The following is a 72,089-nucleotide window of genomic DNA, read 5'->3' on the forward strand; positions in this document are numbered from 1 at the left end:
AAAATTTTATGAATTTCCATGGTGAATTGATTTTTGATTTGCGTCTGACACTGTGACAGTTACGTGCTTGTGGGTAAAAATAGCATATTTTAGGGGTTTTATGTAATTTTCATATTGAAATAATATCAAAAATAGATTTTTATGATTACAATTTAATTTTAGGGTTATCAAAAGTGCACGTGTCAATTTTTATTGATTTTGGAACTCATTTGATGCTTGAATTGATTATATTGCAAAAAGGATGCCCGTAGAATCCCATAACACTGACAAAATCATGATTTTTATGATATTTCTGATTTTTTGTATATAAGTTCATGTTTTTAGGGTTTGCACATATTTAGAATCATTCTAGGACATTGAATATTCGATTTGGCTTTGTTTTGAGTCTTTTTAAACCCTAAACCCAAAGTTTACCAAAATATTTTCTGAAAACCCTGATTTCAAGGCCATAGTCTTGTTTTCAAGGGTATTTTTGTTATTCCTCAAATTATGAATTTCAAAGTTATTTATCTTTATTATTCCTTCAATTTTATTTCATATTTCATTATGTTTATATCAGGAAAAACATGGAAAAAGCTTATATCTAGATAAATCCTATAATTTCCAGATATTGCTGGATAAATCTAGAAAAGCCAACATATCTTCACTAACAAGTTTTCTAGTTTTGCAGGGACATTCAATGATGTATTTATTTTTGTTTTCTTTATTTAAATTCAATTAGTGATGTAAATTGTAAATAAATTTGGAATAAGGATTTCAATTTCTGCTTAAAATTAGGGTTTACATTGCATATAGTTTAAACTTTGATATATAACTGTTATGCTTGTCATTTATGCACATATTTCAATTTCACTATGGTCTACACAAATGGCACGTGCACTAGCTTTTAGAGAGTCGGTAAACTCGATGGAGTTTATATTTATGACCATAGTGAGAATACGAACATAATCCCGATTTACCATCTTCTTTTAAGCCACAATCAACTTACACTCTTAGGCTATTTCAAAAAACCATTGTATATTTCAAAGTCTTAAAAATATTTTATCTTTCTAGAATCAAATGAAATACATTTAATCCATATCTGTGACCATAGTCAGGGATATGAGAAAAATTTATTTCATTGAAGTTCTATAAGGCACATAAAATCTCTTTTTTAAACAATTTTCTCAAAAATTTTTAATTTTTTTTTGATAAATTGCATTCATGCATCATCTAGGCTTAGATTGCATCATTAAAGTATTTCACAGGGCCACACACCCCTCCTTTTGAGGTATTTTCCAAATTCCATCTCATAAAATCAATTTTCTCAAATTTGCCCTGATTTTCCTCAAAATCTATTTTCTTAAAACCCCTTTGGTTTTTCAAAGATCTTTTAAGTATTTCTCAATCCCAATTCACAATTTTCCAAGTTATATTCTCAATTTCAAAGTTTAAATTCAGAGAAATCAACTTTCTCTAAGTCATTTTGAGTTTTCTCAGAAATCAATTTTCTCAAAATTTCAAGATTTCTTTAGAAATCAATCTTCTTTTTCTTCAAAAATATTCTCTCAACAAGGCTCACGATTTTCAAAGTGTTATCTTTTCCAATGACTTTTTAAGTATTTCAAATCTCTGAAGCATACATCATATTTTCAAACCTGCATTTTCAGGAATTCATAAAACATGCCTAATTCTTTATGCATTTAGGAAATAGAACATCGATTTAGACAGTTGAGCAAAGCAAAGCACCAGATTGATCCTTGGTTCAATTACCTCTGGTAAAGGTGTCAGGAACGGTTGAACCTCGTACCGACAGGCGAGTCCTATTCTTCGGAATTATCCCACATTTTAAAATAGAGGTGAGTTATTTTCAAAATCTTTTTTTCAAAGGTCTGTTTGACTTGCAAAAGTAAAATTTTGCAATGATAACAGGTTTGACGACCGTGATGGGACCTGTCTTCGCCTGATCAATCTAATGCTCTGCTTTGTTCAAGTTATCAAAATTGTGTTCTATGGAATGTCAACTGTTACTTTCTGATATCATGTGAACCTAGGAGCCTAGATTCAAACTCAGCTGACATGGATCTCATATAGACTTAGGCATAGTTTGGTAGGACTGATTGAGGAGGCGTTATCCATGCTTACTTAGACTTAGTTCAAATACAATCTTCCTTAATCTATGATCTGATTGAAAACAATGTTTGCTTCGCTTGAAGTTTTTCAAAATACTACTTCTTTAGGTCTTAGAGCCCTCTGTTTTCTTGCATGTGATCATATTTCAAAAACCACCCCACTTATCTTTACCCAATCTTCACGTGCTGGGCTTTCTTCCAGAACCATAGTTTGGGACAAAGCCCCACAACTGGGACACTTATTTGGGTTGACGCCCCCTGCCACGTACCAAGGGCCATAGTCCAAAGTATATCGGCAGGTGCTCAAGGATGTTGGAACACAAGCCTAGAACCAGAGAATTGATCTTATGCCACGTACATCGAATTTCGACTCGAGTATATAGGCATAACATGATTGAACACAGATGATTTGAACCTTAGAGTTAGGATTAAGGTCCTACAACCATTTCAAAATTTGTGCATCTAGAGTCAGATTTTAGGGAATACTGTATGTGCATACTTGTCTATGCAGGATGAGATTGAATGTTAGCTTCTTTTATTCCATTTTCTTATGTTTTTCATAAGTTTTCTAAAATACTGGGCGATTTTAAAAAATCCCTAAATTTTCTCTCTATTTTTATATATTGCCTAAAATCATTGTTTTATTCAAACCCTAGACGATTTTTCAGAAAATTCCTCCCTTCCTTCAAAACTCCAAGTGATTTCAATCCTTCTCTCCCTTTGGATCTCTAATTTCCAACTTGATTTTTATCCTGCCTGCAATTTTCTTCAAAAATCGTGTGGTTTTTCCCTCAAAGCCTTATCCTTACTTCTTCTGAATTTTCCAGCCTATTCTGATGGCATCCAGTCAGCTTGATTCAGTCTTTTCTGAAGGCCATATCTCCTATGAGGTGCGACAATGTCTCCCTGATTATCGAACTCTGAACACCGAACCTTTCATTCCCCGGTGATACTATTCTTGGCTCAAGAACTTCTCTTGTATGTTCCTGAACCATCTGAGTGATTGCGGATTGGAACTGGCATCAACAGTAGGCAAGCAAATCATCAACGACAGTGTGATTCAAGCCCTAGCAGAGCGGTGGAATCCGCATACCTGTACTTTTTGGTTCCTGTGGGGAGAGATGACTCTATTAATGGACAAATTCTCAGATATCATGGGTCTACCCAAGCCAGCTGGTCAGCCCAACGATCCTATAGAGCAGCAAGTTCTGATCAATGTCAATGCATTAGATCCACGAGATGCTTTAGCTCGCATGACTGGACGCAGATCTTGGCCATTGGTCGAGGCATATGGAAATCAGTAAGTAGACCTATTCGAGCTTTATCAACAACACGGGACACTTTCAGAAATCGACTCATTATCCCAAGCAACGAGAGAAAGGATTCAACATGCAATGATCTTATGTACAGTAGGACTAGTTTTCTTTCAAGACAGACAAAACTACGTTGAAATCAGAATAGTATAACTTCTGCGAAGATGGGGAAGTCAGCAGACCAATCGTCTCTCAATTGCTATGGCCGCACTCACCTTCTTATACCGCAGATTGACCCGCTTTGTGCTTAAAGATTCTATCTTAGCAGAAGGATGCATCTACGCACTACAGTCTTAGTTTATTCGACATGTACCAACGAGCCAGCTCATTCAGGTATAACAGCAAGAAGTCATTACCCATTGCGCGATACAGGTTCGTGATCAAGAATCTCCATGAAGATGAAATCGTGTGGGACTACTTTGACCGTCATGAGTCACTCTCTCGGTACACCTATGCATATGGCAAGCGATTCAAGTTACTCAGACCTTTCTTCTCAGTTTATTATCAGCCAGAGCGATGTGTCTGATAAATCTCGCAGAGACAAAAGCGCATTGAAGCTCGATTATTGTCAAGCATTGTGACAGAGTTCGATCTAAAGTCTGCCCAGTGGTCCGGAATATACCATTCTGCCAAATATAGTTGGGATTCTTTTGTAACTCTTACTATTTTTCCTGGTCATCGAGTGTCTTTTGATTATAAGGAGTGGTGGCAAATTATTTATCCGCCCCCTCTTTCTCAAGCTTATTATTAATAAAATTATTCTCTTTCAGCAATTCTCATTCTTTGTGGTTTGACGACCTCGCCTAGGTAACAAGGCATATTTTAGTTGTTAATCTCTTTTTATAGAGAATATCAACGCAATTATCGTAATTCCACCGATGACCCAATCCCTGGTAACGAGGTATCCTTCAAGATTGTCAACCTAACCCTCATCAAATGCTTTCCCTTCTATTGGTTTTATTCCAAAGCTATTTTTCAAAGCTAACAGTCCCTTTTGTTCTGTAGAGAGCACTTGCAATCTTACATGGTTCAGACAAGGTCTGGCAAGAAAACCGCACCAATTCAGTATATCAGTTACTCTTCAGCCTCCGAACAGGAAATATCGTCTCCACGATCTGTCTAAAATGGAAACCAACATGTCAATGATGACATTGACCCTTAGATGTACTTACTATTTTAAAGGATGAAGAAAATGCTAACTGAAGAAACAGAGACCAACTCAGGAAAGACTTAGAATAAGAAAAAGACCAAGGGCCAAACAATGAAAAAGAATATGAAGATCTCCAAAAGGCAGAGTCATCACGAGGAAACTTTTGATGAAGCCGAATCAGTAGGTGACACTGATGAGGAATATGAAATTCAACAGGCATTTAAAAAGTCGACTCAAGGGCAGGGGTCAGCTTATAAATACAAGAATCAATCCATCAATAATTCTGACCAACCATAGCTCAGGGATGTAGTTAAGATGGTTAAAGATCTGCAGGACTGCGGCAAGGGAAAGAAAGTTTTCACAAGCAAAGTTTTTTATGACGAGCTAGATGGGGATGATAATCTTGACAATCTCCTCAGAAAATTTATCAAGTTTGATGGTTTTAGTGACCCGAAAGCATACCTCGTCATGTTTTTTGCTGAATGTGCAAAATTCAAGTGAGACAATTGAGTTCTTTTCCTTTGTTTTCCTCGTAGTCTGGAGGGAACAACTGCAAAATGGTATTCAGAGCACGTGAATTCGATTGAATTAAAGGAATTTGACAAGGTGGTGAATCTGTTCATCGAACGATTCCTATTCAATGTTGAGGCACTTCCAACCCTCAGTCATCTCTGCGGCCTCAAACAAAAAGAGAATGAGAAGGCCAAAGACTTTATGCACCGATAGAGGTCAGCCTGCAACAAGTTGAGAGACCCCATATCAGAAGGGCATGCATTATCACTGATTCTGAGTAATTTTTCGCAGCCCCCTAAAAGGCCTTATTTCTACTACACCATCGAGAACATTCATTGAGCTGACAGAGCAAGCCGAATGGCTCGAGCTGAGCATGGAGAACGGAGTTTATGAGGGCTTCACTTTTACTAAGAACAACAATAAGAATGAACAAAAAAAGAAAGCTCATTTCACCCATTCTGTCAGAAACAACAATTGGAATCATCGCAAGGGGTAGAACAAAGACTTCTGTTATGGTGCAGGGGGTTCGAATCCCCACAAGAATGACCAGAAAAGCAAGACGGCTCCTCCATACAATAAACCACTTCAGCTAGAGCAGGGACCAAAACCCCGTGAAAAGGTAAAACATGAAGGGTGGAGCTATGACAGAAAATTTACTTCGCTGGACCAATCGCTCGAGACGGTGCTCGAGTATATGCTGACCAAGGACATGGTCGAATTGCCCAGAATGGTCGAACCCCCTGTGCCCATGGAGAAGTTCAAAGATCAATTTTGTAAGTTTTATAGGACAGTGGGGCACAACACTAAGAACTGCTTTGTTCTCAAGAACATTGTCTAGTACCTTATCGATAAAAATCTTCTTATAGAGGGTGTTGAAGATGAAAATATGGAAATTCTGAAACAACCATTTCTCCATCATTCCGTGACAGTTATCTCAGAACAATCATTTCAGCCGCATGATCATATCAAGCCATATTCCAGCAGAGACATGCAAGTTCAACATTGTGTCCTCGTACTTCAGCAAGCTCAGTCCAACACTCAGAAGATGGACCTTATTTTTGCCTTCAGCAAGATGAACTTATCTGCCAAACCCGCTAAAACATCCTTGGAAGCAGTCAAGAGAATTTCAGGATTTCCCAAGCACTTCATCAAGCCCGCCCCAGAGAGAAGCGAGATATCTGTTCCAAAACTAGTAACTACCCTATCTAATGTCTCAATTCTGGACTTAGCACATGCTTCATCCAAGCATCAACAAGTATTGGATGATTTATTGCGGAAAATCAAAGTGAAGTTGAGTACAACTCCTAAAGATATGTCCCAGATAGTCAATTAGGCCATGACTAATGCTCTGATCACATTTTCAAATGAGGATCTCCCAAAGCCTCACGCTTTTCACAACAATGCCCTGTATATTGTCATCCGAACCAGGGGAATGGTTGTCCCCCATATGCTGGTTGATGGAGGTAGCAACCTCAATATAAGCACAGAAATGACAGCTAAAGCTCTGGGCATCAAGGAAGAAGACTATATCCCGAACCCGATTACCATCTACGGGTTCGATAATCACGGGCAGACCGTAAAAGGAAAAATCTTCCTGGAAATCTTTATTAATTATTCAGTCCATTGAGTCCTTTTCCACGTGGTCAATGTGCCACCTTCATACAATCTGTTGCTAGGCCGCACATGGATCCATAACGCGAACGCAGTGCCATCCACTCTGCATCAATGCATCAAATGGTCTAAAGGTGGCATGATCACCATAATTCTCGGAGAAGATCCTGAAGAAAGACTTGCACATCCCATGATCCTGAGACCCTCCTTTACTACAAAAATCCCTAGCATTAGAGAAATCGATGAAGTCAGCCTCAGAGCAAGTCTAGGAATATTACAAATGACAAAATCATCAGAGCATACCGTGGCCAGGGTCCAGTGGCAGGGATCACAGTTTTTCAAGATTGGAGGCCGACTGGATTATAGCACATTCAAAGATCATCCCCTGTTTTCATAGTTCATGAAGGCCAAAAAGAGATTTGATCTATTACTGAAACATATTTATCAGCCCTTTAGAGGCTTGGGAAAGAATAAAGATGGTCGACTTGAGCCAGTAACCCCTGAGCATCATCCTCACAGGGCAAGATTGGGTTTCAAGAGCAAAAGATCTCAAAAGAACACTGTCTTTGTCAAGGGGGCGCATTAGAAGCATTTGCCATCTTTTCATTTCTATTCTTTTATTTTCATATCAAGGATGATATCCCATTTCATTTCAATCATTGTTATGTGATCAATTCAGTTTTTCAATAAAGTTGCAAGTTTTTCTTTATCTATCTGGATGCCATCTGTCTTCTTGCTTCTCGTTATCAAATCTTTGCGAATTTGTCATCATTTTATTTTCTTATTTATCCAATTATTTTCTTAACAAAAGCAATTTGTTTTATGATGGACGATTTTCCTAAATAAAATTTATTCTATAATTTTCAAAATGTCTTCCCGATCAATCAAGAAGCTCGCCCTCAATCCAAACGCCTTTCCAAAACCAGCAGTGATCCACCGAGTTAAGGCAAGAGCAGAATGCAGTCAGGCTATAAAGCAGTCAGAAGAGCCCACAAAATTTGATTCAACTCTTCAAGAATTACTTGAGTTCACAACGATTCAGAAACAAGATGAACCGTCATCCTTAGTTCAAGATCCAACTAAGGACATCAATATTGGATAAGAAGATAATCCCAAATTTCTCAAGATCGGCAGCAGTTTGAGTCCGAAAGAAAAAGAAAGGCTCACCAATTTTTTCAAGCAGCATAAAAAAGTATTTGCATGAACTTATGATGATATGTCGGGTTTGGACACTAAATTAGTTGAGCATCGCCTCATCCTAAAGCCGGATGTTAAGCCAGTTAAGCAGAAATTGAGAAAGATGGATCCCCGAGTGGAGCAGCAGGTCAAAGAAGGACTTGAGGATTTGCTCAAAGTAAGGTTCATTCGAACTATTGATTATCCAGATTGGTTAGAAAATATTGTCGTTGTTCCCAAGAAGAATGGTAAAGTTTGAATTTTTATCGATTTCAGAGCTCTCAACAAAGCGACTCCAAAGGATGATTATCCATTCCCAAACATCGATCTCCTGATCGATAGCACAACCGGTCATGCCACGTTTTCCTTCATGAATGGATATTCTGGATATAATCAGATCAAGTTAGCCACTCGTGACCAATCTAAAATATCCTTCACTACTCCTTGGGGACTTTCTGTTATACCATCATGCCATTTAGGCTCAAGAATGCCGGATCAACCTATCAGTGTGCAATGACTGCCATCTTCCATGACCAGATGCATAAAATCATGGATGCGTATGTTGATGACATTCTGGTGAAATCCAAAGAAGAAGAGGATCATATTGGCATTCTCAATCAAGTCTTCAAGCGGCTTATTCTTTACAATCTAAGACTCAATCCTTAGAAGTGTGTCTTCGGAGTTGAATCAGGCAAGTTGTTAGGCTTTTTGGTCAGTAAAAAGGGGATAAAAGTGGATCCCGCTAAGGCAAATGCCATCATCGACATGCCACCCCCAACTACTCTCAAAGAATTGTGTAGCCTTCAGAGACACATGTAGTCAATTAAGCGATTCATATCCAATCTAGCCATGAGATGTGAGCCTTTCAATCATCTACTCATAAAAGGAGTAAAGTTCGAATGGGGAACAGAATGTCAGCAATCGTTCAAACGTATCACGAAGTATCTTCTCAATCCTCTTGTTTTAAAGCCGCCAAAATTGGGGAAACCCCTCTTACTATATATTTCAGTTAATCAAGCTGCTTGCGGCAGATTCTTAGCACAATACAAAGAAGGAAGCCTAATAGAGCACGCCATCTATTATGTAAGCAAGACCTTCATTGATTATGAAAAGAAATACTCTCAAATAGAGAAGACATGTCTAGCTCTGGTTTGGATGTGTTAGAAGTTGAGACACTATTTGTTGGCATCTGAAGTCAAGATTTTATCAAAGCTAAATCCTCTTAAGTATATTTTAAAATAATCATTTCTCAGTGGATGGATCGTCAAAGGGTAAGTCCTATTGATGCAGTATGACTTGGAGTATGTCTCTCAGCAATCTATTAAAGGCCAAGCAATTGCAGACCAATTAGCAGACTTTCCTTTGGTAGATGATATTAAAGTCGAGGATGGTTTCCCCGATGAGCAGATCTGCAATATTCAGCAATCTCTAGTTTAGAATTTATTCTTTGATGGTTCCAAGAACATGGCAGGTATCAGAATCAGGATCTTGCTAATCACACTTGAGAAAGAGATGATCCCCTTTTCTCTCATATTGGATTTCCAATGCACTCACAATATGGTCGAATATGAAGCTCTGATTCAAGGCTTGAAAATTCTACAAGACTTTAATGTCAAGAGAGTGCATGCCTATGGTGACTCTTTGCTCGTCGTCAATCAAGTTCTAGCCGAATGACAAATAAAGGATAAAAAATTACTTTCCTATCAGAAGTTCATCTCAGCTCTTGTCAATAATTTTGAAGAATTCCAACTTTTCCATATCAAGAGAGATTTCAATCAAGTGGCTGATAGTTTAGCTAATATGGGCTCCATTATGTCTTTCAAGAGAGAAAATTTTTGTCGCTCCTTTGAAATTGGCAGACTTGATCAACCCGCCTTTGTCCCAACAGAGCAGATAAACCAGACTGGGCAAAAGAAGAAGCTTTGGTATCATGACATCAAGAATTTCGTAGAAACTGATAAATTTCCTCCAGAACTCTCAAAGAAAGAGCAATGAGCAATTCAATGTATGTCTGCCTGATATTTTATCTTGGCTAATATTCTTTATCATCGCAAATTCAGTTATGAATATTCCAGGTGCTTAGATGAGGAAGACGCCAAAGAAGTTGTGCGAGAGGCACACGAAGGTATTTGCGGTGGTCATGTCGGCTACCAAACTCTTGTCATACAAATCATTCGAGCATGATATTATTGGAAGACTATGCAGCAAGACTGCTATCATTTTGTGAAGAAGTGCATTCAATGCTAGATGCATGCACCTTCCATTCATGCGCCAACAACATATTTGCAATCTGTCGTCTCTCCATGACCATTTTCTATGTGAGCCTTTGATGTTGTGGGCCCCATCACTCATTCTACTTCAAATGGCCACAAATATTTTCTCGCCGCAATAGAATACTTCACTAAATGGGTAAAAGTTGTCACTCTACACACGGTAGAAGGTCGACACGTGGTTTCATTCATCTACAAGAATATCCTTTACCGTTTCGGCATACCACACGATATTGTGTCAGACAATGACGGTCATTTCAAGAAGGAGAGAATGAGGACATTTTGCTCAAAATTCAGAATCCATTATCACTTCTCCGCTTCATATTATCCTCAAGGGAATGGTCAGACAGAGGCCACCAATAAAATTCTGATTCGAATCTTGGAGCGAACTATAGAAACAGGCCGTGACTGGCATGACAAGACCCATGATGCATTGTGGGCATATTGGAACACCATTCATACTCCAACCAATGCTATTCCATCAGAACTTGTCTATGAAACTGAAGTAGTACTGCCTCTACATGTTCAAAAGCCTGCTCTAAAGTTTGCATCACTCTTAGAGCTACCCCTTGATCAGTATCAACAACAGCGACTGGTACAACTTGATCTACTCGATGAGAGAAGATTCAAAGCAGTGGAACATGCTTAATCATATCGTTAGAGGATAGTGAAACAATATGCTAAATCTGTCATTGAAAGAAAATTCTAAGTCAATGATCTAGTGCTCAGATCAACGGCTTATCACAAGCACCGCCCAGGTGACAAATGGTCACCAAATTGGGAAGGCCCCTACGTAGTCAAGGAGGCCTTACCTCGCAACTCATATCGGCTCATCAATGCAGATGGTGTAGAATTACCAGATCCCATCAATGCTCGGCATTTGAAAAAAAATCTATACTTAAATCCTCTATTCTATCCTTTGTAATTCCCTAATATTGTTTCTTCAATAAAAGTCTTCTTTCCTAGTTAAACTGGGGTATTTTTTTTGAAATTCTATCTTTATCTAAAAATATTTTATATGCAAGCAGGATAAAAAAATCTCTCATTTTGCATGCCTGTGCATCCATTTGCATCATTTTGCATTCATTTGCATCAGTGTGCACTCATTCATATTCAATTACATTAATTTGCATTAATCTATATCAATTTACATCAATTCACTACCCATTCAAGATAAAGGATAACCCTGAGACCCCAGCAATCATTCTCGTCACAATTCCCAAATATTTTGAGAGCGTCAGTCTCTTTCCAAAAATTCAAGTCTCGATTGAAAAACAATGTTGATTTTCAAAATCCAGTTTTTATACTGGTTCATTTCCAAAATCCAGTGCTCGTGCTAGTATATTTTCAAAATCCAATGCTTATATTGATACATTTTCAAAACCCGGTACTCATACTGGCATTCTTTTAAAAATTTAGCACTCGTGTTAGTGTCTCGCTGATTGGTCGTATTAAGTCGACCTCTTGGGTTCAGTCTTCGTGCTGATCATTCATCAAAATTCAAGCTCTATTTTCCGATTTCGACCTTCGGGTCACCCAATTCCCAATTCCCAATTTCTAATCTCCAATTTCCAATTTTCAATTTCCAATTTTTAATCTCCAATTTCCAATTTCCAATTTCCAATTTCCAATTTCCAATTTCCAACTTCGACCTTTTGGTCACCCAATGTCAATCTCAATCATTTTCTCTTGCGAGGGATCCTTTTTACAGGGATAGTTAAAGAGAACTTGTTCTTTTCGCATGCTATCCTTTGTTCACTTAGCCCCTTTTCAGGAAGAGTTTGAAGGGACTCGTGTCTTTGTGAATTGTTTGCAAAACAATTTCCAATTTCACATAAAGAACCCTTATTTCAGAAAGAGCTTCGACGAAGGCTCACTTTCCTTGTGGCCCCCCAATTTTCATACTAAGCCATTTCATCATGAAGGACCCCCTTTTCAGGGAGAGTGTGATAGATTCGTTCCTTCATGACCAATTCACTGACCTCACCATTATTGCCCCCTTTTCATAAGAGAAGCCTAATGATTAGGGAGCTTTGACGAAAGCTTAATTTCTCTTCGAAAGTTTATTTTACAAACACCTCCTCTTCAGGAAAGAGAGGAGTATTTTCTATTTTCCCATTCTGAGTCTTCTCCTTTGGGGAAAAGAGAGGAGAATTTTTGTCATGGATGCGTTAAGTCGAACTCCAAGTGCTCACTTTCACCAAGGATTTCAAGAACATTTTATAAATTTGTCATCAAATACTTGTTGATTTCAAAATCTTTATTGCATAAATTTTTTACCTCAGAATACCTTAAACATTACTTTTGAAAAAAGCGAAGCTTTTGCGAAAAAGGATTCAAAATTCAAAATCTTTCTCTTCGCCAACCAAAAGGACGAAGAATAAATCCTCGATATGGCCAGCAAAGAAAATTCAATGTTGTCACAAAGCCATAAGTGATTGATATTGATCGCAATCAATGGCACATTTTAAAGATCATTCTTGTGAAGACAAGACAATCGAAATGTCCTAGGTAAGAAAGAAAAATCCACTCAATTTCATATTTCTTCAGGCATTTAAGATGCAATCAAATATCTGCAAAAAGGATCTCTCAATCATCGTCAAGTTGAAGACAAGTGGATGAGTTAGACCTCTGAGGCTAAAGAAGATTTGGATCATCTCCAAGATAAAAGAGTTTGTGATGAATCCTTCCAGGGAAAGTTCAGATCACCTCCAAGTTGAAGGCGGATGTGATGGACCTCCCGACAAACCCTAAAAGATATTTGATTTCTACTATCATCAAGAGACCTTCAACCGATGAGACAATACCATCAGTATAATTCCTATGACAAAGAAGGCTCGAAACATCTCCAAGTTGAAGGAGTTTGTGACGTACCCTTCCAAAAAAAAGAAGAAAAGTCGGGACATCTCCAAAATGAAGGATGATGCAATAAACTTCCCCCCAAAAAACCCAAGAGAGCTTCAATTCTGTCAAAAAAGAAAAAGAAAAAAAGAGTGCAGAAAGATCATCATAAAAAAAGCATCCCAGGATATCAAAGTGCCAAATCTGCCAAAATTCTTCTTTAATTTGGTGATTTTTTTTATTATCAATATCAAGAATACTTTCTTTTTGTTCATATCAAGAAAATTGATAGCTTCCTCAAAGAAAGCCAATGGAAAACAATTTGAATTTGAATTTGAATCTTGATTCTATGAAGTTAAGCCCAATTAGAGGAAATACTTCGGGTAGAAAAGAGAAAATATTTTTGCACCAATGTACATCATTTTTAATTACTTTGAATCAACAACAATTTTCAACATTTTGACAATATTTTCTATCTATCCTGATGTGAAGTGAAAACTTGATGTCTGCTTTGATACATCCTAACACCGTTTGCCATCCCTCTTTAGGACTTGATAACGAGAGTTTTCAAGATTTCTTTCCTTCTTTGGTACAATCTGAGCACCTGGGCTCTCAGATTTGCACACTTCCCTGTGTCCCCACAGTCCCACCATAGACAGTCTAATTTCGGCTCGAGGTTAAGCCACAAATCATTTTCTCGCAAAAGGTCATCAAATTCAAAAGTTATTTAGTCTAAGCAATGAGGCGCCCAAAATCAATCCCTTTTCAAGCTTTAGAGACCCCTAATTTCATTTTTTTGCAAAACTTCTATCGGATTCATTGTGTGAAAGTCTGTAGGTCCCATCATGGTCTCTTCTTTCAAGGATTCCATCATTTTCTTTTCCTGATTAGGTTAAGGGTTAAACCTGAGCCTCATTTTGATAAGGTATTCCATCTCTTCTTCAGAATAAGGGCTAAACCTAAACCATTCTTCATTAAAGGCCATTTTTCAAAAGCTATTCAGTCTCAGTCATGGGATGCCCAAATCACTCCTTTTTCCAAAGCTTTTAGAAAAAACCATTTTCATTGCCTTCTTTGCGACCCCTCGTTCCTACACTGAGACATTTTGCGTCTCATCTAGGTTAAGGGCTAAGTCTGAACTTCGTCTCGATGAGGTGAATTTTCTTCTTTATTCTCCATTTCATACCTATCATCGTCACCAGAGCAAATTCTTTTATACTCAGTCAGATTCTCCTAACCAGGGGCATTTTTATAACCCAAATTTAGTGTGTTTTCTTTGCCACTAAGCTCGGCTTACAACCGACTTAGTAGCAAAGCGGGGCATCTGTAAACACCCCAAATTTTCACCATCATTCATAAACACCTGCCTCTTGCCACTGGGATCCACTCTCCATAGTCTCTAGAGGACCAGCTGGTCGATGTCTGAGCTAGGGCCCTTTAGAGCCAAATTTTTGTCCCAAATTCAAATATTTTAAGATTCAATTCTCATTTTGGCTCAATTTCAATTGTCAGTTCTCATCCTCAGATGAGAGTCTCCAAATTCTTAATCTCTGCCAGAGATCTAGGATTTCAAGTCCCTCATCCGAGGTTTACATTTTATGTGTCATTGCAAATCACTGCATGCATTTGACATATCATTTCATGGCATTGCATGTCATTGCATCCCATTATCGAGATCCAGAACTCTTGTTTTCAAAATATTGGATCCAGATTCGAGTTTTAAAAACTTTTCTTTCAAAATCAATTTCAAAACCTGAGTTTTGAATCGATATTTTGTCATTTGCCAAACCCCAAGACACGTATATTTTAATTGTTTTTCTCAGAAAACAATCTAGATTCGTTTTAAACTCAATTTCAATTGATTTTAATTCTCAGATGAGACCCATTTAGGTGGTGTCACTTCTGGATTCCTTTATTTATCCAAAATCTCAAAAATTTCAAAGTCCTAGTTAGATTAGGACTCTGTATTTTCATCTTTTTGAACCCTTTCAGAACTTCATTTTTTATTCTAAACCAGATGTAGTCATATCTCTTGCCCATTCTTGTCATTTTTGGCCAAAATCTCAGAATCCCAGTCCAATCAGGACTCTTTTTCCAGAGTCCTAATTGGATCAAGACTCTTTTTCCAGAGTCCGAATCGAATCAGAACTCTACCTTTTACTACCATTTTACCTAATTTTGAGAAAGTCTTTTAGAATCCTTCATTTTGGCCAAAATTCTAGAGTCCCAGTCGAATTAGGACTCTTTCTCAGAGTCCTAATCGAATCAGAAATCTGTCCTGATTTCATTCTTTACTCCAGTGCTTCACTTGTTTTCAAAACCTTCTCATCTGATTTTCAAAATCTTTTGTTTTAGCCAAAATTCTAGAATTCTAACCAGATCAGGACACTTTTTTCAAAGTTTCAATCAGATTAGGACTCTATCTTTCATCGCTATTCTGCCTGTTTTAAACCAAATCTTTCAAAGAGAAGTAAAAAACTCAGAGTTTTAGTTGAACCAGAACTTTGTTCAAAGAGTCCCAGTTGGATCAGGATTCTGACCCTGATTTCAATTTTGAGAAAATTCTTCCAAAATCTCTTCATTTATCTTTTTAAATTTCAAAATTGTTGGATTTCTATCATAGAGTTTTAAAATTCTAGGATTTTATCCTAAAGTCCTGATCAAATCAGGACTCTGTCCCAGAGTCTTGATCGAATCAAGACTCTATCCTGAATTCATTTTCTCACTTCATTTTCAATGGTTTTCAAAAGTTTCTTTTAAAATATCATCATTTGCTTTCTAGAAAACCAAAATTTCTCAGAATCCTAGTCGAATTAGGACTCTTCCTCAGAGTCCTAGTCGGATCAGGACTCTGAACCAGACTTCAATTTTATCTTATTTTCACTTGTTTTTCAAGATTCTCTCATTTGTTTTCTCAAAAAATCCAAAATTTTGAGAGTCCTAGTCCAATTAGGACTCTGTTCCCAGAGTCTTAGTTGGATCAGAACTCTATTTTTATTTCAATACTTGTTGCTATTTTCATTGTTTTCATAAATTCTTTCATCTATTTTTCAGAAAATACCAAAAAAGGCTAGAGTTTCAGTCCGATCAGGACTCTGTCCCAAAGTAATAATTCAGTCAGGACTCTATTCTGAATCTTGTTTCCACTTCCATTTCCATTTTCTCCATTTGTTTTTTGAAAATTAGTCCATTTTACAGAGTTCCAGTTGATTCAAGACTCTATTTTAGAATTCTGATTGAGTTAGAACTCTAACCTTGACTATATTTTTGAACTTATTTTTACCAGTTCTAACAAAATCTTTCAAAAACTTCTTCATTTGGCTTTCAAAAATCTAAAATCTCAGAGTCTTAATTGGTTCAGGACTTTGGTTCAGAGTTTCAGTTTGTTTTGAACTCTGTTTTCAAAACCTTTGAATTTCATCTGTTGATTTTAACTCTATTTTCAGTCTTTATTTCAAAAATTTTGAAACCTTGATGTGGGGACCACTCAGTTGGTGCCATATCTAGAGGAGTTCTGACCCAATCAAAACTCTGTGTCATTTTAAAAATTTTAATTTCAAGTTTACTTTTGAATATCTTTTGAAAAACCTCTCATTTTTAAGTTTTAAACTTCTTTTTAAAAATTCAAGTGGGGCCTACTCGAGGTGGCGCTACATTTGAAGAAGTCAGGATTAGATTGGGGTTAGTCAGTGTCCTACTTAGGTTAGATGTCTAGGTGAGTCAAAGCTTGTTTTTAAAACTTCTATTTTTACTTTTGTTTTTAACTTTGATTTTAAAGCTTTAAAAATTAGGGCTTTCAAAAACCCAAATGGGGCCCACACTAGGTGGCACCACATTTGGATGGTTTTCTAGGTCAATTAGATGTCTAATTAGATATTGATTAGGTAGTTAGGGCTAGGGTTGGTTTAGAAAAATTCCAAAAAATCGCCCCCCCCCCCCCAATTAATGAAGAAATTGATTTTTTTTTGGACTCTTTGGCTAAACCTAAAAGTTTCTATTTAAGAAAGCCAAAGAGGAGGTCGACCCCCACTCTCTCTCCTCTTGAAATCTTGGAGCTTCTCTCTCCTCTCCGGCGCTTCCTTCTTTCTCCTTGTAGCTGCATCCATCCAAGGTAGGGTTTTATAAATTTTTTTGTGCTTTTATTAATCTTTTTTTCTTGTTTTATCATGATTTCACCATGGGCGCCCCTTGTGTTCATGAATTTAACCATGGAGTTCATCCAAGAACCAAAAAACTGACTCAAAAAGATGATCTACATCAATTTGAAGGTGCTTTCCAGGATTCTAATCTGTTAGAATCGCTTAAAGGTATGTTTTCTACGTTCTTAGCCCATGAAATATGTGATTTACCCATTAAATGGGTTAAATCCATATTTTTAAAGGGTAAATTAATTTCATCCATGGATTTCCTGTGTTTTTTTTTGTTATGTTAATGTTTATTTCATATATTTTAGCATTAAATTAAATTTCTTTTTGATGTTTAGGTATTTTTTTTATTGTTTTCCATGTTTAAATCATAGTTTTTAGAGTTTTATTAGATTTTCGTATGTTTTGATTCTAGGTCTGTAGAAAGCATGCTATTTCATATTCAAATCTCTGTTAAAAAAATCTGATTTTTTTATATTTAGTCCACAGATTTGTCAGTAAGTTCCTATAAAAAAATTATAGGTTTTGGGATTCGAGAACCATGTTAGAAAAATACAAAGTCGAATCATGATTCCTGTGGTTTAAAATCGCTACTCATATTCAAGTATAACTTGCAGTTGTGTTATTTCAGTCATCCAAGATTTGATTCAAGATCCATAAATTGCATTAGCTCTGTATTAAAGTCTATTATTTACTGTAATTTTACTATAATTTTTTATCACTGTTTGTTATTTTTCCTTTGTCAGAAAGTCAGATCAACTTTTTAGAATTCGTTATGTTTTATTAAAACCCTAAGCTAACTTGCGTTGATTGTATCTCCCTAACTGGAGGTCCGATCAATAATCTATAAAAAAAGAAATTCCTTATTTGCATGTCTTATATTCACTGCTAAAATTTTAGAATTTTTTGATGTGGTTTGTTATTTTTACCTGCATTCAAAACTAGAAGTATCTATTTTGATAGATTTTATATTCGTTAAATTCAAGTACAGATTGCCAGAATGATATCTCTCTAACCAAAGATGATTTTTCTGATTTGTAAATAGGATATTTTTTGTTTTTCTATATATTATGTTTCTGTAAAATTTTATGAATTTTCATGGTGAATTGTCCTTGATTCGGGTCTGACATTGTGACAGGTACGTGCCTGCAGGTAAAAATAGCATATTTTAGAGTTTTATGCAATTTTCCTATTGAAATAATGTCAAAAATAGATTTTTATGATTCTAATTTAATTTTAGGGTTATCAAAAGTGCAGGTGTCAATTTTTATTGATTTTGGAACTCATTTGATGCTTGAATTGATTATATTGCAAAATAGGATGCCCGTAGGATCCCGAAACAGTGACAAAATCATGATTTTTATGATATTTCTGAGTTTTTGTATATAAGTTCATGTTTTTAGGGTTTGCTCATATTTAGAATCATGCTAGGGCATTGCATATTCGATTTAACTTTGTTTTGAGTCTTTTTAAACCCTAACCCAAAGTTTTACCAAAATATTTTCTGAAAACCCTGATTTCAAGGCCATAATTTTGTTTTCAGGGGTATTTTTATTATTTTCCCCAAATTCTGAATTTCAAAGTTATTTATCTTTATTATTTCTTCAATTTTATTTCATATTTCATTATGTTTATATCAGAAAAAACACGGAAAGGCTTATATCTAGATAAATCCTGTAATTTCCAAATATTACTGGATGAATCTAGAAAAGCCAACATATCTTCACTAACAAGTTTTCTAGTTTTTTTAGGGACATTCAATGATATATTTCTTCTAGTTTTATTTATTTAAATTCAATTAGTGATGTAAATTGTAAATAAATTTGGAATAAGAATTTCAATTCTTGCTTAGAATCAGGGTTTATATTGCATATAGTTTAAACTTTGATATATAACTGTTATGCTTGTCATTCATGAACATTTTTCAATTTCACCATGGTCTACACAAATGACACATGCACTAGTTTCTAGGGAGTTGGTAAACTCGATAGAGTTTGTATTTCTGGCCATAGTCAGAATACAAACAGAATCCAGATTTACCATCTTCTTTTAAGCCACAATCAGCCTCCACTCTTTGGCTATTTAAAAAAACCATTGCATATTTCAAAGTCTTATAAATATTTTATCCTTCTAGAATAAAATTAGATACATTTAATCCATATCTGTGGCTATAGTCAGGGATATGAGGAAAATTTATTTCTTTGAAGTTCTATAAGGCACATAAAATCTCTTTTTCAAATAATTTTCTCAAAATTTCTTCAGAAAATATCTTTGATAAATTGCATTCATGCATCATCTAGGTTTAGATTGCATCATGAAAGTATTTCACAGGGTCACACGCCCCTCCTTTGAGGTATTTCCCAAATTTCATCTCATAAAATTGATTTTCTCAAATTTGCCCTGATTTTCCTCAATTTCGATTTTCTCAAAACCCCTTTGGTTTTTCAAAGTTCTTTTAAGTATTTCTCAGTCCCAATTCACGATTTTTCAATTTATATTCTCAATTTCAAAGTTCAAATTCAGAGAAATCAACTTTCTCTAAGTCATTTTGAGTTTTCTTAGAAATCGATTTTCTCAAAACTTTAAGATTTCTTCAGAAATCAATCTCCTTTTTCTTCAGAAATATTCTCTCAATAAGGCTCATGATTTTCAAAGTGTTATCTTTTTCAAAGACTCCTTGAGTATTTCAAATCTCTGAAGCATACATCATGTTTTCAAACCTGCATTTTCTGAAATTCATAGCACATGCCTGATTCTTTGTGCATTTAGGAAATAAAACATCGATTTAGACAGTTGAGCAAAGCAAAGCACCAGATTGGTCCTTGGTTCAATTACCCTTGGTAAAGGTGCCAAGAATGGTTGAACCTCGTACCAACAGACGAGTCTCATTGTTTAGAATTATCCCACATTTTAAAACAGAGGCGAGTTATTTTCAAAATCTTTTTTTTAAAGGTCAGTTTGACTTGCAAAAGTAAAATTTTGCAATGATAACATAGATGCCATCCAATAAGTCCCTACATATGCAAAGTTCCTCAAGGAGCTTTGTACGCAGAAAAGGAAGCTGAGGTCCCATGCGCAGAAGAAGATTTATTTGACTAAGCAGGTGAGTGCGGTGTTGCAACACCAAACTCCACTAAAGCTCAACGACCCAGGGACCCCGATCATCTCATATATCATAGGAAACATTACTGTTGAGCGTGCATTGCACGATCTTAGGGCAAGTGTCAACATCTTATCGGGTTTCTTCTATGATATATTTGGTTTGAAAGAGATGAAACCTACACCTATGACACTTCAGCTTGCAGATAGATCGATCAAGGTCCCGAGAGGGATACTTGAAGATGTTTTAGTCAAGGTGGAGGATTGTTATTTCTCTGTCGACTTCGTGATTTTAGATATGGAGGGAGTTGATAATGTCAGGTAGACCTCAATTATTTTTGGTCGCCCCTTCCTAGCTACTGCCAATGCATGCATCAATTGCCGCATTGGTGCGGTGGATGTTTCATTTGGAAATAGGAAGATGAGGCTGGACATTTTTCAGGCGGCTATGAGACCTGCTAATGTGGAGGCTTCTTTCGAGGTTGATTTCATTTAAAACCTCGTAGAAGCAGAGCATGCTTGGTTGTTGAGTGATCCACCTCAGGAGGATGATGATGAATCACTCAAAGAGGATTGCCTTGGATTGATAGATAGTGAGATAGGCGAATTGAGTTGGACTTGGCACTTCGAGTCACTTCTAGAGTTGGCGGAGAAGCCCGCTAGACCATCAATAGAAAGTCCCTTAGAGTTGAAGTTGAAGCCCTTACCAGATTCACTCAAGTATGTATTTCTAGGCAATGATCAGACTCTCCTAGTCATCATTTCCGTAGACCTGACCGATTCACATGAGTGTCAGTTGTTACAGGTCTTACATGAGCATAAAAAGGCTATGGGATGGTCTGTTGCAGATTTAAAGGGGATTGATCCTTCTTTTTGCATGCATAGGATCATTATGGATGATGGGGCTAAACCCTTAAGAGAAGCGCAAAGAAGGTTAAATCCTCATATAAAGGAAGTGGTGAAGAAGGAAGTAGTCAAATGGTTAGACACGTGGATCATTTATCCCATCTCCGACAGTCAGTGGGTGAGCCCTACTCAGGTTGTTCCCAAAAAGTCTGGACACACAGTGGAGAAGAATGAGAAAGGAGAAAGTGTTTCCATGAGGACTACTACGAGATGGCGAGTATGTATCGATTATAGGAAGTTGAACAGTGTAACTAGGAAGGATCACTTCCCGTTGTCGTTCATCGATCAGATTTTGGAGAGACTCACATGCCAGCAGTATTTTTGCATTTTGGATGAATATTTTGGATATAATTAGGTGGTCTTGTATCCCGAGGATCAGGAGAAGACAACATTTACCTGTCCTTACAGTACATTTTCATATAGGAGAATGCCGTTTAAGCTCTACAATACCCTGACTACATTTCAGAGATGTATGATGGGAATTTTCTCTCACATGATGGATGACGTCCTTGAGATTTTCATGGACGATTTCTCGGTCTATAGATCTTTATTTGACGATTGTCTCCTAAAATTATCTCGTGTGCTTCAGCGTTGTAGGGAGACAAATTTGGTGCTTAGTTGAAAAAATAGTCATTTCATGGTGAGACAGGGGATTGTTCTTGGACATATTGTGTCTGAGAAAAAGATTGAGGTCGATAAGGCCAAAGTGGAGACCATTGCTAAATTAGCTCCACTGACCTCTGTGCGGCAGGTACGATTATTTCTAGGGTACACAGATTTTTATAGACGGTTCATTAAGGATTTTAGCTAGATTTCTCGACCGTTGTATAACCTGCTGTCAAAAGACCAACCGTTTGTGTTTGATGATGCCTGTCTGAAGGCATTCTTGGCCCTGAAGGAGGCTCTGACCACCGCTCCTATTCTTTAATCTCCTGAGTGGTTAGTGCCATTTGAGATTATGTGTGATGCATCACATTATGCGGTTGGAGTGATTCTCGGTCAGAAGATTAAGTGACGATCTCATACGATTCATTATGCTAATAGGACCCTCTCTGATTTACAAATGCATTACACTACCACTAAAAAGGAATTACTAGTTGTCATTTTTGCGCTTGAGAAGTTTCACTCGTATTTGTTAGGCTCCAAGGTCATCACTTACTCAGATCATGCAGCGTTGCGATATTTGATGAGTAAAAAGGATGCAAAACTGTGTCTCATTCGATGAATCATTCTGCTACAAGAATTTGATCTCGAGATTCAAGATAAGAGTGGATGTGAGAACCTTGTAGCAGATCATCTGTCCAGACTGACTGTGGACTCATCCACTAATCAGAGACAGATTGCTGATTCTTTCTCAGATGAGTAGTTATTTCATGTTAAGCGTCTACCCTGGTTTGCGGATATCATAAACTTTTTGGTGACTGGAGAGTACCCTGTGCATTGGAACCAGAATGAGAGAGATAGTTTTTTTTGCAGGTAAAACATTACTTCTGGGAGAAGCCAGAATTGTTTAGATTATGCCTAGATCAGATGATTCAGGGATGTGTGCCCGAGGAGGAATATTATTCCATTTTATCTTTTTGTCATTCATTAGCCTGTGGAGGCCATTTTTCCAGTCGGAAGACCGCCACAAAGGTCCTCAAATCTAGATTTTGGTGGCCAACGCTCCATAAAGATGCTCACGAGTTCTGTAGGAGGTGTTTGCGCTATCAGCAGACAAGTCGCATCACCAAAAACAATATGATGCCTCTTCTTCATATTCTAATTGCTAAGATTTTTTATGTATGAGGCATTGATTTTATGAGTCATTTTCTGCCATCATTTGGATTTGTATATATTTTAGTGGCAGTTGATTATGTTTCCAAATGGGTCGAGGACGTAGCCACCCGGACCAATGATCATAAGGAGGTGCTTCGATTTATCAAACACAACATTTTTAGTCGGTTCAGAGTCCCTAGAGCGATCATTAGTGATGGTGGTACACACTTCAATAATATGTAAGTAGCTTCCTTACTTAGGAAATATTTTGTGCATCATCGGATTGCTATACCGTATCACCCACAGACTAGTGGCCAGATTGAGATCTCTAATAGGGAGATCAAGCGGATTCTTAAAAAGACAGTCCGACCAGACCTCAAGGACTGGTCCCAGCGCCTTGATGATGCCCTGTGGGCTTACAGGACTGTTTTCAAGACCTGTGATCATCGCAAAATTTTTCCTCTTGGTTTCTCTCTCTTCCTTCTCTGTCCCTTTCTGACCTCTATTTCCCTTTTTGAAGGGGGAAATAAAAGACAGAAAAGAAGAGAGAAAAGAAAAAGAAAGAAGAGAGATGAACTCTTTTGCGAAGGTCTCAAATGACCTTAATTTTTAAAAAAAATATTTTTGAAATTACTCGCCTCCATTTTGAAAATTTGCGGGAAAATGGAGAGACGAAATTCGCTCGTCGGTACGAGGTTCAACCGTTCCTGGTGCCTTTACCAGGGGTAATCGAACCAAAGATCGAATTTATGCCTTTTGCTTTGCCTTAATATTATCTAAGAATTCATTCTAAGTCTAAATGCACAAAGAATCATGCTTGTGCAATGCAAATGCAGAAATATATGCTTTTGAGAAAACAATTTGGAAATTTGGGATTTTCCAAGTGATTCTTAAATAAATTTGATAATGGAGTGAAGAAATGATTCAAAGGTTTGAAATTGTTTTGAAAAAATTAGATTTTGAATCTAACTCAGAATGTGAAATAGATCTGGAAGGAGAGACTTGAAATTCCAAGTTTTGGAATAATCAGAGTTTGGAAAATGGATTTTGAATTTGAAGAAATAAGGAGAAAAGGATATTTTGGAACTTGAGATAGAATCTTGAAAAAAAAATGGAGTTTCAAAGTCAAAATGGACTTTGAATTTGAATGGATCGATTTTGAAAAAGGAATTCTTAATTTCAGGACTTGAAAAAGGAATCGAATTTGGATTTAAGAAATAGATTTGAAAATAGTTTTGGAAATAGGAATTGGAAATGAAACTAGATTTGAAATCTAGAATCCCAGATGGAGTTGAATCCGAAATCTGAAATCCTAAATGAAATTGGATCCAGAGTCTGGAATCCAAGGTGGAATTGAATCCGAAATCTGGAATCCTAAATAGAATTGGATCCGAAGTCTGGAATCCTAATTGGATCTGAAGTCTGGAATCCAAAATGGAGTTGGATCTGAGGTCTGGAATCCTAAATGGAATTGGATCCGAAGTTTGGAATCCAAAATGGAGTTGGAAATCTGGATCCAAGGTGGAACAGGGTTCTAAATCTAGAATCCAAGATGGAATTGGATTTTGAAAATCTAAATTGGGACTTTTGAGGATGGATATGGATTTTGGAAATCCAGATTTGAAATCAAAAGAGAAAATCAAATTTTGAGATTCAGAATCAATCTCAATAACCTTGATTGAGAATCAAGACTCAATCTTTAGATAGAACTTTGAAAAATAAAAGATGAACTTGATTTAAAGCTTGAGTTTTGAAATCAGAAAATGAATCAGGAATTTTAAAGTTAAATTGAACTTTGAAATTTGATCCGAAATGCTAAATTGAATTTGAAATTGAATCCTGAAAATGAATAAAAAGAATTTGAATTTTCAAAATTGAATTGAACTTTGAAATTGGATTTGGATTTTGAATATGGAAATGAATTTTGAAATTTCAAAGTCAAATTGGACTTTGAAATTGAAGTTTGAATTTTTGAAATAAAATAGAAGGATGAATTGGAATAGGAATTGAAGATTGAAGAAGATACTTGAAAATATATCTCAAAATCACTTGGATTTTGAAAAAGAATGTTTGAAAATATGATGTAATTTGAGCCTAAATGATGAAATGATTTAAAGAATTTGAAATTGAATTTGAAAAGCATATTTCATTCTTTAAGTGAATTAAAATAAGATTGAAGATATAATACATTTCTGACTATGGTCATAAAATGTATTATATAATAATCATATTTAAATTCAAATGAAGAATAAAACACCTTTTGGTGCCTTCATAGAGTTTAAAATGAATTTAACTCTCATTATATCTTGACTATGACCATTGATATATATTTTGAGTTAATTTTTAAGTTAAACTCTAATAAAAGAAGAAAATATTTAAAAATATGATGATTTTTGAAAAGGATCCAGTGTGCATCCAATGTTATTCCATAAAAGATGAAAATCCTAAGTTTTGTTCACATCCTGACTATGGCCATTGATGCAAGTCATCAACTTAGGATTTAATCACCTCCCATTAAAATGGTGCACGTGCCATTCGTGTTCCCATTCATGATTTTTTTGAAAAATAAAGGCAAAATGATATGAAAACAAGTAATCTTATGCTCATACATTCTATTCTAATACTGAAAAGTAAAGAAATTCTCATTGATGTCTAGCTATTATAATCTTGATTGAAATTTATAATTCCTGGACTAAGAAAGAATTCAACAATTTCTATATATTTCCTGCAAAACAGGGTTAGTGTAAGACATGATTGCAAACATGAAGCAAAATCTAGATATCAGACTCATATTGAATAGAAAAAAATGCATTCATGAAGAAATTGATCTAAATATATATGGGGATGTATTTATTTAACTAGAAATGAGGCTGAGAGATGCTATTTAAGTGTTGTGAAGGGCCTAATGGAAAATCTCCAACAATGAGCACTAAATAAGCTTATGCTAAGTATGCTATGAGAAATGACAGCAAGATAAAATCTAATGTAAATGACCAATGCCCCTGTTAGAAATAAAGCTATATGCAAATGATAGCATTACTACTAAGTGCAAACATTATAAGCCAGAAGAAATGGCAACCTTGATGTCATAGATCTGAAGAAACAATAAACCAACTTTATATGTCCACCCCAAAGTGCCCTTATGCATATCCAAACTACCCTTATTGCTCACATGTATCCTTAAATCTATGCAAAATTTCAAGCCGTCAGAGGATAGTTCATGCTGTATTGGTGTCGCAGGCAACAGTGAAGGTGGGAAAATTACAGTGAGTGATATCACTATAGGTGGCACAACAGGTGGGATGCATTGTGTTATGTAATAAGTGAGTGGGTGGCAGTTGGAAGGATGTGGAACAGATGTGGAAATGATACCGAACATCATGACATCTAGTAGGTTAAGGAGGCTGGAGATGTGTTGTGAAAGCATAGACAATCACAACAGCCCATAGGGCTGTTGTATTGTGAATACACATGGATGAAATGGGTGATAGTGAGAATGATGCAGGAAGCAAGGAAAACACGTGATGCTGCAACAAGTGGTGTGTTGCTGCTTACTGTGGTAAGTAACAGAGAGGAGGTGTAATGAGATAAATGCAGGTAATTGAGCAATGCTGTGATTGTGATAGATGTAATGGTGAATGGAGATGGAACATGTGCAGGGTATTGAAATAATGTCGCTGTGGCTAATGACAACCGAGTATTGGTGGGTAATGGTAGTTATGGGCTGTTGCTGTGAAAGAATATGATGATGGGATGATGTGCTGAAGGTGATAGATTACAGTAGATACAATGGCAACATATACAATGAGGTTATGCTGGATGTTGGCAGGGAAATCACAGCAGTGCTTGGCACTGCTGTGAGTATGTGAGAGCTACAACAATGCCTAGCACTGTCGCAGATGCCCAAAATGAGAATGATAGTAGTATAGGTGAGTGAGAGCCACAATATTTAAGGAAAATTTGGTGCTAAGTGCAAGTGGCTGTGATGAACAATACATTTAGCTGTAAAAATAAATGAATAAATGTATAGCAGGTTTGAAGGTGGAAAGGTATGCGCTAGATGCTGTGCACATGTGGAGTGTGAAGTGGAAGATATATAGGGGACGATTGAAAGGGTGCTGCTGCAGGGTGTAATGAAGTGGGTGTTATGACAAATATATTATTGTAAATGATCATGAAAATTAGATATAACAGTGGTGATATGTGGAGGATATGAGTGTAAGATGGAAAATGGAGTGTATGGAGGTTGTTGGTTGCAAGCATATGAATGCAGAAATGATAAACTAATATTAGCAGGCAAATCTCCTGAAAGTTGTACAATACTAAAATTACCTCATTATCAACCGCCCTTGCCTGCTATAGTAACTCCCGATGTAATGGATCTATAGTCATGTTAAATACTCCAGGATAGTATAAGAGATGAGCACCTTTTATAGCATACAACATGGTTAGCTCTTGACGTCATAACATATACCAATGCCCGTTCGCCCCACATCTGTATCTACAATAGTTGGTGCTTCTCCTGCAATAAGTGCTTCAGATCCCTTGAAAGTAATCCTCCCTAGAAGGTCAATGTCAAACAGGTGTATCTTTTTATGCTTAGCTTTCAACTTTCCATTTCAGACAACATTGAGGATGATGGGGATGCATCACCACCAACATCGATGTCTGCTGCATATATTGGGAAGCTCTATTTTGAATAAGGATTGTTCCAAAATTCGGGTAGGACAACCAGTTAGGTACCCTTTTCTGCAGCTTCTTCAATTGCTTCACGTGTATGAGCAATGTTTTTCCCTTTACCTTCAGTGACCAACAACTGGCAGAGAGCAATCTCGAAGTGCTCAATGAGGACTATGAAACACATAGAGGAGTCCAACTTTCTTCTGCACAACTGTATTGGAAAGAACTTGTGCCACCAGGTTTTGTCCCATTGAATCCACGAAGGCTTTTGGCACGTGTTACTGTGTCAAGCTCTTATGCCTTTCACCAAGTATCCACTGACCATATATAAGATATTGTCTAAAATTATGGTGATCATCAGATCTTGCTTCAGAAGCAAGGTCAGAGTCTTGATTTTGCTTCAAACTCTGTCTGCCATAGATATCCAACTCCCCTAAGTAATCCCGAATCCAAGCACCTCCACTACTCCCTTGAGACCCTGATGGCTCACTTACCAGTGGTAGAACTTCTGAGTATGGTCCTTTAACTGGACCTGAGTGACTTGAGCCGACCAACATGTCTGGAGAAGATATTGTATTGAGGGGCGCTACTTAAATTCCTCCACAAAATTCAAAGGTGAGCCCCAAAGCTGGGGATCCGATGGTTATAATTTTCATTGAAATGGAGGTGTTGATTCTAATCAACAATAACTTGCAGAAATGTGAACATCATGGAATGCAGATGACATAGGGATGAATGCTAATGCCAAGTGATTGGTGATACTGTGTGTGTGTGTGTGTGTGTGTGTGTGTGGGGGGGGGGGGGGGGGGGGGGGAGGTTATCATACGGATGGTAAGCAAACCTGCCATAAACAAGGTAGATGCAGATGGGTTAAAGGAGAATTATCATGCACGACGCTATGGTTCTACATGCATCTGAATCCCAGACGATGGACACAGATTCAGAGCATGATGCTGAACAAAATAAAACCTATTGACACCTTGATGCATAAAATAAGATGTGAAAATATTATGGACTATGAATTGCTGTTATGAAATGAGGACGAGATGCTCTTAACATGAACTGATGGAAAGAAGATTGTCGATGTTCCCTGCATATGGATGACCAACAAAGAAAGAAATAGACAGAATGCTCAATAAACAACAGCTAATGAAAGAAGATCGAGATAAAACTAGCGATCATCAAGCTGATGTTGAGGCCACACGCAGGCTAAAAAAAAAGGAAAATGTTGTTCCCACAGAGCTGAAATTAGCAAAATAGATAAATCAATGGTGAAGCAAATAAAATGCCTAAATGATGGGCTAAAAGCAATATGCAGATGAGGAGAGGGGAATGAAACATAAAAAAAAAGAAAAAAAAATGTATGGGAAAGCCTCAGTGTGATGGGAAAATTCAAACAAACACACGCCCGTTGTGAGACATATATTTAAAACCCAATTGGTCTCTGCTATCAACTCACGACAAATCAACCTCTGCTCCATGCATAGCCAATTTGCTTCAACTGAGCCATGGATTTAGAGGAAAACTTTGGATCATCGCAGAGAGGGACATTGCCATTACGATGCAGAGTTCGAATGTGCAGTGCGTGCATGTTATACATGAGGGACCAATAATGAATCACAAGTGAGGAATACATTTAAATAACATAAACATATATTTAAACTTATGTAAACTGAGAAAAATCAAAATAAATTATAAAGGAATCAAAGAGAAAATATTGGAACCTAAGCATTATGACACAAACAGGTAATCAAAATGAAAATGAAAATGAAATTGATAATTAGCATGAAATTTGGATGGACCATATTGGATTCTTGAATTCGACAGCCTGAGCAAAACACAAATAAGAATCACAAATCGGCAAAACCAACAGAACGCAAGAGAAAACAAAACAGAACAACAACAAAAATAATAAAATAAAAAAAATGTTGGAAGGGTCCATTCCTTTTTACTATTGCAGCAGGTGGACCGATCCTGCTACATGCAGATCGATTCGACCTTCAATGCTTCTGGGTGAAACAAAAATAAAATAAAAGCAAAACTAAAACAATAAGGTAAAAATTTCTACCGAAAATCAGGATAAAAGAGAGAAGAACTCTTAAGAGAGATGCGGTAAAGTGGCAATAGAGATGAGCAATATGAAAGACAAGGGAAGAGGAAGACCACTTGCCTCTGGATGTTGGGATGATCGATCGATTTTCTTCAATTGATACCGATAAGAACCAAAGAAAAAAAAGAAAAGAAAAAGAAATGGAGAGGAATAAGGATTGAGAAGAAGAAGGGTGAAGAAGCGATAAAAGGGGAAGGGTGGAGACAGATCGTGATGCGCAGGAGAGAGTAATAGAGAGCGGATGCGGGGGTGGAAAACAGATGACTCATCGACCCCCCTGAGGGTCGATTTTATAGGAGATGGCCGTTAGGCATCTTTCAGATCGGGTCCCCTCCATTATTAAAACTTTTCAAAACAATGGCTCTTTTGTAAAGAAAAAATTCTAAAAGGGGTTTTAACAAGAATCCATTTTCAAAAAGGGATTTTTTAAAACTATTTTTGTATTTTTCTTTTCTAAATTTTTTTATTATTTTTTTTGTTGTTTTCTTTGTATTTTCTATTTTTTTGGTGTTTTTGATGTAAAAACTTTGAACACTAAAAGGTTTTAAACTAATTTTGCGAAATATTTACAAAAGAAGTGTTTTCTGAGAATTCAGGTTTAAATTTAGAAATTTCTTCAGAAAACGGGTGTGGATCCGAGTTTTGAGGAAATATTCAAGTTTTGAACCTCAAATCGAGAAAGAGTAGTGGATCCAAATGGATGCCGGATGGACTGTCCGAGCCATTCAAAAACTATTTTTGGTATTTTTGTAATTTTAATTTAAAAATTGGACAACGAGACTCAGATTTAGATTTTGGCACTGGATCCGGATCCGAAATCAAGTCAGATATAAGAAAATAGAGTTTATTCCAGAAAATACAAAGAATAACTGAAATTTATATTGAAATTGACTCAATTTTCTCAGAAAATGGGGGTCAGGGGCAAAAAGGAAATATTTACAAAATTTTAAAAAATTTGGGGTGTTCACAAGACCCCAATTGGTATGTCACCTTATCGATTGGTTTTCGAGAAACCATGCCATCTCTCTATTGAGTTGGAGTATAGAGCATATTGGGCTATCAAAAAGTTCAATTTTAATATGACTCAAGTTGGCGCAGAGAGGAGATTACAGTTGAGTGAGCTAGAGGAGATGCGTAATGAGGCCTATGAGAGTGTCAATATTTACAAGGCTCAAACCAAGCAGTTTCATGATCGACATATTGTTAGGAAGTAGTTCGAGCCTGGTAAAAAAGTGTGGCTTTATCATTCGCGTCTTCATCTTTTTCCAGGCAAGTTGAAGTCAAGATGGAATGGTCCATTCATTGTGCATAGGGTGTTTCCGCATGGAGTGATAGATCTTTTATACCCTCGCACGGGTAGCATTTTCAAAGTGAATGGGCAGCGACTGAAGCCCTACATTTCAGATATTGTGATAGGACATGACATCGAGGATGTCGATCTCTTAGAAGCATAGGGCTCACACATGTTGTATATTGTATCATTCATAGGATTTTGTTGTTGTATATTTATTCATAGAATAACATTTTTAGTTTCAGTTTAGTTTGTTTTCATATAGTCCATGTGCATAATGTATAGATCATGTTCAACGTAGGCATGTTCACATTTCATATCATTTTGGGTTGAGTCTGCTTTCTTTCCCTCATTCTGCATCTCATGTGCATTTACTTAGTATCATTCAAGCATGGGGGAGTGCCACTGGGACATTGTCATTCAAGCATGGGGGAGAATATAGTTGCTCGCCTGGATATTTTTGTCTACGTTTTGCATATGTTTACACATTTTTCATGGAAAGTAGGTTTTTAAAGAAAGAGTTTGAACTTATATGAATGTTATTTCAAATCTAATGTTTTTAGAGGATTTTTAAGCCCCACAAATTTTTTTTTCTGACATGGATCTAGAAATTGTGGTTGTTTATGTGGATTTCGAAGAAATGATGATAGATACATGTTAGAGTTTATTTTGAATCACAAATATGAATATGCATAGTTGTATTTTCAAAAAACTAAGCAAATAAACAAAAGCAAAAATGAGCTCAAAAGTAAAAAGTGCATGCGTTAGGTTGTTTGGATAATTTTACAATCCCTAGTAGATGGGACTTAGACGCAAGTTGAAGCGTTTGAGTTTCATTTCGAAAAGAAGAGTGGAAAACTTCGTGATCCTTAGTAGCTGAGAACATACACAAGTTGAAGTATTTGAGTCTCATGCCGAAAAGGTAAATAAAGGAAGTCACTTTTGTGTCTTAGTCAATATCTTTTGGTATACATTGAAAAAAGGTATAAAAGATATTGACATTGCACAAGGCATAAAAGCAGACCATACGCAAGCCATAAAATAAAAATAAGTACGCAAAAAGAAAAGCATGAAAAAATGAAAATCAAGAAAAGAAAAGAGCAAAAAGAAAAAGTTCAGTGCTTAGAAGTGTGATTGAGAAAACCTGTGCAGAAAACATATGAATGAGGATAAGTAAGTAATAACTTGTTTTTATTTGACTTTCCAAGAATAAAACATAAATAATTATGATATTTAGAAAAGTGAAAGAAATTCTTTTGCTGTGGTGGTATATAAAAGACTATTTATGTTTTGATCTTGCAATAACAAGAAATATTTGTAAAAACAAAAGTCTTTAATTACCTACTCTTTATAAAGATGTGTAATATTATGCATTCATGGCAAAGATGTTTGTGGGTAGCATCGCTGCAAACCCTCATGAGACCTTACTCATCCACTGGGGTAACCCAGGGGTTGAAAGGGCTTGTTACATGTGCTAAATGCAACCATGATTCTTACAAAAGTAAGTTAGTGATAGTTGTAATTCTTGCATTTCTCTAGTTTGCTCGAGGACTAGCAAAAGATAAGCATGGGGGTATTTGATCATGCATACATTTTAGGGTTTAATTCACATTAAATTATGCATGATTTCATAAGAAAATGTTTTAAAAAGCCAAATTTATGCTAGTTTCAAGAAAATGTGTTAAAAAGGATAAAAAGGGAAAAATGCTTGAAAATTAGTTTTACTTGGCAATTTAGTGCATAAATTAGTATTTGTCATTAATATAGTAGGTTGAGTTTAAAAATAATATAGTTAGAATAGGTTTAGTAGAAGTTTTTACAAAATGTAAAGAAATCGAGGTGTTTAGTAAATAGTTTTTTTAATAGAGTAGTAAAGTGAAATATAAAAAAATATTGTGAGTGGTGGCAATTTTACCACTCAAATCCTTTAAATACCTCATGTTAGGGAGGAAAAGGGGTCTTCTACCATGCAATCTGACGCCTCCTTCTTTCCCTCTCTTCCTCATTTCTTCTCTTTTCTCTTCTTTCTTCTTCACCTTCTCTTTTCCTTCCTCTTTGGTGAAGAGCTTCAACCCGACGGCAGTGCAAAGAGGATTCCACCTCTTTTCTCAACCAAATCAAAGGTAACATTCTCCTCTTCTTTATCTTCTTCCTCTTCTTTCTCTTCTCCTTTTCTTCTTCTTCTTTTTTACTTTAATCTGGTTTTCTGCAAAGCATCATCATCATCAGAAGATAAGATTTCAAAATCAGATCGATTGATCAAATTGCAGTTTACTGATTTTTCCAGCAATTATTGTCTGTTTCCGGCGATCAGAATATTCTCTTGTGCTAATCGATTATTGTTTGAACTCTGGTGATCGATTGATTGTTTAAAATTCATCGATTGAATACCTGAATATTTGAGCTTTGAACGAGTTACTGTTTGATTACCGATTGACGGAATTCTACTGATTTTCGTTTGATTGTTTGATTTTTGGCGAGGTCTGTGTGAGTGTTGATCGATCGTCTGATTTCCAGCGATTATTGTTTGTTTTCGGCAATTAAATGTTAGAATCTGATCAATCGAATGACTAATTTCGATCAATCGAATGACTCATTTCGATCAATCAGAGGTCTGAATCGATTTCGGTATGTCAGAATCTTATTGATGTCCGATCTGATTGAAGATCATTGGAATTTTGATCGATTGAATTCCAACAATCGAATACATGAGTTTTGATCGGCTGAATTTAAATATCTGAATATCGACTGTCTGAATGTCGATCGAATTTCAGAAGTTTTAATCGGTTGTATTCGATCTCCAGTGGCTGTTACTGATCTCTGATTGTCGTTGCTATTACTATATTCGATCTCCATTGCTGTTACTGATCTCCAGCGAGCGTTGCTTTGACTGATTGCCGTTGAGTATTGATCGACTGATCTCAAGATTTCTGGATCGATTTGATTAAATTTCTGGATCAGTTTGATTAGATTTTTGGATCAGTTTGATCTGATTGCTGGATTCGATTTGAGTGTTGAGCTACTGATTTTTGGATCAGTTTGATTGATTGATTTACTATCGGATTTCTGAGCATTATCCGACTTCCGGGGATCGGGTGTTATCTATTGAGTTTTTCGGCTAGCTGTTAGTTAATTGATTTGTTAGCTGTTAAAGTGATTTGTTAGTTAAATGAGTTGTTAGCTGTTAATTGATTTGTTAGTTAATTGAGTTGTTAGTTGATTGATTAATGTTGTTAGCTGATTTGTAATTGTTAGCTGATTTGTAATTTCATTTACTTAGTTGAGTAATGAAAAATTTAAGATAGATAGCATTGTTACTTAGTTGAATAATGCTGTTTAGTAGTTAGCATTGTTACTTAGTAGTGATTTAAAATAGTTAGTAGTGTTACTTAGTAGTGTTTGATGTTGTTTAGTAGTGATTCAAGATAGTTAGCATTGTTACTTAGGTGTTTAGTAGTATTACTTTGCAATCATTTACATTAGGAATTAGTAGTTAGTTTGCATACATTAGCATTATATGTTTAGCAATTTTTTTTACTTGTCATTTAGCATTTAGCATTTAGCAATCATTTAATAAATTTCATTCAACTTGTCATTGCATTTCTTTCGCATTATCTTTCTTTGTTTCGATTTAGATTTTAGCATCTATTTAGTATATTTTGCATAGTATAGTTTTAGTTCTTCTCTTGTGCTGCCCGTGTGTCTTTGAATTGTGCAGAAAGGCGTGGAGTAAGAGCAAGCAAGCGAGTGATACTTGTTGCACATGCATTCGACACGCGACATGGAGGCACAAGCATAGAAGACATTCATTTTTTTAGATTAGGAGTTTTAATTTCTTGGGTTGTAATAAAACCATTTTAAACCCTATGCGTAGGGTATTCATTTGTTGTAATAGTTAATTAGCTTTACTTTCCTTATATTTTCCTCATTTTGGCAATAAAGCATAGTTTAGTTGCTTGTTTGAATACAAAGTATTTCCATGTTCCCTGAGTTCGACCCGGTCTCTACCACTAGTGAGAACCGGTTTTTATATTTGGTGTTTGGTTTTCACATTACTTTTCACTTAAAAAACATTTTCAAAAATCATTTTTCTCAAAAATAGACATCACCCCTACAGAATAATAAACCACCTCTGCAGGCTATCAAACAAGAGCCGAAGCTACAACATAAGGTGAAGCATGAAGAATGGAGCTATAATCTTAAATTCACTCCACTGGATCAATCACTCGAGACCATGCTCGAATACATGCTTACCAGTGAGATGATCAAACTCCCAAAGGTAGCCGATCCACCCGGTGTCATTGGGAAAATGAAGGACATATTTTGCAAATTCCATTGGATAGTGGGACATGACACTGAGAACTGCTTTGTTCTCAAAAACATTATTTAAGACTATATTGATAAGAATCTCCTTGTAGAGGGTGGCAATGATGAAAAAATGGCTATACTGAATCATCCATTCCTTCAGCATTCAACAATAGTGATCTTTGATCGGCCATTCCAACCTTAGGATCATATTCAACTGTGTCCTAGTGGTGATATCCATGTTCAGCATCAGGTCCTGGTGCTACAGCGGACCCAATCCAGTGCGCAAAGAATGAACCTCGTTTCATCTTTCAGTAAGCTGAATGTCTCAAGTGAGCCTGCCAAAGCATCCACCGAAGTTGCCAGGAGAATTCTAGGGTTTTCGAAGCGGTTTATCAAGGATGCTCAAGATAAGAGCAGAATAGCCGATGAAAACACCAACTCAGCCCAGAAACCGATCACTGCCCTCTTAAATGTGTCAATCCTCGAGTTGGCATATGTTTCTTCTAAGCACCGACAAGTCTTGAATGACTTACTTTGAAAGATTAAGGTAAATTCAGGCACAACTCTCGAAAACATAGCCCAGATTATTAACCAGACCATGACCAATGCCCCTATCACCTTTTCAGATGAGGACTTGTTGAAGCCTCACACATTATACAACAATGCATTATATATTGTAGTACGGACCAAGGGAATGACCGTACCCCACATACTTGTTGATGGAGGCAGTAGTCTCAATATATGTTCTGAGATGACCGCTAAGGATCTGGGATTGAAGAAGGAAGAGTACCTTCCTGATCCCATCACCATTTATGGTTTTGACAACCATGGGCAGACAACAAAAAGAAAGATTTTCCATGAGATCTTCATCAACTAATCTGTCCATACGGTTCTCTTTCATGTCGTCAATGTGCCGCTGACATACAACCTCTTATTGGGATGCACCTGGATTCATAATGCGAATGCAATACCATCCATGCTTCATCAGTGTATAAAGTGGTCCAAGGGTGGCATGATCACAATAATTTTAGGGGAAGATCCAAAAGAGAGGCTGCCGTAGCCAATGATTCTAAGGCCAACCTATACAACCAATATCCCTAGCATTAGGGAAAGTGATGAGGTCATCCTCAGCGAAAGCCTCAAAATGCTGAAGCTGGAGGAAGCACGACCAACCAAGCATACCGCAGCGATGGTCCGATGGCAAGGACCATACTTTTTCAAGATCGGAGGCCGTCTTGATTATAGCACTTTCAGAGATCATCCTTTGTTCCCACAATTTATAAAAGCTAAGAGAGGAATTGGCCTTTTACTGAAGCACAACTATCATCCTTTCAAGGGTCTAGGCAAGAACAAAGATGGTTGGCTAGAACCGGTAGTTTCTGACCATCATCCGCACAGAGAAGGATTGAGATTTATGGGCAGGAGATCTCATAAAAATACTATCTTCGTCAAGGAGACACACTGAAAATATTTGTCATCATTTTCTTTCATTTTCTTTATTTTTCGCATTTTTTAGAGATGATGTAAACACCCCAAATTTTCACCCTCATTCACAAACACCTGCCTCCTGCCACAAAGACCCACTCTCTGCAGTCTTTAGGGAACCAATTGGTCGAAATCTGAGCCAAGGCTGTTCACAGCCCAAATTTTTACAAAAAATTCAACACTTCATCCTACAATCAAGATTCAACCCTCATTTTGGCTCAATTTCAATTATCAGTTCTCATCCTCAGATGAAAATCTCCAAATTCTTTGTCTCTGCCAAGGATCCGGGATTCCAAGTCCCTCGTCCAGGGTTTACATTTTACATATCATTACATATCACTGCATGCATTTGACATATCATTTCATTGCATTGCATAACATTGCATGTCATTGTATCTCATCATCGAGATCCAATACTCCTGTTTTCAAAATATTGGATCTAGATTCGAGTTTTAAAACTTGGGTTTTGAATCAATATTTTGTCATTTGCCAACCCCTAGAACACTTATATTTTAAATGTTTTTTTCTTAGAAAACAATATGGATTCATTTTCAACTCAATTTCAATTGATTTCAATTCTTAGTTGAGACCCATTTAGGTGGCGTCACTTCTGGATTTCTTTATTTATCAAAAATCGCAAAAATTTCAGAGTCCTAGTTGGATCAGGACTCTGTATTTCTATCTTTTTGAACCTTTTTAAAACTCTATTTTTTATTTTAAACCAGTCGTGGTCATATTCCTTGCCCATTTTTGTCATCTTGGCCAAAATCCCAAAGTCTTAGTTGGATTAGGACTCTTTTTCAAGAACCTCAGTCGGATTAGGACTCTTCTTTAGAGTTTCGGTTGGATTAGGACTCTATCTTTCATGGCTATTTTCAATCAATTTTTTTAAAATCTTTCAAAATGAGTAAAAAACTCAGAGTTTTAGTTGAACCAGGACTCTATTTAAAGAGTCCCAGTTGGATCAGGACTCTGACCCTGATTTCAATTTTGAGAGAATCCTTCCAAAATCTCTTCATTTATCTTTCTAAATTTCAAAATTGTTGCATTTCTATCACAGAGTTTCAAAATTCTAAGATTTTATCCCAGAGTCCTGATCGAATTAGGACTATATCCTGAGTTCATTTTTTGCTTCATTCTCACTGGTTTTCAAAGGTTCTATTTAAATCTCATCATTCACTTTTTAGAAAAACAAAAAATTCTCAGAGTTCTAGTCGAATTAGGACTCTTCCTCAGAGTCCTAGTCAGATCAGAACTCTGAACTATACTTCAGTTTTATCTTGTTTTTATCTATTTTTTAAGATCCCCTCATCTGTTTTCTCAGAAAATCTAAAATTTTGAGTCCTAGTCCGATTAGGACTCTTTCCCCAGAGTCTCAGTTGGATCAGAACTCTGCTTTGATTTCAATACTTGTTGCTATTTTCACTATTTTCACAAGTTCTTTCATCTATTTTTCAGAAAATACCAAAAAAAAATCTAGAGTTTCAGTCTGATCAGGACTCTGTCCTAGAGTCCTAATCCAGTTAGAAGTCTATTTTGGAGTTTGTTTTTACTTTCATTTTCATTCTTTTTTATTTGTTTTTCAGAAATTAGGTCATTTTGCAGAGTTTTGGTTGATTCAAGACTCTATTTCAGAGTTTCAGCTGAGTTAGAACTCTAACCCTGGTTGTATTTTCTAACTTATTTTCATTAGTTTTGAGAAAATCTTTCAAAAACCTCTTCATCTGACTTTTAAAAACCTTAAAAATCTCAGGGTTCTAAAATTTCAGGACTCTAGTCCAGAGTCTCAGTCCGTCTAGGATTTTGTTTCCAAAACATCTGAATTCCATCCATTGATTTTAACCCTTTTTCAAAGCTATTTTCAGTCTTTATTTCAATTTTTTTTAAAACTCTGATGTGGGGCCCACCCAGTTGGTGCCACATTTAGAGAAGTTCTAACCCAGTCAGGACTCCGTGCCATTTCAAAACCTTTAATTTCAAGTTTACTTTTGAATCTATTTTAAAAAACCTTTTATTTTCAAGTTTTAAAATCATTTTTGAAAATTCAACTGGGCCCCTCTCTAGGTGGCGCCACATCTGAAGAAGTCAGGGTTAGACTAAGGTTAGTCAATGTCCTACTTAGGTTAGATGTCTAGGTGAGTCAAAGTTTGTTTTTAAAACTTTCATTTTTTACTTTTAACTTTGATTTTAAAGCTTTAAAAATTAGAGTTTTAAAAAAAACCCAAATGAGGCCCACAAGGGGTGGTGCCACATTTGAGGTATTTTAGGGTTTTGATTAGAGCTTAGATAGGTTAGTAATTAGGTTAAATCCCTTTAGAAAAATTGCCCCCCACATTGCTTCATTAAGAAGAGTTCTAGTTAAACTAGAACTCTCCTTAATGAAAACCTAAAAATTCCCTATTTAAAGAGCTCATAGGGAGGGTTGACCCCTATTCCTCTCCCTTCTCAAATCTTGGAGCTTTTCTCTCCTTTCCAGCACCTCCTCTTTCCTCCATTGCAGCTGCAGCCCCAAGGTAAGATTCTTTGATATTTTTTCATAAATTTTATTGATTATTCATATGCTTTACCATGGATTTCACCATGGGCGCCCCTTGTTCATAGATTTCAACCATGATTTTCAATCAAGAACATCAAAACCAATCCAAGAAGATGATCTAACCTTGTTTGGTGCTGTTTTTCGAGATTCTAATCTATTATAATTGTTTATATTGTTGTTTTTCATATTCTTAACCAATGAAATATGCGATTTACCCATTAAATGAGCTAAATCCATATTTTCAAAGGGTAAATCAATTGCAGCCATGGATTTCCTATATTTTTTTTATTTTTTTATTATATTAATATTTATTTCATATATTTAAGCAATAAATTAAATTTCAATTTGATGTTTAGGTATTTTTTATTGTTTTCCATGTTTAAATCATAGTTTTTAGTGTTTTATTAGATTTTCATGTGTTTTGATTCTAGGTTTGTGAAAATCATGATATTTCATGTTTAAATATCTGTTAGAAAAATCTGATTTTTTTATATTTAGTCCATAGATTTGTCAGTTTCTATAAAAAAATCAAAGGTTTTGGGATTCGTGAACCCCGTTAGAAAAATACAAAGTCGAATCGTGATTCCTGTGGTTTAAAATCACTATTCATATTCAAGTATAACTTGCAGTTGCGTTATTTTTGTCATCCAAGATTCGATTTATAATCCATAAATTACAGTAGCTTTGTATTAGAGTCTATTACTTACTGTAATTTTCGTATATTTTTTATCATCATTTGCTATTTTTCCTCTGTCAGAGAGTCAGATCAATGTTTTAGAACTCGTTATGTTTTATTAAAACCCTAATTCAACTTGTGTTGATCGTATCTCCCTAACCAAAGATCCGATCAATGATCTGTAAAATGAGAAGTTCCTTATCTATATGTATTATATTCATTGCTAAAATCCTAGATTTTTCTGATGTGTTATGCTATTTTTCTCTGTCTTTAAAACTAGAAGTATCTGTTTTGATAGTTTTTATATTCGTTAGAATTGATCAAATATTGCCAGAATGATATCTCCCTAACTGAAGATGATTTTTATGATTTGTAAAAGTGAGAATCTCTGTTTCTATGTCTATTATTCCTATGTAAAATCTTATGAATATATATGGTGGTTTGACCCCTGATCTAGGTCTAACACCAAAATAGGTACGTGCCCACGGGTAAAAATAACATATTTTAGGATTGTTTTTACAATTTTTGTATTAAATTTATATAAAAATTTAATCTTTCTGTTTCTAATCTAATTTTAGGGTTATAAGAAATGTAGATGTCGATTTTTATTAATTTTGGATATTATTTGATGCTTGAATTGAATATATTGCAAAACAAGGTGCCCGCAGGATCCCAAAACATTGACAAAATCATGCTTTTCATGTTATTTTTGATTTTTTTATAGAATTTCATGTTTTTAGGGTTTGTGTATGTTTTTAATCATATTAGAGTGTTTTCCATCTGATTTTATGTTTATTTGAACCCCAAATCTAAAGTTTTTACCAAAATATTTTTTGAAACCCCTAATTTCAAGGCTATAGTCTTGCTATCAGGGGCATTTTGGTCATTTGACCTCAATTTCAAATTTCCAAACTTTGATTTTCTCATTTTCAATCATATCATATCATCTTGTGTTTGATTTATTCTCATTTGAATTTTAAAATTTGCATTTTACAAAATATCTTTCTGAAAAACCCTGATTTCAAGGCCATAGTCTTGCTATTAGGAGCATTTTGGTCATTTTGACCCCAATTTCGAATTTTCAAATCTCATTTTCATATTTCCAATTCAATTTCATCATTTATGTTTATATCAGGGAAGTATGAATTGGGTTTACATTTGGATAATATTCGATAATTTCCTAATATTTTTGATAAATCTAGATAAACCTACATTTATGTGCTAACAAGTTTTCTTGTTTTGCAGAGATATTCAAGGTTGCATTTCTTTTATCTTCATTTATTTAAATTCAATTAGTGATGTAAATTGTAAATACATTTGGAATAAGAATTTCAATTCTTGCTTAAAATTAGGGTTTGCATTGCATATACTTTAAATTTCGATATATAACTGCTATATTTGTCATTCATGCATATATCTCAATTTCACCATGGTTGACACGAATGGCACGTGCACAAGCTCTTAGAGAGTTGATAAACTTGGTGAAATTCATATTCATGGCCATAGTCAGAATACGAATGAGACCCAGATTTGTGATCTTCGTATTAACCACATTCAGCCTACACTCTTAGGCTAACTTCAAAATACACTGCATTTCTCAAAAATGCAAAAAGATTTTCTCAATTCTTCAAAACAATGTCTTCCAAATCCGCATTCATTCATTTCATTCAATTTGCAAATTCCAATTCTAGTTCAGAGAAATCAATTTTCTCAAAATTTTCTAAGTCTTACTCAGAAATTGATTTTCTTAAAACTCTGAGCTTTCAAGTGGTATTTCAAGTATTTCTCAAGTTTAAATCACAATTTTCCAAGATATATTCTTAATTTCAAAATTTGAATTCAGAGAAATCAAGTTTTTTTTAAGTTATTTGAAATCCTTCAGAAATCGATTTTCATAAAACACTTGGATTTCTTCAAAAATCGATTTTCTTTTCTTCTTCAAAAATGTTCTTTCAACAAAACTCATGATTTTCAAAGTGTCATCTTTTCCAAGAATTCTCAAAGTATTCTCCAAACTTTGCAGCAAACATCATGTTTGTCAAATCTGCATTTTCAGAAATTCATAGCACATGCCTGATTCTTTGTGCATTTAGGAAATAGAACATGATTTAGACAAATTGAGCAAAGCAAAGCACTAGATTGATCCTTAGTTCAATTACCCCTAGTAAAGGTACAAGGAATGGTTGAACCTCGTACCGACAGGAGAGTCCCATTCTTCGAAATTATCCCGCATTTTAAAACAGAGGCGAGTTATTTAAAAAAAACTTTCTCAAAGGTCAGTTTGACTTGCAAAAGTAAAATTTTGCAATGATAATAGACGAGGTCCCATTTTATTTTGTTTTCTTCATTGTCATTATTTTATTCAAATCATCAACAAAGTTATCGATTTTTCTCATTTGTTTGGATGCCATCTTTCTTTCTTTTCTTTACAATTTGTCTTTATAAATTCTTTGTTATTATCTCCTATATTTTTGCAATTTGTCTTATGATGGACGATTTTTCCTAAATATTATTCTTTTCCTAAGATTTTCAGAATGTCTTCCAATTCAATAAAGAAACTCATCATCAATTCTTCAATCGTTTCAAAGCCCATAAAGATCCATCAGGTCAAGGTAAGAGCAGATGACAGTAAGGCAACAAAGCAGCCTGAAGAATCTGTAGAGTTCGATTCATCTCTTCAAGAATTACTAGAATTTGCAGTGATTCAGAAGCAAGATGGGCCATCATCCCTAGTTCAAGATCCGACCGAGAACATCAATATTGGTTCAGAGGACAGTCCTAAGATTCTCAAGATCAGCACGAGTCTGAGTGCAGATGAAAAGGAAAGGCTCATTGATTTTCTCAAGCAATATCAAGAAGTGTTCGCATGGACTTACAAGGATATGCCAGGTTTAGATCCCAAATTGGTTGAGCATCGCCTCATTCTGAAGCCAGATGTCAAACCGGTTATGCAGAAGTTGAGAAAAATGGATCCTCAGATTGAGCAACAAGTCAAAGAAGGACTTGAGGATTTACTCAAAGTTAGATTCATTCGAGCAATAAATTATCCAGATTAGCTAGCAAATATAGTGACAGTTCCTAAAAAGAACGGTAAAGTTTGAATTTGTATCAACTTTTGAGATCTCAATAAAGCAACTCCAAAAGATGATTATCCAGTTCCCAACATTGATCTTCTAATCGACAACACGACAGATCATGCCATGTTCTCTTTTATGGATGGGTATTCCAGATATAATCAGATCAAGTTGACCGCTTGTGACCAATCTAAGACATCTTTCACCACACCTTGGGGCACCTTTTGTTACACACTCATGCCATTTGGGCTTAAGAATGCTGGGGCAACCTATCAACGTGCAATGACTGTCATTTTCCATGACCAGATGCATAAGATTATGGATGCATATGTCGATGATATCCTGGTGAAGTCCAAGGAAGAAGAAGACCATATTGATGCTCTTGGTTAAGTCTTCAAGCAACTTATTTTATTCAAGTTGAGACTCAATCCTCAAAAATATGTTTTTGGAGTAGAGTCAGGCAAGCTGCTTGGCTTCATAGTCAGCAAAAATGGGATAGAAGTAGATCCCGCTAAAGCAAAGGCTATTATTGATATACCACCTTCGACCAATCTCAAAGAGTTGTGTAGTCTCCAAGGACGTATGCAGTTAATTCGATGATTCATATCTAATTTGGCCATGAGCTGTGAACCTTTTAATCATCTACTCAGAAAAGGAGTGAAGTTCAAGTGGGGACCAGAGTGTCAGCAGTCGTTCAAGCGTATCAAGAAATATCTCCTCAATCCACCTGTTCTGAAGCCGTTAGAATTGAGAAAGCCTCTTTTGTTGTATGTCTCAGTTAATCAAACCGCTTGTGGCAGATTCTTGGCACAATATGAAGAAGGCAATCGAGTAGAGCATGCCATCTACTATGTGAGCAAGACCTTTATTGATTACGAGAAGAAGTATTCTCAGGTAGAGAAGACATGCCTAGCACTAGTCTGGTAGTGTTAAAAACAAAGACATTACTTGTTAGCATCAGAAGTCAAGATTCTATCAAAGTTAAATCCTCTCAAGTATATTCTCAAACAACCATTTCTCAGTGGACAGATTGCCAACTGCCAAATTCTGTTGATGCAGTATGACCTAGAATATGTCTCTCAGAAGTCAATTAAAGAACATGCCATCGCCGACCAACTATCTAATTTTCCTTTGATAGAAGATGAGAAAACCGAAGATAATTTCTCCGATGAATGCATCCATAACATTCAACAGTCTTCAGTTTGGAGTTTATTCTTTGATGATTCCAAGAATATGGCTGGTATAGGGATCGAGATCTTGTTATTCACGCCTGAGAAGGAGATGATCCCTTTCTTCCTCAAGCTTGATTTTCAATGCACTCATAACATGGCCGAGTATGAAGCTTTAATACTAGGTCTGAGAATTCTGCAAGATTTCAATGTTAAGAGAGTGCATGCTTTCAATGACTCACTACTCATCATCAGCCAAGTCAAAGCTGAATGGTAGGTGAAGGATCAAAAGCTACTTCCTTATTAGAAGATTGTTCTAGCTCTCATCGACAACTTCGATGAATTCTAGCTTTTCCATATCAAAAAAGAGTTCAATCAAATAGCTGACGGTCTAGCCAGCCTAGGCTCCATTATGTCCTTTAAAGATGGTGAATCCTGTCGTTCTTTTGAAATAGGTCGACTCAATCAACAAGCCTTCATTTGAGTCATGCAAATTAACCAAATGGAGCAAAAGAAGAAGCCTTGGTACCAAGATATAAAATTTTTTATTGAATCTGGTGAGCTTCCACCAGAATTGTCAAAAAGGGAGCAGCGAGCAATCCAGCGCATGTCTGCTTGATATTTTATTCTTGCCAATGTCCTTTATCACCGCGGGTTCAGTGCCAAGTATTCCCGATGCTTGGATGAAGAAGAAGCTAAGGAAGTCATCCGAGAAGCACACGAAGGCATTTGTGGTGGCCATGTCGGTTACCAAATGCTTGTTAAGCAGATCATTCGGGCAGGGTATTATTAGAAGACCATGAAACAAGACTGCTATCATTTCGTAAAGAAGTATGTTCAATGTCAGATGCACACACCTTCCATTCATGCGCCAGCCACATATTTACAATCAGTTGTATCTCCATGGCCATTCTCCATGTGGGCTTTCGATGTTGTGGGCCCAATTACTCCTTCTGCCTCCAATGGCCACAAATATTTCCTCGCTGCAATAGAGTACTTCACCAAATGGGTTGAGGTTGTCATTTTGCATACAGTGGAGGGTCGACATGTGGTCTCATTCATCCATAAGAATATCCTTTATTATTATTATGGCATACCACATGATATCATTTCAGATAATGGCACTCATTTCAAGAATGAGAGAATGAAGGTCTTTTGTTCGAAATTCAGGATTCATCATCATTTTTTCACTTCCTATTACCCTCAAGGGAATGGTCAGACAAAGTCCACTAATAAAATCCTAATTCGCTTCTTGGAAAGGACTGTTGAGACAGGTCATGATTGGCACGAGAAAATCCATGATGCACTTTGGGTGTATCAAACCACCATTCGAACCACAACCAACACCACTCCTTCAGAGCTAGTTTATGGAACTGAGGTGGTACTACCTCTTCATGTTCAGAAGCCCGCTCTCAAGTTCGTGTCACTTCTAGAGCTACCACTCAATCAGTATCAACAATAGAGGTTTATACAGATAGATCTCCTCGATGAAAAAAGACTCAAGGCAGCAGAGCACACTCAATCTTATAGTCAGAGGATAGCCATGCAATATGCCGAGTCAGTTATTGAAAAAAATTTTCGAGTTAATGATCTGGTTCTTAGATCAATAACTCATCTCAAGCACTGCCTACGTGACAAATGGTCACCAAACTGGAAAGGTCCCTATGTGGTCAAGGAAGCATTACCACGTAACTCATATCGTCTGATTAATGCAGATGGGGTAGAACTGCCCAATCCCATCAATGCCCGACATCTGAAGAAATTCTATGCTTAGAACGCTGGCTCTATCTTTTGTATTCTTCAATGAATTTCCTTCAAAAATGATAAAGTATTCTTTCATTTGAACATCTTCCTCCCAGACTACATTGGGGGATCTTGTTACGACAATGAATCCGTACACGATACTTCAAGTACAAGGTTTTGATGATGAACAAGTAAATCAACTGCATTTCAGCTAAGGCAATGAAGAAAGATGACAAGAATTGAAGAATTCAATGAAGAATCTTTGAAGACATATATGCAAATGTAAATTTAGTTAAATGTCTTAGATTCTTGTAAGAGCCTTACTTAGAGTGCATATTTCAATTGCATTTCATCTAAAAAGTCTTTAGAAAAACTTTTCTAAAAGAACCCTTCATGAAAATCATTTTAGAAAACTCTTTACTTAATTTTTTATGTTTATTAGTCGACCAACAGACTCACCAGTTGACCAACTTTTTGTGCCAAATTTTCAAAGCAAGAACGCTAATTTTCTGAATTAGTCGACTGAAGGTTTTATCATTCGACCAAACAAAATGTTTGTTTTCAGGAAATTTAGCAGTAGTCGACTAAAGGTTTTATCAGTCGACCGGACATAATGTTTGATTTCTGGAAAATTTAGCAGCAGTTGACTGAAGGTTTTCCTAGTTGACCGGACAGAATGTGTGTTTTCAGAAAAATTTAGCAAGAGTCGACTGAAAGGTTTTTCAGTCTACTGATGATATTATCAGTCGACTAACTTTTTCTTTAGCCGACTAAGTTTCAAACTTCAGATTTTCAAACGGCTTTGTTAAACACATTAGTCGACCGACGATAACTGTCAGTATGCTAATATTTGATTTAAGTCGACTAACTACTGTTCCAGTCGACTAATTTTGCCATTTTTCTATAACTTTTAAAAGGCGTGTCTTTTCATTTTTCAAACAAATTGACCATTCAAAAGTGACTATTTTGACACCCTTTCATACCCTCAACGTATGAAATCTTTCAACTATAAATATGAGTGCATTCCACACTCAAAATCATATAATCCAATCGAATTACATTGAATTACAAAGATTGAATTCTTTGCTTTTCACTCCTACTCATTCAAGTATTCGTTCTCACTCACTTGATATTTTCACTCCAGTTTTTCACTAAAATTCTTTTGTGAGAGAGTTGAATTCGTGATTTGAGTATTTCAACAACCTCAAAAGCCAATTGCATTCCATTTGCATTCATAAGAAGGGCTCGTAGGTTGATTGTAAGTTGATTATTTCATTTTTCTATAAAAGGAAAGGACTCCTTGGTTTAAATGAGTTGTTTGCTTTCAATAGGGTTGTTACTGAAAGTGGGATCGAATTTGGTCTGTATGTTCTTGTAGTTACACAAGTTTGATAGTGGAAATCTCAAGCGGGTTTTGTTTGGGGACTGGATGTAGGTCTGGAAGACCGAACCAGGATAAATTCTTGTGTTTTTTGTGTGATTGCTTTGTGAATTTCAAAATCCTTCAAAATTCTAAAGACGTTATTTAAAAGCACTATTCACCCCCCTCTAGTACTCGTTGCCTCGTTCCTACAACACTTTTATTTGGTATCAGAGTAGGTTTGCTATATTTTGATCTTACCATCATCTAGCATGACAACAACATCATCTCAGCACAAAGAAGGATGATCCTCTGTTCATCCTCCTCTCTTCGACGGAACAAACTATGAATATTGAAAAGTAAGAATGACAATATTCTAACAATCCATGGATCTCAAAATTTGGAGAGTTGTTTCAGAAAAGTACCAAACACCATCAACTGATTTCATCCTATGGACCGATGAAGAAAAGAAGACTACTTCACTCAATGCCAAAGCTATGAATGCACTTTATTATGCCGTTGACAAGGTAGAGTTCAATCGCATCTCTCAATGCTCTACAGCATATGAAATTTGGCATACGCTTCTCGTGACTCATGAAGGTACGTCAAAGGTAAATAAATCTAAGATTGCTTCTTTAGTTCATTATGAACACCCCAAGTTTTTCAATTTTTTTGTAAATATTCCCCTTTTGCCCCTGACCCCCACTTTCTGAGCAAATTGAGTCATTCTTGCTCATAATTCTAGTTTATTCCTCATAATTACTGGAATCAAATCAATTTTCTATATCTGGCTCAGTTTTGATTCGGATCCAATGCCAAATTCCAAGACTGAGTCTCGTTATCCAATTTTCAAAATTAAATTTGCAAAAATACCAAAAGAATTTTCGAAAGGCTCAGACAGTCGATCTAGTGTCCATTTGGATTCGATGATATGTATTTCTCGGTTCGAGGTTAAAAAAAACTCAAATATTTTCTCAAAATCTGGATCTAAACCCATTTTCTGAAGAAAATTTCAGAAATCGAACCTGAATTCTCAGAAAAACCCCTTTTTTGGTAAATATTTCTTAAAAATTTCCAAAAATCATTTTTAATTTCTCATTTTCCCCCTAAGTTTTAAAACCTTTATGACAAAAATACAATTTTTTTTTTGTATTTACAAATATATATATATATATATATATATATACAAAAATACAAAGAAAAGAAAAAAATAAAGGTCAAGAGATAGTTTTGAAGACCTCCTTTTGAAAAACATCTTTTAGCTAAAACCATTTTTTTGAAAAACTTTTGAAAAGGACCGCCCTTTTGAAAATCTTTAAAAATGGAGATTCGTCCTTTGATAAAAAGCCTTTAACGATTTCTTTTTTTGGGGTTACAGAGTCTCTCTCTCTCTCTCTCTCTCTCTCTCTCTCTCGCACGCTCTCGGCCTTCCTTCACGAACCCACTGGAAGCTTCTTCCTCGCTATCCATCGGTTCCTTCGGCAGATCGCCGTCCTCCATCGCCCTCCGATCATCTCCCCTTCATCTCCACCCTCGATCCCTAACTGCCTTCACCAATTCTTCCACCCCCCTTTCTATAAGTTAGGCGCAAGAAGGAAACCCTAGACACCGCTTCTCACCCCCGCACCCCTCTTTTCCCTTCCAGCTTATTATTCCCTCTCCCATGGTCTTCTTTCCTCCTCCTGCACCATTCTCCTCCTCTCACAATCCGTCTTCTCCATCGACTGAAGGAACTTCAATCTCAAAGCGTCAGCCACGATAGGTATCCTTTCCTTTCGTTTCCATTTTTATTTGTATTCTCCTTATTCATCGCCCTTTTCCTTATTCCCTCTCTGTAACTTCCGTTTTTCTTGCTTTTCTTTTACTTTTCTGTTTAATCAACCCCCATTCAAGCACTCCCTGTGATATCAATTTGCCTATAGCAAATCAATCCACAGTAGTGCAAAACTAACGGAGTCCCTGACTCCCACATCCGATTTCCTGCTTCTTTTGCTATTTATTTATCTTTTTACATTTCGATTTTTTTTAGAAGAGTACTTCATTCATTCTGGGATCATTTTCATTTTCTCGTAATGGACTTTCTCATAAATCCCATATGGGTATATCATGTTGTTGGCATTGGGATAAGGCAGATGGGTACTGAGTACCCATCTGCCCATGAATAGTGTGATGCATAACAACAACCCAGAGATTTCAATCAAAGAGCATTATTTCGTTCCTCTTTTGGAAATACGAGTCAGTATATTTGCGCTACAAGTTTTAATCCCCTGTATTTGCATCCCATCCCCTTTTTTTATGTTGATTTTCATTAGTCTATGTTTAATTATCTGTTGCAATAGATTTCTCGTTTGATAGCATCTAATCCATCATTTCTATCCATTGCTATGTTCTTGTTTTTCTGCATCATCTCCATTCATGTTAGCTAAGTCATTGCATATTTCATTCTGCGTCATATGGCATCGACTATTAGCATATCAATTGCATTGATCTTGTGTAATCCATTCTGATCTGGTACATTGAAATCAACCCCATTTTTCTGTGATTTCAAAGTTCATTACATACCTCGCATTTGGTTTTTAATCTCTTCTGATTTCAATGATCGGTTCAACAATATTTATCTGCTCTGCGTGTGTTGTAATTGGTTTATCCTGCAAATCCCTATGTACCATCTGTGACTACTTCTGAAGGTATTTGAAGAGGCCGGTTCATTGTACAATTTGATTGTTGTTGCTGATCCATAACTACACTATATGTTTGCTGCAAGACGAGTTGTCGTCACTAATGGCCTAAACAGACTCTGTGCGTTGGTTTAATTTGAGGAGATTCATAGTAAACCGATCGGATGCTGATTAGGGTGTCGACAAGGAGTTCATTATCAAGCATTCATTTGAATCTCATGAGCGCATTGTCTTTTCAAATTTTATTCAAATGGTGGGGTTGGTCATATTATTGCATTTGAGGTCTTCAATTGAAGTATGTATTCATTTGTCCTTTTTGGGTCCAAAACTCACAATCACGTGATCATTTGGATGATTATCTTCAATAGTTTGATTTATGTCATGATCTTATGCTAAATTGAATATTTCAATAGGCCCTAATGGCATTTGAACCCAGGATTCTCTGTGAAAAGGAAATCCCGGAAGCATTAACATATATGCCCGATAGCGTGGACAATGGTTTTAGGTGAAATATCCTATATTATCAGTCTGTGAAAGATGTTCAGGTCTTACTCTTGAAGAGATTTCATAAGTTTTGCTGACAAGAACTCCCAAAACCTGCCTGTCGCATAAATCGCCCATCTGCTGACCAAATGTGTCATGAATTGGTTGATCAATCAGGGATTGTATTGGAAGTGAGTATTGTTTGTTGTAACTGGACATGAATGATCTAAGTCATTGGTGATATGGCATTGCTGTGTTTTGTTTGTTCTTCCTTCCTTAAGCAGTAAAAATCTTACCATCACGGGCACTATGTTAGGATGGAGATTTGATTCATCATGGGAAGTCAATTACATGAAATTGTGTATTAAACCAGGCCAGTTCCTTGCATTACTCCTCTATTGATTGTGGATAGAACAATAATTTCTACATTGTATCCTTTTGATGGTTGCGATCGCTTTCTGCTATGGTTGAAGATCAAGAAGTAGAATTATTTTGCTTTCCTTAGTATCCTCTTTTCTATATTGTCAAGAGAATTCAAAGTGTACACATACATCATTAGAAATATGCTTCCTGTTATTTTATTTTGCCTTATCTTTTAGACTATTTTGTGATAACTGAATTAGATGTGTCACCTGCTATCAGGAAATTACCATTTCTGGGGTATATTCTTGCTTTTTGATTCATGCTGCCCTTTGTCATATTTTAGAACCAGATGAGGCCTAATTCCTAGTCGGGCAGGAGCATATTCCTAGGAATAATACAGATTAACCAACGAACAGGTGCGCTCAATCACTCAGTTTTGTATTTTCTCTTCTTTAATAGGGCAGTTTGTCCCATAGAAGGTGATCTGCTCTTGACTTCCATCATATGTATCACTATATCTCGTATTTTATCCTTTCTTTTGTTTTATTTTTGATGCACATAAATGCAACTCAGTTCTTATTATCTTTCTGCCCAAATTCCTTTTGACAGGAGATCATCATATGATTGTGTGAATATATGTATATATATATATATATATATATATATATATATCCTTCTTTTTCTGTCTAGCCTTCCGTTTTCCTGCCACGACAACAACTAAATTGAACTTAATTCGCATGTCATTGTGATTTGCATCGTTCATTTGTTGCTGCCTTTCAATTTACTGTTGGATATCCACGATGCAAGCTTCTTGTAACTGTATTTCCAATACCCATACTTCCTTTTCCCGGTGGCAGCATACTGCAATTGTCACCTTCTCAAAAACCTTCACATTAGCACTTGCATTTCACTCCCCTGCATGCGTTGTTGCAACGCTCAGCTGTAACTTGGGCCCTCCCGGTTACAGCCTCCACGCCACTTCACACTTACTGATTATACATCACAACATATACAGTGCATCTTCCCAACCATACCCTGCTACCTTCTGCAACTAGCACCATCACTTCACCTTTTCATTACATGTGCACAACTTCCTTGCCTTTCATAAATACACTCATGCTGTAATACTTCCATTTCATATTACCTGTCACCACATGTAGATAATATATTGTTGCACTTCTGCTGTTAGCAGTACACACATTCACCTCCTGCCATCTTGCATCCCATCTTCATTGCTATTATTTCAACACTATTTCAGAGATACATATAGTGGAACCATTGTCCCATTCTAACAGGAGTTTGGTGTATTCGAAGAAATAGTGGGTTTTGCAAGATCCATTGGTTATGAAGCTCAACTATACCACCCATGTGGGTTCAGAATTCAACTATAGGGTTTTTCTATAAATTTTGTAATGGCTTTTTATATTTTCATAACAGTTTGACTTTTCTTCTCTTTTTCTAACATTTATTTTACAGGTCTGCTATGTGAATCGGGATCTATATCAATACTTTCTATGTGATTGATTCATAATAGAATGATATAATCTTGTCCTCTCTCCGAAGCACAGGTAAAGTTGCAGTCATGACATCCGAGGAATATGATGTTCCCCATTTGATTAACTGGTGATGGCCCTTATGTTGTGGTGACTGATCCTCTTGATGGCCTTTGAAATATTGATGCTTCAATCCCGACTGGGACAGTATTTGGCATCTGTAACAGACTCCGGGAATTGGACCATTTGCCTGTTGAGGAGAAGGCACTGCTAACTTCACTGCAAAGTGGAGCAAGGCTTGTTGCTGCAGGCTATGCATTGTATTCATCAACTATGATACTTAGCATTAGCTTTGGCACAGGAACACATGCATTTGCATTGAATCGTTCAAACTGGTGATTTTGTTTTACAACATCCTATGCAAAATCGCGGAAATCAAGCTGCCGGTATATTGGCAAGAGGGTCCTGTAAATTTAAATTGTTTAAAATGAAGCAAAATGAGTCTATATCAGACATGGTAACAAGAATGACTGATATCATTAACACTCTAAAATCCCTTGGAAAAGAATATTCACAAGTGGATTTAGTTAGAAAAATTCTAAGGTGTTTAACTCCTGAATGGGAGAGAAAAACTACAACAATAGAGGAAGCAAATAATTTAAACACCCTTTTTCTTGAAGATTTGGTTGGTAACTTAATAGCATATGAAGTTCAACTTCATGATAGACAAGAAGAAGAACCCAAGAAGAAATCACTTGCTTTCAAGGCTATTTCTGACTCTGAAGATTCAGAAGAAAATGAAGATATTGCTCTTATCACTAGGCAGTTCAAAAGATTCATCAAAAAGGAAAGATTTCAAAGGAAGGTAAAGAAAATTGATTCTTTCAATCCTAATGAAGTCAAGTGCTTTAACTGCTAAAAGGCAAGACACATCAAGAAAGATTGTCCTCTTCTCAAAATCAAGTCCAATGACCAATTCAAGAAGAAAAAGGCATTTCAAGCAAGTTGGGATGATAATGACTCATCTTCCGATGAAGAATCAAATGAAGAAGTTGCCAATATGTGCTTTGTAGCACAAGAAGACTCGGTAAGTCAATTTGAGTATGATGATTTATTAGAAGCATTTAATTATTTATATGCTAAATTTAAGAGTCTAAGTTCTAAAAACAAATAGTTAAAAACTGAAAATTCAACTCTTGACTCTAAAAACAAAGTGTTACTTCAAGAGATAGAAGATCTGAAGAAGGAAAACTCTTATCAAGCATCTGAGATAAAAGAAATTGGCATTATAATCAATATCTTACAAAAAGAAATATCAAGTCTGAAAGAAAAATCAAATAATCTTCTTTCTATAGTGACTAAGTTCACTAATGACCAAGATAATCTAGAAAGACTTCTTGGTTCTCAAAGATGCTCGGTTAACAAAACCAGATTGGGATATAGTTTCTTTGATACTCGAAATAGACCAAACTATGTGGTGAAAAATCAAAGACAAAATTCTCAATCATTGATTCAAAGAACTCAATTTTCTAGTCATAATAGAAATGCATCTAATCATAGTACTTATAAAGCTTATAAGCCTAGACATGATGCTAAATCTTTTTATAGAAAGAATATTTATTCTCAAAGGAAACCAAAATCCAAATGGATATGGGTTCCTAAGACTAATGCTCATAAACCCGAAAATGAAAAGGGGTCAAATGCTTTGTCTTCCAATTTTGTTATAGGTATACAAAATATGGTTATTCCAAACATATGACTGGAAGGATGGAAGAACCGTCATCTTTGGTGACAATAATAGGGGAAAACTAATCGATATTGGTAACATTGGTAATCCAAAATTTCCCTTGATAGAAAATATTCTTTTAGTAGATAGTTTAATGCATAATTTATTATCCATTAGTCAATTATGTGATAAATCGTTTCTTTTGAACATGATTTATGCTTAATTTCTGATTTTCATTCTAAAAAGATCATTTTTAAAGATAAAAGAAGGAATAATGTATATGAACTTTATCTAGATGAGTTACTCACTTTTAATGAAAAATGTCTTATTGCTTCAAATGAAATTCAATGGTTATGGCATAAGAGACTTGGACATATTAACTTTAAATTAATTTCTAAGTTATCCAAGAATGATCTTGTTAGAGGCCAACCTAGAATACCATATAAGAAGGATCATGATGTGATGCTTGTCAAATGGGTAAACAAATCAAGAGTTCTTTCAAAGCAAAAGATATAATTTCAACAAAGCATCATCTTGAACTTTTACATTTAGATCTCTTTGGACCATCTAGAATTCAAAGTTTGAATAGTAGCAAGTATGCTTTTGTTATAGTAGATGATTATTCTTGATTTACTTGGGTAATTTTTCTAAAAAGCAAAAATGATGCTTTTTCTAAATTTTTTAAACTTTGTAGAAAAATTACAAATAAAAAATCTACATCTATTATTACAATTCGTAGTGATCATGGTGGTAAATTTGAAAATGAATCTTTTCTAAAGTTTTGTGATTTACATGGTATATCTTACAACTTTGCTTTTCCTATAGCGGCTCCACAAAATGGAGTTGTTGAAAGAAAGAATAGAACTTTGCAAGAATGTGCTAGAACCATGCTTCAAGATAAAAATTTATCAAAATACTTTTGGGCTGAAGCAATAAATACATGTTATATTTTAAACCAAGTTCTTATTCGACCATTTTTACATAAAATATATTTTGAATTATATTATGATCGTATACCAAAGATCTCATATTTCAAAATTTTTGGTAGTAAATGCTTCTTGTTAAATACTAAAGATAATCTTGATAAGTTTGATTCAAAATCAGACGAAGCAATATTTCTTGGATATTCTTCTAGAAGCAAAGCTTATCGTGTTTTTAATAAAAGAACATCTTGCATTGAAAAATCTTTACATGTTACATTTGATGAGAATTGTGAGCAGGTTATATCTCTAAGCGAAGGAGAAGAAGTCATACTTCAAGGAGAACCTTTGATAGAAAACACTTCTCAAGAAAATATTCATCTTCCACCAGTTTGGAAAGTTCTTAATCATCCACATGAGCAGATTATTGGAGAAATAAAGAGTGATGTCCAAATTAGAAGGCAATTGCAATATATTGCAAATATTGCTTTCATATTTAAAATAGAACCAAAGAATATCATTGAGGCTTGTGATGATGAATTTTGGCTTTTGGCCATGTCTGAAGAACTTAACCAATTTACTAGGAATGATGTATGAGATCTAGTTGATAGACCAAAGGATCATCCGGTAATTGGAACAAGATGGGTCTTCCGAAATAAGATGGACGAAAATGGTGAAGTCATTCAAAACAAAGCAAGGCTAGTAGCACAAGGCTATAATCAAGAAGAAAGCATAGATTTTGATGAAACATATGCATCCGTGGCTCGATTGGAGTCAATTAGAATGATGCTTGCTTTTGCTAGTTACACAAATTTTAAGTTATATCAAATTGATGTTAAGAGTGCATTCTTAAATGGATACATCAATGAAGAAGTTCATGTAGAGCAACCTTTGGGCTTTGAAAATGAGAAATATCTAGAAAAAGTCTACAAATTAAAAAGAGCTTTGTACGAACACAAACAAGCACCAAGCACGTGGTATGAAAGACTATAAAATTTTCTAGAACTTGGTATTTGCTCATTATTGGACTTATAATTTTTTTGAAAATTTTGTTTTACTTGAAAATTTTTAAGACTAACATTTCTCTCGAACTTTGTTTACTGTTATTGCTTTGATAAAACAACATTACTTTACATGAACTTTGTTAATTTCTGGGTTGTAATATTTTTTACTTGAATTTGCATTTTGCTTATGCTATAACTGCACTTACGCCTTTTGATTATGACAAAAGAGGAGAAAAAGAGAAAAAGACAAACATAGAAAATGGAAATTGCATGAGAAAGCATTGAAATTGTATAAGAACTTGCTGCTAATTTCATGAGAAAGAAATAGAAATACATGAAGTAATGATGAAAATACAAAAAAATCAATATGTGATATATATGATTTGATTGTGCTAACTTCTTATGTTTTGCAACATATTGATAGGGGGAGTAAAATCTCCATCTATGCATCTAAATGTTTCATCTTTGACTAGTTTTTCATCATAAAAAAGGGGGAGATTGTTACGACAATGAAGCCGTACACGATACTTCAAGTATAAGGTTTTGAAGATGAACAAGTGAATCAACTGCATTTCAGCTAAGGCAATGAAGAAAGATGACAAGAATTGAAGAATTCAATAAAGAATCTTTGAAAACATATATGCAAATGTAAATTTAGTTAAATGTCTTAGATTCTTTTAAGAGACTTACTTAGAGTGCATATTCAATTGCATTTTATCTAAAAAGTCTTTATAAAAACTTTTCTAAAAGAACCCTTCATGAAAATCATTTTAGAAAACTCTTTACTTAATTTTTCATGTTTATTAGTCGACCAACAGACTCACCAGTCGACCAACTTTTTTGCGGCAAATTTTTAAAGCAAAAACATCAATTTTCTGAATTAGTCGACTGGAGGTTTTATCAGTCAACCAGACAGAATGCTTGTTTTCAGAAAATTTAGCCGTAGTCGACTGAAGGTTTTACCAGTCGACCAGACAGAATGTTTGATTTCTGGAAAATTTAGCAGCAGTCGACTGAAGGTTTTCCTAGTCGACCAGACAGAATGTGTGTTTTCAAAAAAATTTAGCAGGAGTCGACCGAAAGGTTTTTCAGTCTACTGATGATATTATCAGTCGACTAACTTTTTCTTTAGCCGACTAAGTTTCAAACTTCAGATTTTCAAACGGCTCTATTAAACACATTAGTCAACCGACGATAACTGTCAGTCTGTTAATATTTGATTTTAGTCGACTAACTATTGTTCCAATCGACTAATTTTGCCATTTTCTGTAACTTTTAAAAGGCATGTTTTTTTATTTTTCAAACGAATTGACCGTTCAAAAGTGACTGTTTTGACACCCTTTCATACCCTTAATGTATGAAAATTTTCAACTATAAATATGAGTGCATTCCATACTCAAAATCATCGAATCCAATCGAATTACATTGAATTACAAAGATTGAATTCTTTTTCTCAATCACTTGATATTTTCACTCCAGTTTTTCACTCAAATTCTTTTGAGAGACAGTGAATTCGTGAGTTGAGTATTTCAACAACCTCAAAAGTCAATTGCTTTCTATTTGCATTCATAAGAAGGGCTCGTAGGTTGATTGTAAGTTCATTATTTCATTTTTTTGTAAAAGGAAATGACTCATTGGTTTAAAGAAGTTGTTTGCTTTCAGTAGGGTTGTTACTGAAAGTGGGACCGGATTTGGTCTGTATGTTTTTGTGGTTACACAAGGTTGACAGTGAAAATCTCAAGAAGGTTTTGCTTGGGGACTAGATGTAGGTCTGAAAGACCGAACCAAGATAAATTCTTGTGTTCTTTGTGTGATTGCTTTTTGAATTTCAAAATCCTTCAAAATTCTAAAGACGTTATTTAAAAGCACTATTCACCCCCCCTCTAGTGCTCGTTGCCTCGATCCTACAACACTTTCACATCTTTTGTTATGAAAACTTGTTTTTTTTATCTCAAATACACTGTATGTAGGCAGGATCAAACAAAATCTTTCATCATTCATCTATTTGCATTTATTCGCATTTGTCTGCATTTATTTACATTCGTCGATATTTATTTGCATTCATTTGCATTAATTTGCATCAAGTTTATTACTCATTCAAGATAAGGGATAAATCCTGAGACCCTGGCAGTTGTCCAAGTCATTGTGAGGGTGAAGATTGAAAATCTCCCATCACAATCATCAAGCACTTTCAAAACACCAGTCTTTTCCAAATCCGACCTTCACGTCGAGTCTTTTATCAAAACCATTTTTGCCAATCTTGCCAAAATCAACCTTCGGGTTAAGCCTTTTCCTTAATCTAGTTTTTACTGGTTGAACTCTCTAAATCCGATTTTTACTAGTCAATGTTTTCGAATCCAGTTCACACTGGTCTAGTTTCCTTTAAAAATTTGAGTTCTGACTCAATTTTTCTTTTCGGCAAATTCAAGAAATTGGTCTAGAAAATCTGGGTTCTGACTCGAATTTTCGTTCAAATCCAATTCGTCTAGTTTTTCTTTAAAGATTCGAGTTCTGACTCAAATTTCCTTCCTTCAAATTCAAGAATTGGCCTAGAAAATCTGATTTCAGACTCAAATTTTCTTCCAAATCCAATTCGTCTAGTTTCCTTTAAAGATTCGAGTTCTGACTCAAATTTTCTTCTTTCAAATTCCAGAATTGGTCTAGAAAATTTGAGTTTCGACTCAAATTTTCTTCCAAATCCAATTCGTCTAGTTTTCCTTTAAAGATTCGAGTTCTAATTCAAATTTTCTTCTTTCAAATTCCAGAATTGGTCTAGAAAATCTAAGTTCCGACTCAAATCTTCTTCCAAATCCAATTCATCTAGTTTTCCTTTGAAAATTTGAGTTCTGACCCAAATCTTCTTTTAAATCCAATTTGTCTTATTTTCTTTTGAAGACTCGAGTTTCGACTCAAAAGTTTCTTACAAACTCAGCTTTGTGTTGGTCCGTTTACAAAATCTAGCTTTACATTGGTCCCTTCATAAAATGCAGCGTTCGTGCTGGTACTTTTTCAAAATTCAGTGTTTGTGCTGGTACTTTTTCAAAATCCACTGTTCGTGCTGATACTTTTTCAAAATCCAGTGTTTGTGCTGGTGCTTTTTTAAAATCCAATGTTCGTGTTGGTAATTTTTTAAAATCTAGTGTTCGTATTGGTAATTTGTCAAAATCCAGTGTTCGTACTGGTACTTTTTTAAAATCCAGTGTTCGTGCTGGTAATTTTTCAAAATCCAGTGTTCGTGCTGGTAATTTCTCAAAATCTAGTGTTTGTGCTGGTAATTTTTCAAAATCCAGTGTTTGTATTGGTGCTTTTTCAAAATCCAGTGCTCGTGCTGGTACTTTTTCAAAATCAGGTGTTCGTGCTGGTACTTTTTCAAAATCTAGTGTTCGTGCTAGTACTTTTTCAAAATCTAGTATTCGTGCTGGTACTTTTTCAAAATCCAGTGTTTGTGCTGGTACTTTTTCAAAATCTAGTGTTCGTGCTGGTACTTTTTCAAAATCTAGTATTCGTACTGGTAATTTTTTGAATTCAGTGTTCGTATTGGTATTTCTTCAAAATCCAGTGTTCATGCTAGTACTTTTTCAAAATCCAGTGTTTGTGCTGGTACTTTTTCAAAATCCAGTGTTCGTACTGGTAATTTTTCAAAATTCAGTGTTCGTGCTTGTACTTCAAAATCTAGTGTTCGTGCTAGTGCTTCTTCAAAATCCAGTATTCGTGCTGGTGCTTCTTCAAAATCCAGTTTTTGTACTAGTCGCTCTTCCAAAATTCAATCCAAACACTTGTCTCGCATTAGGGTTCAAGCTCAATGCCAATCTTCAGATCTGCGAACCAATCAATTTTTATCAGACCTTCGGGTCACTCCAGTCTATCAAACTGACCTTAGGGTCTATAATTTTGTCAGTCGTACCTCTGGTCACCAATTTTATCAAGCACACCTTCAAGTTATAAACTCTATCAAAGTCAATCATTTTCTGACCTAGGGGTCGCTTTTGCCAATCATGGTCTTTCAAGATACAACCTTTGTGTCAAACTCGTTCTCAATTGGCCCAAAATCACTTATCAATCATTTTTCTTGCGAGGGACGCCTTTTTCAGGGAGAGTTTGAGGGAACTCATTTTTTTTGCATGCAATTATTGTTTGTTCGCTGAACCCCTTTCTAGGCTGAGTTTGAAGGGACTCGTGTTTCACAAACCGTTTGCAAGACAATTTTTTATTATCACACAAGAAACCCTATTTCTAGGGAGAGCTTCGATGAAAGCTCGTTCTCCTTGTGGACCCCGAATATTTTTTGTTAGGCCATCCCGTCATTGCGGACCCTGTTTCCAGGGAGAACATGATGGACTCTCTCCGCTATGACAATTCATAGACCTTACCCAATCGACCACCTTTTCATAAGAGAAGCCTAGAGTTAGGGAGTTTTGACGAAAACTTAATTTCTCTTCGAAAGTTCATTTTGCAAACACCTCCTCTTCAGGGAAGAGAAGAATATTTCTTATTACCCGTTCAGGTAAGGGTCAAGTCTGAGTCTCTCCTTTGGGAAGAGGAGAGGAGAATTTAGTCACATATATGTCTATTGGATATCAAGCAATTTCTTTCACCAAGGATTCTAAGAATATTTTGCCAATTTGTCATAAAAGACAGTTGTTGATATCAAAATCTTTATTACACAAAATTTTACCTCATATTACCTTCAGTATTCCCTCCAAAAGGACAAAGCTTTTGCAAAGAAAGAAGAAAATTCAAGCTTTGTCTATTGGTCAACCAAAAGGATGAAGAAAAATTCTCGATATGGCCGGTAAAGGAACAATTCAATGAAGTTGAAAAGCCATTGATCATAGCTATGGCACATTTCTAAAGACTATTCTTCTGGTAATAAGGCAGTGAAAATCTCCTGAGCGAAAAAGAATTCACTCAATTTCAATATATATCTTCAATCATTCAAAATACAATTAATTATCTACAAAAGGGATCTCTCAATCATCGTCAAGTTGAAGACTGATGGATGAGTTAGACCTCCAGAGCCAAAAAAAACTTGGATCATCTCCAAGTTGAAGGAGCATATGATGTGTCCTTTCAGGGAAAGTTTAAATCATCGCCAAGTTGAAGGCTAATGCAATGAACCTCCCGCCAATCCCTAAAAGATATTTGATCATTGTTATCATAAAGAAATTTTCAATCCAATGAGACAATTTTATCAATTCAATTCTTGGGATCAAAGAAGACCCAAAACATCTCCAAGTTGAAGGAGTGTGGGATGTGTCCTTCCAGAGAAAATTAGAACATCACCAAGATGAAGGTTGATGTCATGAAATTCTTGCCAAATCCCAAGAGAGCTTACTTTTCATGTCTCAAAGAATACAAAAGATCATCAAGAGATTTCAATAAAGGAGACCATATCATCAATATAATTCCTGGAACTAAAGAAGACTCAAATCATCTTCGAATTGAAGGAATATGTGATGTGTCCTTTCAGAGAAAATCAGAACATCATCGAGTTGAAGGCTGATGTGATGAAATTCTTGCCAAACCCCAAGAAAGCTCAACCTCTATGTCTCAAAAGAGTGCAAAAAGATCATCATGGGTAAACCCCAGATATCAAACTACCAAGAATTTTCTTTATTTATATGAAATTCTTTTATCAATACCCTTTCATTAATTACTTTTATGATACTGAGAACAAAATTTTTTTCTTTTTATATTGAGGAGATAGATAGCTTCCTTGAAGAAAATCAACAACAATAAATTTGATTTTGATTCTGGATTCTACAGAGTTAGCCCAGTTGGAGGTAATACTCTAGGTAGAAGAAGAAATATTTTTCGCACAAATGTTCTTACTTTCAATTATTTTGAATCAATCACAATTTTTATCTTATTGGCAATCTTTTTAAATTATCCCGACATGAAGTGAGAGCTTGATGTCCATTTTGATATATCCTGGCGTTGTTTTTATCCCTCTTTAGGACCTGATAATAGGAGTTTTCAAGATCCTTCCCTTCTGTTTTTAATATGAGCACCTAGGCTCTCAGATTCACACAATTCTCTGTGTTCCCTACTGTCCCACCATAGACAGTTTCCGTTCAGGGTAAGGGTTAAACCTGAATTATTTTTGCTAAAGGTTATTGTTTTAAAAGCCATTCAGTCTCAGCAATGAGACACCCAAGATTAACCCCTTTTCAAGCTTTAGAGAACCCCATTTTTTTCCTTTTGCAAACCCCTCTCGGATTTATTGTACAAAATCTGAAGGTTCCATCATGGTTTCTTCATTCGAGGATTCCGCTATCCATACCCATTTAGGTTAAGGGTTACACCTGAGTCTCACTTCGTGAGGTATTTTATTCATGCCCGTTCAGGTTAAGCGTTACATCTGAGCTTCCTCTGCGAGGTATCTTTTCGTCCCATCCATGTTAAGGGCTAAACCTGAGCCTCATTTCGATGAGATAATTTTTTTTCTCCATTCTCCATGTCATATCTACCATCATCACTAAAGCGAATGCTTTCCTACACAGTTAGATTCCTCTAACTGGGGCATTTTTATAGTCCAAATTTGGTGTATTTTTCTTTTCCACTAAGCTCGGCTTCCAACCGGCTTAGCAGCAAATGGGGCCATCTATAAACACCTCAAATTTTCACATTCATTCACAAATACCTGCCTCCTACCACTGGGCCCACTCTCTGAAGTCTTCAGGAAACCAGTGGGTCGACACCCGAGCCAGGGCTATCCAAAGCCCAAGTTTTACATCGAAATCCAAATATTTCATCTCGCAATCAAGATTTAATCTCTATTTTTGGCTCAATTTCAATCATCAATTTTTGCATTCAAACAAAAATGTTTAATTCTTTGTCTCCGCCAGGGGTCCAGGACTTCAAATCCCTCATCTAGGGTTTGCCTTTTGTATCATTTCATATCATTTCGCATCATTTCATATCATTTTATGTCATTTTATTGCATTGCATGTCATTTTTGAGATCCAACACTCTCGTTTTTCAAAATCTTTAATCCAAATTCGAGTTTTAAAACCCTATTTCGAAATCAATTTCAAAAACCTAGGTTTTTAGATCGATATTTGCCTTTTGTTAACCCCGAGGATCTTATATTTCAAAATATTTTCCTTAGAAAGCGATCTTGATTCATTTTAAACTCAGTTTTAACTGATCTCAATTCTCAAATGAGACCCATCTAGGTGGTGTCGCTTTTGGATCCCTTCTTTCATCCAAACTTCTCAAATTTCAGAGTTTTAGTCTGATTAGGACTCTATCTTTTCAACTTTTTTTAAACCTTTTCAAAACTCTATTTTAGTTTTAAGTCAGAGGTAGTCTTATTCCTCATCAATTTATTCCATTTTGGCGAAAATCTTAGAGTTTTAGTCAGATTAGGACTCTATCACGGAGTTTCAGTCAAATTAGGACTCTATCTTTTATTTCTATTTTTTACCTATTTTTAAGAAAATCTTTAAAAATCTTTTATTTTAGTCAAAATCTTAGAGTTTCAGTCAGACTAGGACTCTATCACAGAGTTTTAGTCAGAATAGGACTCTATCTTTCATCTCTATTTTCATCTGTTTCAAGAAAACTTTTCGAAAGAAGTCAAAATTTTAGAGTTTTAGTCAGATCAGGACTCTGTTTCAGAGTTTTAGTTGGATTAGGACTCTAACCCTGACTTTATTTTTGAGAAAATCTTTCAAAGACTTCTTTATTTATCCTTCAAAAAATCAAAATTTAAAATTTCAAGACTTCGTTGTAGAGTTTCAAAATTTTAGGACTACCCCAGAGTTCCAGTCGGTCCGAAACTCTACTCTGTTTTCTTCTTTTCACTTTTATTTCACTTATTCTTCGAAAACATATTCAATTCTAAGAGTTTCAAAATTCGGGGACTCTATCCTAGAGTCCTAGTTGATTAGGACTCTAACCCTGATTTCATCTTTTTGTTCGTTTGTACTAACCTCTGAAAAGATCTTTCAAAGCCTCTTTATTTGTCTTTCAAAAACCAAAATTTAAGAGTTTCAGAATTTTAGGACTCTAGCCAGAATTCCAATTGGTTTAGGACTCTGTTTTCAAAACTTCTAATTTTTATCTGGTGATTTCAGCTTTGTTTCAAAACCCTTTTCATTTTTTATTTTAACTTTTTCAAAACCCTAATGTGGGGCCCACACAGTTGGCACCACATCTGGAAGAGTTTCAATTCAGTTAGAACTCTGGTTGATTCAAAACTTTCAATTTCAAATTCATCCTATTCCATCCCTTTTTGAAAACCTTATTTTTAACCCTTTATTTTCAAGTTTCAAAATCGTTTTATGAAAAAAAAAACAAGTGGGGCCCACACTAGGTGGTGCCACATTTGAAAATACTTTGGTTAGCTTAGGATTAGTCAACGTTCCAGTTAGGTTAGAAGTTTAAAAGAGTCAAAATTGATTTTAAAAATCTATTTTTACTTTAGTGTTTTTAACTTCCAAATTAAAAGTTTTAAAAACCAAATGTGGGCCCACAGTAGGTGGCACCGCATTTGAGAGGGTTTTAATTCAATTGGGACGCAATTAGGTTAATTAGGGTCAAATTAGGAAGGTTGAAAAGTCAACTCAATTAAGAAAAATTGCCTCCTCCCCATTTGATCTATCTTTCTTAATTAAAAAGAGTTTAAAACAACCAAAACTCTCTCTAATTAATGCTTTGAAAATTTTATAAAAGGGGGACTTCAAGGGGGGGTCGATCCATCTTCTTTCTCTCTCCTTCTTCTTGCTCCCTCTCTCTCCTCTATCAGCTCCTCCTTCCTCCATTGTTGCAGCTTCCCTAAGGTAAGTCATTCTTTCTTTTTTATTCGTTTTATTTATTTTTTTATGTGTTTTTGCCATTACCGCCCCTCTATGCATGATTTTTCTATTTCTTTTCATTCAAACTCCATGCTCCAAGACCTAATACCATGATCCACTGATCATCCATGGCTGTTTTTATGTTTTTGATCCATTGGAATCGTTAATGCTATGCTTAATATGCTAAACGCCAAAAAAAGATCGAGATTCGACAGTTCGATGGGTCGAATCCCTCTTTGAATGGCTAAATCAAATTCCAACCATGCTTTCCCTGATTAATATTTATTTTATTCATCCTATTAATATTTATTTTAATGATTCAATCATCAAAACATGATTTGTTATATTATTTGCATTTTTTGTATGGTTTTTACATGCTTAAATTAGGTTTATTCATGTGCTTTATTAATAATATGCATTCTTGATTCCGGGCATGCGGAAACAATATTATTTCATGTGAGTTTTTCTATCAATAAAATTTTATTTTTTTAGGGTTAAACCGTGCATGTGTCACTAAGTTTTCATAAAAAAATTGGATTATTATGAGTTCTGTAACCCTACTAAAAAATAAAAAACCAAACTCGGATTCTGGTACTGTGAGAGCATTGAATAAAATCAGGTACAATTTGTCAAAGTGATATCTCCCTCATCAAAGATCCGATCGCTGATCCGTAAGTTGAAGCGTGATTGTCATGATGTCTAGTATATCATGTGAAATTTTTAGATTTTTCTATGGTCATTTGGTATTTTTCCTCTGTCAGAAATCAAAACCTATTTCGCAGAAGCCGTTATGTATGGTTTTAGCTTTGAGTCAACTTACGTAGATTGTATCTCCCTCATCAAAGATTCAATCGATGATCCATAAAAATTTAATGAATCAACAACATGTTTAGTTTTATCAGTATAATTTCTGTAATTTTTTTAAAACTGTTTATTATTTTTAATTGAGCTGAAATTGTAACTGTCTTTTTTGGAACTGTTACGTATTCGCCAAAATCAAGTGTATATTGCCGGGTCGATATCTCCCTAACCGGAGATGTTTTTTCTGATATGTAAAAAGGAATATTTTTGTTTATCTGTCTGGTACCTCTCTAAATTTTTTTATAAATTTCTATGATGGTTTGATACCCGATTTGGGTCTGACACTGTGACAGCTACGTGTCCGCAGGAAAAATTACATATTTTTAGGTTTTATTTAATTTTTATATTAAAATAAACTAAAAAATTTTGTTTTTCAATTTCAGTTTAACTTAAGGGTTATTAGAAGCGTACATATTGATTTTTGTTAATTTTTAAATTTATTTGGTAGGTTATTTAGTTAAATCATAAAAACAGAATTCTCGTAGAGTTTCGATTCAACTGAAACACGAGCAAAAATTGATATTTTTATGATATTTTGATTTTTTTAGGAAAAGTTTTATATTTTTAAGGTTTGATCATGTTTATAATCATGCTAGGGTGCTCTACACTCGATTTGGTGTTGATTTGAATCCGTTTGATTCTGGAATTAAAAGTGTTACAAAAATCTTTTCTGAAAACCCTGATTTCAAGGCCATAGTCTTGTTTTCAGGGGCACTTTGGTCATTTTTCCCAAGATTCCAAATTTTAAAGTTGTTTATTTTTATTATTTATTCAATTTTTTATCATCTTTTATTATGTTTATTTTAAGGAAGCAGGGAAAACAACTTATATCTAGATAAATGCAACAATTTCCAGATATTGTTGGTTAAATCCCGAAAAATCGACATTTGTCCACTAACAAATTTTCTAATTTTGTAGAGACATTCAATACTGTATTTTTTTATTTTTCTTTTCTTTATTTTAATTTATTATTGATGTAATTGTAAAAATATTAGAATAAAAATTAAATTTCCTGCTTAGAATAGGGCCGCATTACATATAGTTTATTTTTCAATAATTATAATCGTGTGATGAATGATGATTCATGCATATTCAAACTTACCATGGTCCACATGAATGACATGTGCACTCGCTTCTAAGGAGTTAATAAACTCGTTTGGGTTTCATATTTGTGGCCATAGTTAGAATACGAACAATATCCTGATTTATCATCTTCTTTTAAGCCACAAACAACCTACACTCTTAGGCTATCTTAAAAAAACTATTGCATATTTTCAAAGTTTTCTAAGCATTTTCACTTTTTAGAACCAAATGTGATATATTCAATGCATATTCGTGGCCATAGTCAGGGATATGTGCTGAGTTTATTTTTTCTAAATTCTATACGACATAAAATCTTTTTCTTAATGATTTTCCTCAAAATTCTTCAGAAAATATTTTCTCAAATTGCATCATCTAGGTTAGATTACATCATGAAAAGATTTTCACAGGATTACACGCCCATCCTTTTGATTAATTCAAGATTTCAAAACTCAGAAAAACCAATTTTCTCAAAAATCTCTAAAGTTTCTTCAAGAATCGATTTTCTCAAAACATCAGAATTTCTTCAGAAATTGATTTTCCTTTTCTTCAAAAGTATTTTCAAATGCAATTCACAATTTTCAAAGTATCCTTTTCCAAGTATTTTTAAATATTTGAAGCATACATCATGTTTTCAGACAAAATTTTTCGAAGTTCATAGCACATGCCTGATTCTTTGTGCATTGAGGAATAAAACATTGATTTAGACAAGTTGAGCAAAGCAAAGCAATAGATTGATCCTTGGTTCAGTTACCCTTGGTTATGGCGCCTGAAACGGTTGAATCTCGTACCGACAGGCGAGTCCCATTCTTTGAAATTATCCTTCATTTTAAAATGGAGGCGAGTTATTTTCAAAATCTTTTTCAAAAGGTCAGTTTGACTTGCAAAAGTAAAATTTTGCAATGATAACACATATGCAATTTGGCACTATGCACATACACAGTTAGTATGCACCTACCTTTAAATCGTCGGGTTTATGAATCTTTCATCTTCAATGGTTCAAACATCTTCTCAAGTTCCACCTCTAATGGATGTACAACATCACCAATCTTCTTCAATAGAGTCACCCCCTCAAAAAGTGAGGGAAGAAGAAGAAAAGATAGTAAGAGAAAAGAGAGAGAATCAATAAGAGAACTAGGGGGCATGTAAAGGAATCTTCTTTTATAGAGGCTTGGGATATTTCAATCCCAATAGGTAAGTCTCCCACCAATTTCCTATTCTCTAATTCTCTATTTACTTATTCCCTAAAATCCTAAGCTAAATTGGCTTATTGATTTTTTTAAGAAACTTTCGAAATATCTAAGTCCATAGCCTTGTTTTTAATTTAGAAAACTTGCTAGATTTTTTTTTTAACATTTAATCAAAGTAGAAGTCTTAGCCAAATAAGAGGGGCCCATGATGTAAAACCAAAGTAAAAAAAAATCGGACCCGGGTCGGGTCTGGACCTGACCCAGGCTCGTTCTCGTTAGGGTTGTAAAACCCGACGCAAGGGTGAGGGTTTTTAAAGAACCCTCTCCCCTGTGTGCCGCACCCCGCCTATACCGTCTCCCCCCCTCTATCGGATAAGGGAAACCCTTGAGTGTTTTCCCCAATATCGCCCCCCCCCCCCGAGCTCTTTAAGAGCATCGCAGGTGGGGAGGGTGGGCTCTCAGCGACGCGCCTCTCTCCTCCTCTTGCTCGCTCTCCTCACGCCAGCGCCCTCTTCTCGCAACCCCCGACACTGCCATGGCTGGCCACCTCACAAGTATGCCCTTCCCTTCTCTTCTTCTTCTTCGGTTGTCGAAAGGCCGACAGGAGGCCATCAACCCCCTGCCGCACCTCCCTCTTCTCCTCCTTCCTCCATCTTCTGGTTCTCCTCCCTCTCTCTGTTGTCTCGCCGGAAGGCCAGCAGGAGGTTGATGGCCCCTGTGGTGCCCTCCCTCTTTCCTCTCTCTCTGATGGCTTGTCGAGAGGTCCACGACTCCTACTGTGCTCTGCCTTTCCCTCTGTTGTCTCGCTAGGATGACGTCAGGAGGCTGACAGCCCCTGTCGTGCCCTCCCATTCCCTCTGTGTCCGTCAGAGGGCTGACAGGTGGCTAACAGGTTCCCAGTTATCTCTCCCTCTCTCTTGTGGTTGCCAGAGAGCCAGCAGGGGGCTGGTGGCCCCTACGACACCCTCTCTCTCCTGTTGGTTATCAGAGGGATGATGGGAGGTCAGTAGTCTCCCTATCGTGCCTTCCTCCCTCTCTCTGTGTGCGGGAAGGGTCCGGCAGGTGACCCCTACCGCCCCTCCTCCTCTCCTTTGGGGCCTGCCTGAGGGTCGGCAGGTGGCCGGCGGCCCCTGCCACCCTTGCCCTTACTCTGTGACCTGCCAGGGAGTCGCCAGGTGGTCCCTGTCACCCTTTTTCCCCCTCCTTCGATCTCCTCTATTTCTAGAGGGTCGACAGGAGGCCGACAACCCCTGTTGTTCCCTCCCTGTCTCTCTGTGCCTACCGGAAGGTCGACAGGGGACCAATGGACCCTGCAACACCTTCCCCCTCTTTCTGGCTTTGCTGGAAGGCCGACAAGAGGCTGACGCCCTCTTGTCGTTGTGAACACCCTAAATTTTTCAAAATTTCAAAAATCTCATTTTTGCCTCTGGCACTCTCCTTCTAAAAATATTCAGAAGGGTAATTGTGTCAATTTCTGTTCATTTCTCGGATTCACTGGTTGAAGATCCGAAATCCACTTTCATTTCCTACATCTAACCCAATTTTGGATCCAGATCAAATATCCAAATCTAATTCTGAGCTCAATCCTACTGTTTTCAAAATTTAAAAAAATACAAAATCAATTTTTCTAAATGGCTCAGACAGTTCATCCAGTATCCATTTGGATCCATTCATTTCATTTCCTAAATTTCAAGATCCAAACTCGAATGTTAGACCTCAGATTCAGATTCATTTAAGACCCAATTTTAAAATTAAAACTCTTTTATTACAAAATCTCTCTTTTTGTAAAATCCTCAAGATTTCAAATTAAACATTTTTTAAAAACCTTATCTGGACCCCATTTCCTACATCCCTCGTATTTCCCTCATATTTTTAGGTTTTCTCTCAAAAACATAAAAAGATTTCAGAAAAAAATAGCTTTTACACTATTTTGAAAAACCTTGAACATAAAGCCCTCTCTTTGGAAAATTTCAAAAAAAGGAGGGACCCCTGTTGTAAAACTTTCTAACGGCCTTCTCTTACTTAATGGCCATTACAGAGAGCATCTCCCTCATTCGCTCTTCACCTCTCCATCTCGTATGATCGGTCTCTACCCTTCCTCTCTCGCATATCCTTCCTCTTTCCCCTTTCTCTTCTTCTCCTCCTCTCTTCTTACTTCTTTTTTTTCTTCTTTCTCTTCTTATTCCTTCTGATTTTCTTCCTAATCGACTGGAGAAGGATCGACCCTGCAACAGAGAGCCAAGGTAAGAATCCCTCTTCTTCTCTCTTTTAAATTCCGTTTTCTTGGTTTTTCCTGTTCATCGCTCCATTAAAGCACCCTTTGTAGTATCGATTTGCTTATAGCAATGTAGATCTACATATGTGTAATATCACTGGAATGATCTGATTCCAACACATTTTTTGTTTTTTTTGCGTTTTGTTGTTTCATTTACATTGTATTTCCTCTATATCTGTTCATTAGCACTTTTTCATTTCTTTGATCCAACTTTCGTTTCGCTTCATTTTATTTTACTTTCGCATATGTTGTTCATCACTTATGGCTCCTGCATAATCCTCGTAACCAATTTGGTTTGGGCCCATAATTGTGATTCATCTTTCATTTTTCTTCTATCATGCATGGTTTGTGTCATCATCGTTTTATCTCCTGATTCATAATTCCCATTCAAAAGAGATGTTAGGATTTGATAAAACCTTTCAGCCAATCAATTCTTCTATCTTTCTGTTTCAGTAATCTTAAGATTCATTTTGGTGTTAACATACATTAAAATGATGCTGAGATGCTTCACTTAGTTCATCCCCTGATGCTTCATCGCATATCATGTTCTTAGGCATATCTGAGTATCTTCATTTTGCTTTTATTTCTGCATATTAATTCTTGCACCATATGTGCCTCGGTTTTGAATTACACTTTCTCCCTTTCATCCATGCGTTAATTTATCTGCATTTCATCATTCATATCTACCTGGATCAGTGGCCCATATCAGATCATATGCGATTCCCAATTTGCAGATGATCATCGATTTCCCTCTGCCAGACACTATGCATCAATGGTTTCTTGTTCTAATGACATCTCCAGCATCTCCAGCAAACATACATACTCCCCTGTAACCCCTCTGTGCATTTCCTATTTCATTATCATTTCTTCATCCTGGATTAGCATCCCATTTCATTTGCACTGCATTCATTTCATTGTTTCTGACCTGTAACATATCCATTTAATATTTCCTTGCAATTTGTGAAATTATTGATTTGATTTTAGAGTTATGTCTTTTTATTTTCATCTGATTGGTATTCCCACCATCATTTTCACAAAGCACCTGCAATTATCATTTAGTGGCATTGTTGCGTGGTGGCATTGTCACATTACATTGCTGCATATTGTGTAGCATTTCCTTCACACAAGCACCATCCAGCGTTGTCGCACCTCCATTTCATTTGCATAATTAACATTTCATACAGTTGCGTCTCACCATTCAGTCTCAGTTCACAACAGACCTAATAAGTTGGTGGTTCCTGCAAAATGGCTAAGTATTTCTGTAGCAGTCATCAACGCTGATGACAATGGTAATTGGAGGAAGATGGTGGCAGCACTAGTCATAGTACAAAACTAGGTTTGTTCAAAGACAAGATTCCTAGTTTACCGAACGCTGGGGGATATGGAAACAATGGGCCTTCAAAGCTTTCCAATCAGCAGTTATTGTCTCTGCTATCTATTTACAGAAATAATGTCTGTACCAGACCGAGTTGAAGTTGAAGATAAGCTTCTCGGGTTTGATCGGATGGGAAGTTATGCTAAATTTTTCTATCTAAAAGAATGTGTGAAGATTGTGAAAGTGGTAGTCTGGTGGATCAATGAGCACCATGCTTAAACATACTTGATGACATTTTGTTTTCTGAAAGATAAAAGGGCCTGTAAGCCTTGTATTGTTGAAGATACGTGCCTCTGTGGTCTTCCGGGGCTCGATATTTAAGTGATGTATGTTGTCCTTTTGTGGATGACATTGCCTCTTGCGTCTTAGTCTCAAATCAATTTCCAGAAATCTTCTTGTTGACACTTTGTGTTTGAACTTTTTTTTTTATATAGTAGCATTATTTTTGCATCTGAATCATTTTCCCATTCTGTAACTGTTCTGATTGGCATGTTTAATCTGGGATTATTATATGA

The 72,089-nt window shown here is 35.9% G+C and overlaps 1 pseudogene; it reads right to left on the minus strand.

Moving 5' to 3' along the window:
- Positions 1-26,777: 26,777 nt before the first annotated feature.
- LOC149843121 (omega-amidase, chloroplastic-like) lies at positions 26,778-48,825 on the minus strand (annotated as a pseudogene).
- Between the last annotated feature and the right edge of the window lie 23,264 nt (positions 48,826-72,089).

The sequence above is a fragment of the Nuphar pumila genome, chromosome 3 (assembly GCF_984573655.1).
Source record: "Nuphar pumila chromosome 3, dmNupPumi1.hap1.1, whole genome shotgun sequence".
NCBI lineage: Eukaryota > Viridiplantae > Streptophyta > Magnoliopsida > Nymphaeales > Nymphaeaceae > Nuphar > Nuphar pumila.